We start from the raw sequence: 72,089 nt of genomic DNA, 5'->3' as shown, positions 1-72,089 counted from the left end.
GTACCAAGGGCTTTTTCTCCTATTGATGCCAGACAATGCCATTCTTTGCCACATGTGTGACTGGAGCCATGGGTTCCACCATGTATACTCTTTGGTTATTGGTTTAGACCCTAGAGGCTCTAGGGTGTCTGATCAGTTGCTATTGCTGTAATTCCTATGAGGTTCTAAACCCCTTTAGCTCCTTTAGTACTTTCTCTAACTCCTCCATTGAGTTGCCCATGGCCAGTCCAATGGTTAGCTGCAAGTATCTTAATCTGCATCAGTAAAGACCTACAGATCCTCTCAGGAGACATCCATATCAGGCTCCTGTCAACAGGCACTTCTTGGCATCAGCAATAGTGTTGAGGTTTGGTGGCAGCATATGCGATGGATCTCAAGGTAGGATAGTCTGTTGATGGCCTTTCCTTCAGCTTCTGCCCCACTCTTTATTCCTCAATCTAAGAAGAACAGAAGAATTCACATTTTGATTCTTAAAATGTTTTAAAATGTTGAACCCAGCTATCTCAGAAAACAGAGGTAGGCACATGGAGATGCTGATTTCTCTAATAGCTAATGTCCTGGCTAGTTTTGTGTGTCAACTTGACTAAGATAGACTTATCACAGAGAAAAGAGCCTACCTTGAAGAAATGCCTCCAAGATATTCACCTAAAAGTCGTTTTCTCAAATAGTGATCAAGGGGGTAAGGCCCTTATAGGTGGTGCCATCACTGAGGTGGTAGTCTTGGTTTCTATAAGAAAGCAAGCTGAGGAAGCCAGGGGAAGCAAGTCACTGAGTAATATCTTTCCATGGTTCTGCATCATCTTCTGCTTCTTTACTTCCTTTGGTGATGGACAGCAATATGAACAGTGTAAGCTAAATAAACCCTTTCCTCTCCACCTTGCTTTTCAGTCATGATGATTGTGCAAGAAAAGAAACCTGTACTAAGATGGGCACCTAGCAATACTCCCAGAACCTCTACAGTATTATTAAAGAATGTTATCATGAAATGCCAATTGTACTGGACTATATTAGATTTGAAAAGCAAACAGAAAATATGCAACAGTCTTCCAGGAGATGATAAAACTGCTAATCTGTGTGTGTTTATCAATACTCTTAAATAAGGAAACATACTTAACCAGCTGACCTAAAGAACATGGTGTATTGTCAGATCTGTCCCAAAACCATGGTATTAGAGGCACATGACACTATTGGCAAGAAGGCAGTTCAGAACCGGCATATTTGTCTTAGGACTGGCAACCTGCCTGCAGATTGCTGGGTGCCTGAAAGAGTTGCAAGCGGGTTCTCACTCATGAACCATGAGTGAGATCATATTCCGTCTCCAGTGACTATCCCAGGAGAGTCTACCAAGAACTCTCAGGGCACAGGTAAAAGTGCTGCCTGGGAACAGACACTTCGGGACCAAAGCCTGAGCCGGTCAAGTTGTATCATAACTAAGCACTTCCAAAGAAATTCACAGCCTACCCAGAGATCCAAACACTCAGGCGCTTTCTCCCCTCCAAAAACTATGGGCCCACTGACCTACAGAAGAGATAATCTCCAGTCAGAGACAACAATATCAATTAGCATCACTGATAACAAGATGGCAAGAGGCAAGCACACACATCTAAGAAGCAGAAACTAAGACAACCTGGCAACATCAGAACTCAGTTTCCCACCACAACAAATAGTGAATATCTAAGCTCACCAGAAAAACAAGATTTAGACTTAAAACCATACTTCATGATGATGATGGAGACAATAGAGAAGCACATAAATAACTCACATAGAGAAATACAGGTAAGCCAGGAGAACACACACAAACAAGTGGAAGACCTTAAAAAGGAAACACAAAAATCACTTAAAAAGCTACAGAAAAGCCCAACAAAACAGGTGAAAGAATTGAAAACAGAAACAGAAATGATGAAGAAATGACAAAAGGAGAAAATTCTGAATTGGGAATACCTAGGAAAGACATTAGGAGTCATAGAGCAAGCATCACTATCAGAATACAAGAGATGGAAGTGAAGAACTCAGGGGGAGAAGATGCTGAAGAACACATTGATACAGCAGCCAGAGAAAAAGTAAAAAAGCTTATAACCCCAATCAGTCAGGAGTCCAAACCTAAGGATAATATGTATAGAAAAGAGAGAAAACTCCCAACTAAAAGGCCCAGTTTGTATCTTCAAGAAAATTTCTTTTTTGGGGGGAGTGTTGGGTTTTTTTACTAAACAGTCTCCAGCTTTGGGAGCGACCATTGTCAACTAAGATGGAAAGTTTTGTTTAAATAATATGTAATTATTTTTATACCAACTTATGTGCATTAGGGGTGATTTTTGGTAGATGGTTGGGCCCTAACCTATGGAAACAGATGACAACGAACATTCAAGAAGCATATAAAACTTCAAATAGATTAGACCAGAAAAGAAATTCTTCCCAACACATAATAGTAAAAACAACAAATGTTCAAAACAAAGAAAGAATACTAAAAGCCATAAGGGAAAAGGACATGTAACATATAATGACTGACCGATCAAAATTACAAAAAACTTTTCAACAGATCCTATGAAAACTAGAATATCCTAGACTACAATCATACAGAACCTAAGAGAAAAAAAATGCCATCTCAGGTTACTATATTCAGCAAAACTCTCCATTACCATATATGAAGAAACCAAGATATTTCAGGACAAAAGCAAATTTACACAGTATCTGTTCACCTAACAGAGGATAATGGATGGAAAACTCTGCCACAAGGAGAAAAAGTTCTCCCTAAAAAAAGCAAGAAATTAATCTTCTTGCTACAAACTCCAAAGAAGAAAAGTACACAAACATTATTCTATCAACAACAACAGTAGCAGAAAACAATAATCACTATTACTTAATATCTCTTAGCATCAATGGACTCAATTTCCCAACATAAAGAAATAGACTATCATACTGGATATGTGAACAGGATTCAGCATTTTGCTGCATACAGGAAACTCATCTCAGCAACAATAGAAAAACTGATTGGGAAAAAAATTATAAGCAAATGTTCTCAAGAAACAAGTGGGAGTTACCATCCTAATATTGACTAAAATATATTATCAACCAAAAATCATCAAAAATTGTATATTAATAAATGATATATATTAATATATTGAAAAACTGATGAAATATTTGTCTTGGTTTTACAGAAAGATAGCTTTTTGAAAATCAATTTGGAAGAACTGATAGGTATTTTAAGACTATCTCTGAGAGATTGGCTTGTAGATCGTCTATAATTGTATTTCCGTTTTATGTTATCATGATCATTAGCAATATGTATGTTTCTTTTCTGACAAATGTTTTTAGTTCAAGTGACTAACAAATTAGGATCTGTTTTCTCTTGGACATAAGGACTCATTGTCTCATTTGTTACTGGAAGTGTTTATAAAGTTGTGAAATATATCATGATGAGAACAAGGCCAGGATGCTGGGAACAAGAGCGCACAAGACAAGGAATGAACATTAGGATGCCTGCTGGAATCATGCCTGATGGGCATGCTTAATTCTGAACTGTGTATTATCTGCAACACTTAATTGTATCATTTTATAAGACATTCTTATAAAACTATCCTATAATGTGATTCAAAAAGATAGGATGAATTGACCTTTGATATATATATATATATATATATATATATATATATATATATATATATATATGATTTCATAAGATTTATCACATTGATACAAGGAAAAATATACAGCATATACATTTGTGTATGGTTTTAGATAGATAGATAAAAATAAGAGACATACATAAATAATTACTGAAGAAAGCCATTTAATTATATCAGTGGGTGAAATAAATCTAATTAAGAAAAGAGGTTGATATATAATTGAACTTTATATGGGTGATTTTAATTACATTGGATAATATGTAAAAACCTAAAGAACACTCATAATTTTGCACTACAAATCTAAGTCACTGTACAATGTAGATTCAAACACTTGTAGACAATAAAGGTACAAAGATATGTGTGCAGAGACACAGAAAGTAATGTGTTTAAGAGAAATATAGACACACATTAATTTCTGATTCTTGAATTCTTAGTATTCTGTTCTTGTCTGATAATTAATATTTTATATTATCAAATTAAACTCAGAAAATATTTAATATTAAACATAGAAAAATATATTTTATATAACTTAACACTGATTTTCTAATAGTCCTGCTAATTTACAAACATAAGTACTGTCTTGTTAGCATATAGGTTCTAGGAAAACAATTATTAATTCCAATATTTAGAAATGAATTGATTCTATGTAGAAATTCTGTCAAAATTTGTATTTTATCTTGAAAAATAAATAGATATGTAAACTTACTCTAAATTGTAACATAGTGGGCAAAAATATGACAGAAAAATAGGAGCATTTTAAAGTTACAATTAGGATAAATACATATATCATGAACATTCTGATCAATCAAGGGGAATGTATCAGAATATTTTAGGGTATTGTTTATGTATTTAAATATTTTATTATTTTATCGATATTACAATTTGCCTCTTAAATGTTTTAATTGCCAAAAATTTCCTTTTGGGTGAATTTTGTCCCAGTTTTCAAATAGTAGTTGGGAATTTGAATTAATAATAGCATATTAATTTGAATAGTTCATAATTATAAAAATAATCTATACTAGCGGCTCAAAGCTCCAAAAGTAAAAGTGAAAGTTTGAAAACTTAAAAGAAACTATAATATTTATATTTCTTTCTTCCTTTTTTCATACTGATTTATTGACTCCTGAAGAGAGAAAGAGAAATGTGTTGCATACATCCCAGCAAAGGTAGGGGAAAAACATAAAATCTAACCTCTTGCAGAGGAGAACTTAGCTATTGAGGTATTCTGGGTGAAGAAACCTATCAATTGCTATCAGGTATACCCTGATAAACTGCCCACTTTCCAGTTAATGGTCCTAAAGACACATACATCTCCCCCCACACACAAACACAAACACACACACACACACACACACACACACACACACACACACATACACACACACTCACTGAAAGCAAAGTGGACTCAGATGTTTAAAAGCAATACACATAAAGTCTAGAAAAAATATTTAGTACTAATCTGAGACATGATGGGAGAAAAAAAGAGAATGAATATGATGAAAATCCATCATGGATATGTATTAAATTCTCAAAGAGATTCAAACAGTAAGGTCCACCAAGCAGTAAGTCTGTCAGTCTTATCATCTTCCCCTATACCCTAGAGCTGTTACAAAAGCTTATTCTCTGATTAGTATTCAGAGTGGAAAAACTTTTAACATGTCCAGTAAATAAAGCAGTGACTTTGGAATGGAATGGGCATCCTGTAGAAGCCAATGTAACACTTAGTTATAATGTCATTTTTAAAGGTGGGAAATCGGTTCAGAAAGATGCCTCAATATTTAAGAGTACTTGATACTCCTGGAGGGAACCTATGTTTTGTTCCAAGTACTCACTTCGAAGCTCAAAAGTGGCTATAAAGCCAGTTTCAGGGGTTCTAAAAACCCTAAAAGTTTCTGGTGGTCTGAGGCCACACCAGATACTTACATGATGCACATATGCACATATATGCACTTTCATAAACATATTGAAAAAATGTTTTATGTGAAGAAAGAAAAGTAAGAAATCACTTTTCTGATCTGTTTTTTTTTTTTACTTTTTTTTTCAATTTTATTAGATATTCTCTGTATTTATATTTCAAATGTTATACACTTCAGACCCTTCGCCTACTCACCTCCTGCCTCCCCCTCAACTTGATTCCATGAAGGTGCTCCCTCTCCCAATCACCCTCTCTACCTCAGTGCCTTGGCTGATGCTGATGTTGTTCTTCCCATGAAGGGGAAAATCTTTCAGCCATTTCAGTCTTTTCTTTAGCCCTTTCATTGAGGTTCCCATGTTCAATCTGATGTTTAGCTGCAAGCATCCTCATCTATGTATGTATGACTCCAGGAGAGCCTCTAAGGAGACATCTATGTCTGGTTCCTGCCAGTAAACACTTCTTGGCATCAGCAATAGTGCCTGGGTCTGGTGGTTGTATATGCTGTGGTTCTCCATGTGAGGCAGTCTCTGTAGATCTTTTCTTCAATTACAGCTCCTCAATTTGACCTTGTATTTCCTCCCCTGTTTTTTTTTTTTTTTTTTTTTTTTTTTTCCCTTCTAAGAAGGACTGGGACTTCAACATTTTTGTGTTCCTTCTTTTTGAGCTTCAAAGTTCTGTGGAAGGTTTCTTAGGTATTCCAAACTCTTTTTTGGGAGGAAGACTAGTATCCACTTGTAAGTGAATACATACCATGAGTTTTCTTTTGTGACTGGGTTACCTCACTCAGGATGATAGATTCAAGTTCCATACATTAGCCTAGGAACTTCATGAACTCATTGTTTTTAACAGCTGAGTAGTACTCTATTGTGTATATGTACCACAATTTCTTAATCCATTCCTCTGTTGAAGGACATCTGAGTTCTTTCCAGCTCTGGCTATTATAAATAAGGCTTCTATGCACATTGTTGAGCATGTGTCCTTGTTAGATATTGGAGATATTTTGTGTATATGTCCAGGAGTGTTATAGCGGGTTTCTCATGTAGCACTATGTGAAATTTTCTGAGGAACCACCAGACTTATTTGAAAAGAACACCAATGGCTTATGCTCTAAGATTAAGAATTGACACATGGGACCTCATGAAATTGCAAAGCTTCTGTAAGGCCAAGGATACTATCAAAAGGAGAAAATCGCAACCAAACTAGTGGGTAAATAACTTTATCATATCCAATAAATACAAAGAACTCAAGAAGTTAATCCACAGAGAATCAAAGAATTATATAAACAAATGGAGTACAGAAATACACAGAGAATTCTCAATGGAGGAATATGGAATGGCGGAGAAGCTCCTAAAGAAATGCTCAATATCCCTAGTCATCAGGGGAAATACAAATCAAAACAACCATAAAATTCCTCCTCACTCATGTCAGAATGGCTAAGATCAAAAACTCAGGTGATAGCAGATGCAGGTAGGGATGTGAAGAAAGAGGAACACTCCTCCACTTGTGAGACTGTAAACTGGTGCAACCACTCTGATCTGTTCTTTATGGTAACAATATAAATGCCTGGAAATACCAGGCTTCTGTCAGATCAGTAATGTAATATTTGATCCAAATCCTCAAAATGCTCATAATAATTTCCCTAATACACTTATGTATCAGAAACACTAAACACAAAATTGCCAATTCTTGTTCTTGGGTATAATTAACAGATCAATAAAATAGTTATCTTTTTCAATATAATATAGGTTTCCTTGTGTATGTTGTATTTTTTCTAACATTAAGACTTGAAATTCATGTTATTATCTATTGTGAATCATGGTAAGTAAGTCTTAATATTTTTTGCCTCTTGATTGCAATCTATTTCAACATATCTCATGTTAAAGATAGGGTTAATATATCTTAGTGAAGGTACTACTTTTATACTGTAACCTTCACTATTCCTGCTTGTTTGCAATTCATATACCTCCAATAATATTCCCAAATTTACTCAATTTATAAGTAACATTTGTAAATAATTATTAACAATATCCATAAGTACCAGACTATCAAAGCCTGACATAAATACAATCTATCCATCCCTCTAAGTTTTGATTGTATAGTATTTATGTTAAGAGTCTTGTATGGGGCCATATCCTCTAAAACAACTTCTATGGTCCTAAAAAATATTTCAAGTTCCTATTATGGATGAAGTAAACCATCCATATGGTTTGCTAAATATTTTTGCTAAATATTTTTCATTGAAGAAGTTAAAAAAAAAAAAAAAAAAAACTGCTTCTTGAGACCCTGTGAACTCTCTGTGACCTTGACTTGGTCCTTTGAGATAAATAAATATCAGATACCTGTTTTTGTTTGTTTGTTTGTTTTTTGTTTTTGTATATATCAGGTAATTTTAGCAGGTTATCAATATGTTACTCGGCAAGCAGGTAATATAATTTTATATAATATCAAAAATATTTTTCAAATATTGCATTTTTTCTCATTAAACTTGGAAAATGTCCATAGAATTCTTTCTGGAATGATGAAGATATTGACATCTCAGTGCATATTTTTTAATGATACAGAGATTTTTGCTCAATGAAATTCATCCCATTCTTTAGTCAAAACCATTTTATTACAGAGAAATACATAAGATGTAATAATAGGGCAAGAGATAGTGAGTCTTAACAGAAGATCAGCACCCTGCAATTCTATTCATGGTGTCCCGTTGTTTTATTCTTCAAAATTAGGATTGATAGTTCTTTTGTTATAATTTAAAATTCATAGCATAAAGATTTGATATATGAATGGATTATAATACAGTTATTAGGCCCCAGCTATTGAACATTTTGTCAGGTGTTCTTGGGATTTATCGATTACATAAAATTGAAAGCATCTACATTTGGTCCTTCTGGAGATTGCCATGATTTCATAGCTATTGTCTTCCTAGGTTAACTCCTCCTAGATCTGCACACATTCTGCTCATTGTGATACTGTTTCCTACTTCATGCTGATCAATGAGTTCTACAACCTGACCTCTGTCCTCTGTGTCCTTCTCATCCCATTGCATGAAAATACAGTTTAGGAAACTCATTCAAATCCTTCAACTCTGCTGGTCAACTTAATCACTTACCTCATTGTCATCTGTATGTACATTTGGAGTTTAACATTGATCTATGAATTAAATATTCATCAATTACTTATGCAGAATTTGAAAAGCTTATGGATTCTCTGGCTTCCAATATATATTCACTATAGCCTATTTACCTGTAAAAATTTTTGAACCCTTTTAAACATTTTGCATTACCTCTCTTTACTTTTATGACTGATATTTGTTCCGTTTTAAAGATTCTCCTAGAGAAATTAGAAATGCTGTTTTCAAATCTCGTTGCTAACCATTGCACTCTCTCAATCCTTAACTGGGGTGAAGAAATTTCTAGAAATGGCAGTATACCAAAGGGTTATATTTTCTTGCAAAATACCTACATCATTTTTTTCTTCTGCATGAGCACAAAGTAGTATGTTTTAAAAGGGAGAATGAACTATATATCACTGACTCTATATTTCCAAAGAATGTACTAAATTTTGTGATTATAATTTAATTGTATTCATTTTTCTCTTAGCCCTTACGAAACCCTCTCATCTATTCTTTCTCATACTTCTTCAAATTCATGCTCTCTTCTTTTCACTAGTTTTTACTAATTCTCTAATATTTTTCTATATTTATAAATGATATTTAAGCTTCTGTTGCACTACCCCCCCACCCGTGAAGAGGAAATGTATTCATCAATTGAAGAGACCTTGGGTATTCACTTTTCTCTTGAATTTTAATTATTCCCCATACGTACCATTTCGTTCTTCAATAAGTTCTCATCATAGGGATGGGGACTAGACAACTAAATTTTCTTATATACAGCATTTCTTATAACTATTATAAGCGGAAACAGTTGCATGTATCATGTACTATGAACTAGTTTACATTTTTCTGAGTATTGCTCTTCCGGCACATACTGACAAGATGAACTCCTGAAACATGTCTAGCTGTTTATATCCCTTTAGAGTTCCATTTTATATTCTGTTATGGAAGACCATCTCTGGTGCCAACAGTATCATATTAAACACCTTAGCAAACGTCAGCTGGAAGACAGTGTGTCAGTGGGGATCTGTATAGAAATGAATTAGGCAAAGGGAAGATGACAGAAGAAATGAAATAAGTTGGAAATGCATTCAAGTATTTGTATATACATACCCATTGCAAATATAACCCAATGAATTCATATAATGTTGCTTGTATGTCTTGTATTATGTTTTAAGAGCTTACCACTGGACAGTGAAACACCAATTATTGTAGCTGTTTCTAAAATAGAGAATGCAAATGATAGGCTTATCTCTCTTCTATTGACTTGAATGGAGCATTTTTGTACCTCTGTTTTATTTATAATATTTTAATAAAAAATAAACTTGATTACTTTTAAATATTTTTAAGTTATTCATGTTCTGAGACCATAATATACTTAGTTTCACGTTCCAGTCTCTTACATATGTTCCTCAGGGATCTTTCTCAAACTCATGACTTCATCTTTCAGTTACACGTACACATAAACACACAAAAACATTCCAAAATACATCAATAAATGAGGTCTCTATTCCAAAGAAAGGATCATAAATGATGAATAAATAATTAAAGTGAAAGATATAATCTCTAGAGCAAAGCAACCTAATGGTAGTGAAATAACAAATCATCAATCCTGAAAACATACATACAGCAAACATACAGACTAATACCATCATTTAAAAGAAAATTATATGAGCTTAGGCACAACCTCTGAAATGAATAAAAATTGCTCAAGCTAGATTTATTATGTTTTAGCTATTGGGGAATGTTTAAGTTGTATAATATTTCTAAAATAATATTAAAATTTCATCATAAAATCTTTCTCTGGAGATTTTCTTTTGTATGTACTATTTATTTACTAAAAATAAATAAATCATGATTTTCCTAATTTTAACAAAGATTTTTCCATTAGTTCTATTGCATTTAGTATGTGTTGTAATTTTCCCTTATAAATAGTATGCTAATATTTTGTTTGTCCTCATTATATTTATTTCTTTAGTTTTGTGTGTATTAGGGCTTCACTGCTATGAACAGACACCATGACCAAATAAATAAATAAATAAATAAATAAATAAATAAAACTCTTATAAAGAAAATATTTAATTTGGGGTTAGCTTACAGGTTTGGAGGTTTAGTCTGTCACCATCAAGGATGGAGAATGTGAGCATTCAGGCAGTCATTATGCAGGAGGGGAGAGTTATACATAATTGTCCAAAAGCAGACAGAAGAAGAATGACTTTCAGGCAGCTAGGAAAAAAAATTTAAAACCCTTGCAACAAGAACACACTTCCTCCAACAAGGCCACACCATCTAATAGTGCCACTTCCTGGGCCAAGCATATACAAACCACCTAAGTATACAAGTGCAGAAGTGCTAATGTGTGACCACAAGCATGAACATGCCATGGTCACTTCTACAACTCTCCCCTTTGTCTTCTAGGCTCCAGCTACCTGTCCTCAACTGCCTCTGCTGTTCTTGGCGATTATCTCATGATACTGGCATCTCCAAAACACTGCTGCAACCAGGCTTCGCCATTAGCCTCTCAAAGGCTCTCTTCATGGTGCCAAGCCTCAACTTCTTTGCATAACCAGTTCAGACCTGTGGCATTAATTGCAACTGAGGCTTTACCTTCATTAATGACCTTCAATGACCTCTCACAGTGCCAAGCCTCAGCTGCACTTCATAACCCCTTCATACCTTCAAAACCAGAACGACCTGGGTGATTCTTACACATTACCAAGTCTAGCCACAGGATGAGTTATAACCTTGGCTATCTCTGGAACACAGCTTCTTTGTGCTTTCATAAAACACTTTCCAGAAGATTTCAGCTAAATGATGCTGGTCTCTTCTTAATCACCACTAATTTCCTAGTTGCAGCTGACCAGCATCAATAGTCCTAGTAATGCAAAACTTTCAATTTAGTAGTTCTGGTATCTTGTTAATCACAGCTGAGTCATCAGCCTCATCTAACTAAAACCACAGAATTTTCAGAATCAAAATAGCAACATCCCTAATAAGAGACTTTAATCTTCCTTCTGAAATTTCACAATGTTCTTAACATTATCTTCTAAGCACCCAAAGATCATCTTACAGAGTTCTTAATATCCTAATGGCACTTCTAGATCAAAGTTCCAAAGTCTCTCCACAGTTCTCCCCAAAATATGGTCAGGTTGTCACAGTAGTATCCCACTATACTGGTTACAATTTATCTTAATCAGGATTTCTATTTCTGCACAAACATCATGACAAAGAAGCAAGTTGGGGAGAAAAGGGTTTATTGAGCTTACATTTTTCCATTGCTTTCATCACTAAAGAAAGTCAGGACTGGAACTCAGGATCAGGAAGCAGGAGCTGATGCAGAGGCCATGGAGGGATATTGCTTACTGGCTTGCTTCCTATGGCTTGGTCACCTTTCTTTCTTATAGCCAAGGTCTACCAGCCAAGGAAGGCACCAGTCACAATGGGCTGGGCACTCTCACCTGATCATTGGTTGAGAAAATGCTATAATACCTGGATCTAGTGGAGTCATTTCCTCATCTGACGCTCCTTTCTCTGTGATAATGCCAGCTTGTGTGAAGTTAACACAAAACTAGCCAGTACACCATTCCCATTACTGTATGTCAGCCCCCAATGTAAAAATGCAAATTCTACAAAGGACCCTCAATGAACAAACCTGCTAAAATCTCAGAAGCAATATCTTGCAGGAAATTCACAGAAATCTCATAAGCTTAAGATCCAGAGAAACTTATCTGGGAACAGAAACTAAGGAACTGAAAACATACCCAGTCAACAGAGGATCAAAATTCAATACCTAAAATAATATTTTTCCAAATCCAGATACATGGGCACCAGTGTAGTCACACAATCTATCAGAGCTAGAACTGCAAGTCTCCACTAGAACCCAGTAACACTTCTACAGTAGGCCATGAGAAAAGCAATACAGCTAAAGCACAAATCAAGGACTTCAAAATAATTATAATATATAGTTCAAAATAGTAATTATTTTATGTATTACTGTATAATTATATTATATAATAAAGGACATTAAATATGATATGAATAAATCTATTAGTTAAGTCTCTTAAAACACAAATAGTGAAATGAAATGAAGAACATTGTAGACATGAAAGTAGATATAATTCAAAATAGTAACTATTTTATATATTACTATATAATTATATTATATAATAAAGGACCTTAAATAAGATATGAATAAATCCATTAGTGAACTCACTTAAAACAAAAATAGTGGAATGAAATGAGGAAAATTATTAAGACATGAAAGTAGATAAAGAATCAATAAAGAAAGTTTAAAATGAAAAAAAAAATTAAAAAATTAAGGAGCGAAAACAGGAACTTCAAATACAAGCAGTGGGAGAATTTTAAGCATGAAAAAATGTGGAGAATAAGTGGATATCTTTGTCAAAGCAAATATTAAAAACTAACAAAGAAAATGAAACAAACAAACAACAACTACAAGAACAAGAGAAGCATAAAACCCTTGAAAATGTTTAGACCCAACAAGCAGCTCAAAGAGTCAGATACAGGTATTTTGTACCCAACTAACCAACAGAAGCAGCTGATATGGTTGAATTAGAACTCTTAGACACTGGATTGCCAACCAGGCAGCATACACCAGCTGATATGAGACCCCCAATGCATATAGATCAGAACACTCTTCGGTTTGGGTTCAGTCAGAGAAGACATGCTTAACTCTCAAGAGACTGTATGCTCCAAGGAGTTTAGAGGTCTAGCTGAGTGAATGGGGTAGGGACATTCTCATAAAGAACAAGCAGGAGGAGGTGAGATGTGGAACTCTTAGAGGGTGAACCATGAGGGGAATAAAATCTTGAGTATAAAAACAAGATAAAATAAAATAAAATAGAACTTGCTCATTAAGAAAAAGAATATAAAGTAGGAACACTATGAAAAGAAAAAAGTCTATAAATAATACAGATAAAGGAAGGAGATGAAAATAGGTCCAAAGCACAGAAAATATTTTCCACAAAAATTATAAAAGAAAAAGTCCTTAACCAAAAGTCAGAAATGCCTATAAGAGTACAAGAAGCATGCACAGAACCCTAAATGGCCTGAACCAGAAAATAAATTTTCTATATCACATAATAATTGTAAAACCTAAATGTAGAGATCAAAAAATTTTAAAATGTTCCAGGGAAAAAACAAGTAACCTATAAACACAGATGAAGTAGAACATGTGAGATTTCAATGGACACTCAAAATGCAAAATGGACCTGGGAGGGTATGCTACAATCAAGAAGAGAACAACAGTGCTCTTATGGGATACTGCAGTCAACAAAGTTTTCTAACACAATACATGGAGAAGAAATAATAAAAAATAAATAGAGACACAAGAAACTATTTTCTGAGCAGATTAATAATAACAAAACACCCCCACAACCAATCAAAAGATGGACAAATGCATATGCCACAAAATCAAGAAATCAAATTCAGTGAACACTACTCATTGAAAGCTCTGTACCTTACTGGTCTCATATTCACAATTAAAAGATACAAATTAATAGACTAGATACAAAAACCAGATCCATTCTTCCGATACACCTATGAAGCCATTCTTAAAATCAAGAATAGCTGTCAACTAAGGATAAAGGGATAGAAAATATTATTCAAAACCAAACCAGGATACAAGAAGATGTAACAATTTTAATACCTGACAAATATATTTTAAGGCAAAACTAATTAGAAAAGTCAGAGAGAGAAACTACATGCTTATCAGTGGAAAATATATTGACCGTCCATTTCAATTCAAATTAATTATGTACCAATAAAAATGTATTCAAGTTCATAAAAGAAACACTTCTCCATATTAAAACATTTGACCTTTACATAACTGGGTGACTCTAATACCCAATTCTATTCAATAGACAGGACATTCACAAAAAACTAAACAGAAAAAATAGAGCTAACCAACATCCTAAAACAAATGGATCACACACACACACACACACACACACACACACACACACACACACACCTCTCTCTCTCTCTCTCTCTCTCTCTCTCTCTCTCTCTGTGTGTGTGTGTGTGTGTGTGTGTGTGTGTGTGTGTTTGTGTGTGTGTGTGTGTGTGTGTGTCACTTTATACAAACACAAATAAATATAACTTTCCCCCAGCACTTCATGGAAAGTTTTCTAAAATTGACTATGTACATGAATACAAAAGAAGTTTCAAAAGATATAATAATGGTAAATAACATAAGCCTACGAACTGGCCACTAGTGAAAAAAGCCTAATATTGACTGTAGAAGAATTTCAATTCAGCGTCATTGCTGCTCTGGAAAGACATCACATCCAAAGACCTTCTGAATATATGTGATCTGTCTGGGATGCAGACATACCCCCAGTAAACACTTTAAGTTACAAACAATGTATGGAAGTTTACATTGTAGAATGAGGCAACTTTTTTTGGGGAGGGGTAGTTCATTGAGTGGAGAGCATTTGAGTGGTTTTCAGTCAGTGGGGACTTGAGTGCTATTTAATTGAATGAGTTCAATGGAGTTCAGTTTGTGCATAGTGGAGGTAGTTTTATCGGGGCAGTTTTACAGAGACATGTTGCAGGTAAAGACAAAATGAGCCAGAGAATGAGAAGAATCCAGAATATTAAAAAAAAATTTCCAAAATTATTTGAGGTCAAACAGAGCAATCCAGTGAGAAGCTGAGATGAAATCAATGACTTAGAAGGAAGTTCGAACCAATCAGCTGCTATGAACCAGCCAGCAAGAGTTCAGAAAGAGCTCACAGAATCAGTTTATTCAGCAGTAACTCTCAGAGGTTGAAAACATTCTAGGCCTAAATTAGATTTTATGGAGGCTAGATGCTTCCTGGACTAGGCCTAGGGTTGCGTTTACAGACAGAGGGAGTAAGTCCTGAGACAACTATTACATCAGTCTGAGAAAAGTCACTTTTGCAATGACAATTAGGGAAACAAAAGGAAGATTACAAATTCACTGAAACTAGACAACTCACTCTTAAATAAGAATAGGAATAATATTGCAAAAATTATTAATTTCAAACTTTTTATAATTGAATGAAAATTTTAAAAAATAGCATGCTCAATCTTATTGGAAATGGTGAATCCCAGGGGTAAAGTTTATGTCACTAAGTGTCTACATTTAAAAGGGGAGGGCAGATCTCATGTTAATTACCTGAGTGCTCTACAATAACAGCAAAAACAAAAACAGCAGCAGCAGCAGCAAAACCAAGACTTAAACCCAAAGGAGGTAGAAAAACAGAAATGATATAAACCAGTGCTGAAATCTATTAAAAAGAAATAGCACCGCTACCACCATAAACTTATGAAGAATCAATGAAACCTAGTGGGTTCTTTTAGAAAATCAATACAATTAAAATACCCTTAGCGAAATTAACTGAAAAGCACAAGAGGGAAGATTCAAATTAACAAATTAGAGAGGAAATGGAGGAAATAAAAGCAGACAGCCAGGAAACCCACAGAATCAGAAGGTCACATTTAAAAGCTGGACTCTACCAAATAAGAAAATCTAAAGTGAATGGAAATGTGTATTTTCTGATGTATACCTATTACAAAATTAAATTCAAGGTCAGATAAGCAATATAAACAGACCTCTAGTCCCCAGTGAAGTAGAAATGTAAAAGAAATTAGTCATCATCCTCATCGTCATCATCATCTTTATCATCATTGTCATCATCATCATCATCATCAACATTATCATCATCATCATCATCATCATCATCATCAAAAACTCAGTGAACTCATTTTGGTACAGAATTCTACCAGGGTATGAAAGTAGAATTAGAAATAGAAACAAAGGTAGTGTAGTTCAATTCTTTTTACAAGTTTACAATTACCATTATATCTGCATCACATAAACTAAAGAAAAAAGAAAATTACAGACCTATTTCTTTTACTAGTATAGTTGCAATACTACTCAATAAAATAGTTTCAAGGTAAATCCAAGAACACATCCAGCATGATCAAGTAGCCCTCAATCCAGAGCGGCAAATATGGGTCAACATATATAAAACCATAAATGCAACCCAGTATATAAACAGCTAGACAAAAATTGCAAAATCATTTCATTTAATACAGAAATGAAATTTGAATGAAGATCTACATACTTTCATTATAAAAGCTTTGGAGAAACTAGGGATGCAAGGTACATTCCTCAAAATTATAAAGACAATTAACAATAAGGACACATGTGATATCAACCTAAGTAGGGATAAGCTCAATCCATTAACACTAAACCCAAGAAGAAGACAAGGTTGCTAAATCTACCTTTAGTTGTTTGTCTTAGTCAGGGTTTCTATTACTGCATCAAACTGGCTTGCTTTCCCTGGCTTGCTCAGCTCAGTGTGGGTGATGACATCCCTGGGCTGGTAGACCTGTGTTCTCTAAGAAAACAGGCTGAGCAAGCCAGGGGACACAAGTCAGTAACATCCCTCCATAGCCTCTGCATCAGCTTCAGCTTCCTCACATTATTAAATTCCAGTGCTGAATTCCTTCAGTGATAAACAGAAAGGTAGAAGTGTAAATTGAATAAACCCTTTCCTCCTCAACCTTCTTCTTTGTCATGATGCTTGTGCAAGAATAGAAACCCTAAGATAAAGAATAATGTGAGCTAAAGAGTGTATGTATATTACGTTTTTTTAAACAACTTTATTTTAAAAAACAAAGATAAGTGTACAAATTTTAAGGATTTTTGCATAAAAGTATACAAATACATTTTTGTCAATGTTTGGCTTTTTTTTCCCAAAGGTTGGACAGTGTGCATTAAAGTCTTACTAGTTACACGAGCATAAAGTACATGTAAAACAGGATGTGACCAGGAATTAGCTTTTCTTGTTGTGTAAGGATTGAGCATAATGATTTTTTTTCTTTTCTTTCTTTTCTTTCTTTTTTTTTTCTTGAGCTTCACACAGTCTGTGAGTTGTTTATGGAGTGTTCAGTGCTTTCTGGGGTTAGTATCCCATTATCAGTGACTGCATATTATGTCTGTTCTTTTCTGACTGGGTTATCTCACTCAGGATGATATTCTCTAGATGCATGCATTTTCTTAAGAATTTGCTTAAGTCATTGTTACTCATAGCTGAGTAGTACTCCATTGTGTAAATGTACCAAAATTTTTGTATCCATTCAGTTTCTGAAGGACATCTGGGTTCTTTCCAACTTCTGGCTATTATAAATAGAGCTGCTATGAACATTGTTGTGCATATATCTTTGTACTAAAGTGTCTCTGGAGTATATGCCCAGAAGTGGAATAGCTGGGTCTTCAGGTAGTACTATGTCCAATTTTCTGAGGTATCGCCAGACTGATTTCCAGAGTGGTTGTATCAGTTTGCAACCCCACCAACAGTGGAGAAGTGTTCCTCTTTCTCCGCAGCCTCGCCAGCATCTGTTGTCATCTGAGTTTAGGATCTTGGCCAATCTGACTGGTGTGAGGTAGAATCTCAGTGTTGTTTTGATTTTTATTTCCCTGATGGCTAAGGATGTCTAGCACTTCCTCAGATATTTCTCAGCCATTCGATATTCCTCAGCTGAGAACATTTTGTTTAGCTCAGTACTCCATTTTATAATAGGGTGAGTTGATTCTCTGGTGTCTAGCTTTTTCAGTTCTTTGTATACCTTGGATATTAAGCTTCAATCTGATGTGGAGTTGGTAAAGATCTTTTCCCATTCTGTTGGTTGCTGTTTTGTTTTCTTGACGATGTCCTTAGCCTTACAGAAACTTTGCAATCTCATTAAGTCCCATTTGTTAACCTTTGACCTTAGAGCTTGAGCCAGTGGTGTTTTGTTGAGAAAATTTTCTCCTGTGCAGATGTGTTCTAAGGTTTTCCCTACTTTCTCATCTAATAGTTTCAGTGTATCTGGTTTAATGTGGAGATCTTTAATCCACTTACACTTGAGCTTTGTACCAGGAGATAAGAAAGGGTCTATTTTTATTCTTTTGCATGTTGAGTGCCAGTTGGACCAGCACCATTTGTTGAATAAAATGTCCTTTTTCCATTGAATGTTTACAGCTCCTTTGTAAAAACTCAGGTGACTATATAAATGAGGGCTCATTTCTGGATCTTCTATTCTATTCCATTGATCCACATGCCTATTTCTGTACCAGTACCATGCAGTTTTCAGCACAACTGCCTTGTAATATAACTTGAGGACAGGGATAGTGATTCCCGCAGATATTTTCTTGTTGTTGAGGATGGATTTAGCTATTCTAGGTTTTTTGTTATTCCATATGTAACTGCACATTGATCTTTCCAATTCCATGGAGAACTTGGTTGGAATTTTGATGGGGATTGCATTGAATCTGTAGATTGATATTGGTAGGATGGCCGTTTTTAAAATGTTGATCTTTCCAATCCATGAGCATGGGAGATCTTTCCATTTTCTGAGATCCTCCTCAATTTTCTTCTTTAGAGGATTGAAGTTCTCGTCATACAGGTCCTTCACTTGTATAGTTAGAGTCACACCAAGTGATTTCATAGTTTTTGTGACAATTGTGAAGGCTACCTTTTCCCTAATTTCTTTCTCCATGTTAGTCCTTTGAGTATAGGAAGGTTACTGATTTGTTTGAGTTAATTTTGTATCCAGCCACTTTACTGAACTTCTTTATCAGGTGAAGGAGTTCTTTGGTGGAACTTTTGGTGTCACTAAAGTACACTATCCTGTAATTGGCAAAGAGTGATGTTTTTATCTCTTCCTTTCCGATTTGTTTCCCCTTGATCTCCTTGTGCTGTCTAATTGCTCCAGCCAGGACATCCAGTAATATGTTGTTTAGGTAGGGGGAGAGTGGGCAGCCTTGTCAAGTCCCTGATTTTAGCAGGATTGCTTCAAGTTTCTTACCATTAAGTTTGATGTTGGCTGTTGGTTTGCTGAATATTGCCTTATTATGTTTAAGTATGGACCTTTGATTCCTGTTCTTTCCAGGACTTTTAACATGAAGGGGTGTTTAATTTTTTCAAATGCTTTCTTAGAATCTAGTGAGATGACCATGTGATTTTGTTCTTTGAATTTGTTTATATGGTGGATTACATTGATGGATTTCCTTATATTAAACCATCCCTGCATCCCAGGGATGAAGCCTACTTGTTCATGATGAATGATCGTTTTGATATGCTCTTGGATACGGTGTGCAAGGACTTTGTTAAATATATTTTCATCAATGTTCAAAAGTGAGATTGGTCTGAAGTTCTCTTTCCTTGTAGGGTCTTTGTGTGGTTTAGGTACAAGGGTTATTGTAGCCTCAAAAAATGAGTTAGGTACTAGTATTCCATCTGATTATATCTTTTGGAATAGTTTGGAGAGTATTGGTGTTATATCTGCAATAAATGTCTGATAAAATCCTGCATTGAACTCGTCTGGACCTGAGTTTTTTTTGGTTGGGAGTCTTTTGATGACTTCTTGAATTTTTTATTTGTTATACAATTATTTAGATGGTTTACTTGGTCCTGGTTAAACTTTAGGATCTTGTATCTGTCTAAGAATTTGTCCATTTCCTCCAGATTTTCCAATTTTGTGGAGTATAAGTTTTTGTAGTAGGATCTGATAATTTCTTGAATTTCCTCAGTTTCAGTTGTTATGTCTCCACTTTCCTTTCTGATTTTGTTAATTTGGATACTCTCTCTTTATCCTTTAGTTAGTCTGGATAGGGGTTTATCAATCTTGTTTAATTTCTCAAAAAACCAACTCTTGGTTTTGTTGATTTTTCTTCTAGGGCTTTTAGCTGTGCTGTCAGGTTGCTGATGTAAGCTCTCTCCAGTTTCTTTTTTTTTGAAGCACTTAGGGCTATGAGTTTTCCTCTCAGTACTGCTTTCATTGCATCCCATAGGATTAGGTATGTTGTGTTTTCGTTTGTGTTGAATTCTAGAAAATCCTTAATTTCTTTCTTTATTTTTTCTTTGACCCTGCTATCATTTAACAGAGCATTGTTTAGTTTCAATGAGTATGTGGGCTTTTTGTTGTTTTTGTTGTTGTTAAATACCAATCGTAGACCATGGTGATATGAGAGGATGCATGGGAGTATTTAAAACTTCTTATATCGATTGAGGCTCGTTCTGTGTCCAATTATGTGGTCAATTTTCAAGAAGGTGCCATGGGGTGGTGAGAAGAAGGTGTATTCTTTTACTTTAGGATGATATGTTCTGTAGATATCTATTAATTCCAATTTGTTCAAAGTCTCTGATAGTTTTAGTGTGTCCTTGTTCAGTTTCTGTTTCCAGGATCTGTCCATTGGAGAGTGTGGTGTATCAAAGTCTCCAACTATTATTGTGTGGGGTGAAATGTATTTTTTGAGCTTTAGTAGGGTTTCTTTTATGAATGTGGGTGCTTTTTTATTTGGAGCATATATGTTAAGAATTGAGAGTTCATCCTGACAGATTTACCCGGTAATGAGTAAAAAGTGTCCTTCTTTATCTTTTTAGATAACTTTTGTTTGGAAGTTTATTTTATCAGATATCAGAATAGCCACTTCAGCTTGCTTCTTGGGGCTGTTTGCTTGGAAGTTTTTTTTCCCACCCTTTTACTCTGAGATAGTGTCTGTCTTTGTCTCTGAGATGAGTTTCCTGTATGCAGCAAAAGGCTGGATTTTGTTTATGTATCTTGTCTGATAGCCTATGTCTCTTTATTGAGGAGTTGAATCCATTTATGTTAATAGATATCAAGGAATAGTTGTTTCTGTTTTCTGCTATTATTGCTTTTGTGGGTTGAGTTGTGTCTGTGTCTTTTTCTTCTTTTGGTTTTCTTGTTTAGTTTTCTTGTTTTCACTAGGCAGTATTTTCCCTCATTGTATTGGGTTTTTCACCTAAAATTTGTTCTAGTGCTTGTTTTTTGTTCAGATATTGTATAAATTTTGATTTGTCTTGAAATATCTTCATCTCTCCATCTATGGTGATCGATAGTTTTGCTGAGTATAGCAGCTTCGGCTGGCACTTGTGCTCTCTTAGGGTGTGCATGATGTCTGTCCAGGATCTTCTAGCTTTCATAGTCTCTGTTGAGAAATCGGGTGTGATTCCATTTTGTCTGCCTTTATATGTTACTTGACCTTTTTCTCTTACTGCTTTTAGTATTCTTTTTTCTTTTTGCTTTGTGCACTTTGGTGTTTTGACTATTATGTGTCGGGAGGTATTTCTTTTCTGGTCCAACCTTTTTGGTGTTCTGAAGGCTTTTTTGCTCGTGGTCATCTCTTTCTTGAAGGTATGGAAGTATTCTTCTATGATTTTGTTGAAGATATTTACTGCGCCTCTTAGTTGATACTCTTCCCCCTCTTCTATTACTATTATCCTTAGGTTCGTTCTTCTCATTGTGTCTTTGATTTCCTGGACATTTTGGGTTTGGAGCTTTTTGTTTTTTGCATCTTCTCTGGCTGTTTTGTCTATGTTTACAATGTTTTCTTCTGCCCCCGAGATTCTCTCTTCAATCTCTTGTAATCTTTTGGAAATGCTTGCTTCTGTGACTCCTGATTTCTTTTTTTGGTGTTCTGCCTCTAGGGTTATCTCTTTTAGTGTTTTCTTTATTGTGTCAATTTTCATTTTAATTTCCCTCTTCCATTCCTTCATTTCTTTGGTTCTGTTTTTCTCTCTTTGAGTTCTTTGAGTGTTTTTCTTGTTTCCTCTTTAAAAGCTTCTGAATCTTTTTTTCCTTTTCCTCCCTTTCTTGTTTAAGTTTCTCTATCAGCATCTTGAAGTATGATTTCAGGTCAGCGTCTTCTTTTTCTGTAGTGTTTCTGATGTTTGATGTTATGGGAGAGCTGGGTTCTGTTGTTGCCAGGTTGTCTTGTTTTCCTTGGGATATACTCTTTTGCTTTCCTCTTGCCATTTTGTTGTCAGTGTTTTGTACTTGCCTTTTTCTTGTATCTATTTGGTCTGTGTCCCTGGATCTCCACTGGTTGAGATGGCAGATGGGCCGAGCCTTGTTCTGTGCCTCAGAGTCGCCAGGTGGGAACAGAAATTCCAAAGTTGTGTTCCTGGTTTCTGGATCGGGCAGGGCAGAGATGCACTTTCTATGCACACTCCCCAGAGATCTCTCTGCTCCCTGGCTGCCTCAATCTCCTACTCACCAGTTTTTAAACCTTTAGTGCCTGTCGGAGCGGATGGCAGATGGGTCGGCCTCTGTTCTGAGCCCTGAAGTCGCCCCCGGGTGGAAACAGAAGTCATCACCATGGTTTTTAAACTACTTTTTAATTTTTAAATAGGTGTTGAGCAGGTTTCCCCTTCTTGAAAAAATATATAGATATTTGTTTTAAATCTCAAATTGGTGTTTTGCACATATCTTTTTAAGTAGAACCCTACACTGCAAAGTAAATTTAATTTGTTGCTTACAACATTCTGACTGATTAAATATCTTTACAAGTATTTTATTTGTTTTTCTGTTTGATGCTGTTTTGTTTAGGCTATTCAGATAGTCTGAGTGATATCATAATAAAATTACACAAATTAAATTTTTACGCCTTCTGTAGGTAAAAGGATTTTAATGTTGTGGACAGTCAGATAGGAACATTGTTGTTGTTGTTGTTGTTGTTGTTGTTGATGATGATGATGATGTTAATGATTTGTTTTGTTTTTTCAAATATCATGGTATGATTTTGATGGATTTTGGAAGCAGAAGATTAATAATAAGATAGATTTCAAGAACATTTATAGTCCTGAGGTCTTATCAATAGGCTGGCTTAAATATTAAAAATAGTGTTATATATATATATATAAACCAGGAGAAGAAGTGAAAAAAAATCAAATTATGAAAAATGTAGATACAAAGCTAACAATTATAATTTCAAATTTGGAAACTCTAGAATCCAAAGTACACAGAAGGCTAAGAGAAGATCTCAAGTTCAAAGGCAGAATAGACACTTTAGTAGTAAATAAACAACTTAAGTTTAATTCTATGTTTTACTAAAAGGACAAAGAACATAACATATGAAAAGAGAACCAACATAGCAAAAAAATTTAACTCATCACGCAAATAAGTTATGCAAGAAGAATTCAAGTGTATAGCAAAAGTGTATTCATTTGCATTAATGGAAAATAAGTATGCAAAGTTTCAGAGGCTCAGGACCACTAGTATATCTAGGCACTATATTTTACTTCTTTTATTTTAATAAAAAGTAAACCCTAGAGTTTCTTTCTAAAGACAATATAATAGGGTTCATTTATAAAATAAAAAAAGAGTATGGCATATAGAATATAGGTGAACAGGAGACTATATGCACACACATTTAGATTACATGCATTGAGCATATTATGATCTCATAAGTGGTCTTCGTAGGGCTGCCATCTAAGAAGGCTCAATAGTTATCTGTACGAAACCACTTAAAACCCATAGGTGCATCTAAGACACACTGAATGGGAATGTGCTGTCATTTTCAGCCTAATGGAAATTTCCCTTGGTGATTCATAGTAATGGTAGAGCTGGTGCAGCTACTAACTGCACATGAATAAAAGAAGAAAAAAAAGCCTCCCCCTCCAATTTCCTTGTGAACTTTCATTTCCAGTACAGAATGACACATAATGAGCCAGTATACATTTTCCAAGTGGAGAAAGTATAAAATTATTTATTTTAAAAGAAATTAACATTTGAACAAACACCCTTTAAATCGATGTTATTTTAAATGTTCAGAATAATTACTTGATTCTGCATATCAGTAATTATTTCAGCATGCTTATTATCACTGCTCTTAGACATGGTCATAAGTCTATGGCATTATCACATGAGTGAATGCTATGAAGTCAATTCTGAAATTTTGGCATTTTTACATAACAGAAGGCAAAGGCAGGAAGAGATTTAAAAATAATCCAGATCATTATCAATGATACTCTTGGTTTAAAAAATCTCCTGTTTGGCACTGTTTATTTGTGAGATAGAACCCTAATAAATATATCTCTGACAAAAGTTGTTGGACACCTTGATAAAAAATAAAATGTGTTCATAGACCTCTCTTAAAGCTAAGCTTGTTTATGTATTTATTTTGTCCACATGTAATTTTACAATAGAGTTAAAAGTACAAGGTAATTTATAATGCAAAATGAATTCAATGCATACCCATTATTTATTGTTAAGCATCCATTTTGCCCTGCTCCTTCCCCCTTCTCTTCTTTTCTCTCCTCAGCTCTCCTTCCCTCTCCTCTCCTCTTCTCTTCTTTCTCCTCTCTGCTCCTCTCTTTTCACTTTTCTTTGTTTTCCTTCTTCCAGAAAATGTATTACAGAGTCAATGATAGAGTTCAGGCAATACTAGCATGAGAGTATTGAAATGTTGGGTCATGTTGAGTATCAGATTTCAGGCAGGTTTAAGAAAGCTGCCAATTTCTCAAGGTGGGTGAAGTCTGGTAGACAACGCAGAACACAAGTTGAATATGATAGAATTATAGGCAAATAATAGAACTTTTGAATATCAGGAACTCTCTACTTAAAGGAATAATGCCAAATGTACTTATTCTAAAATAAAATCAACAAAATAGACACAGCAAAGAAAGCACTATAACCAATGAACCTGTTCTTGCATAAACACTCATCAGACAGTGACACATGAAGTGTGTCAGAGTGTATTACTATGTATCAATGGGGAAACATACTGTCCTTGACTTAAAGTGACTTAACTTCTACTTCCTCTTCCTCATCCTCTTTGACTTTCTTGTCTTTCTATTTTAAATTTTACTATATCCCTAATTAAAAAATTCTATAATTTGAATCCAATCTTTGCGTTCTGTTATTCAATACCTTCCCACGACTCTGGGAATTGCCATAAAAGCATTTTAATGCTGGGTTGTACATTATGTTGCAAAACTTTGATGCATGAACTAACGTACTTGTGTTCATTAGACATTATTTTCTTAAATTCAATGTGGATTTTTTCTGAGATATGTCATATATTCTTATCACTCCAATTGGAAATAAAAATTAGAAAAAAGTATCAATTCGGCTTCTGAACAAAATCCATGTTACGTAGTTAATATGTGGTTCTTGAAACTATTACAGATTGGCAATAAAAAGCTACATTTCTGGAACAATTTTACATAAATGATATCTGAAGGAGTTAAAATAGCCATTGGCCTAGTATGTTCAAATTTAAAACATTGTGCTACATTGTGCTATATTATATTTTGTTCCAGGCCACCAGGGTATCATTGGAGAAATTACTCTACTGAAAGAGTTAATGCAGCTTTCAAACTTTCTTATAAGGAATGTATTGGGCTGTTACACACTGAAAAAAAATCTGTCTTAACACCACTATATCTGAGAAATCTTCAGACCTTAGAAATTGAAATCATAAGAGTGAAATTGTATAACCCCTTGGTGTGTACTTTAAGAATTCTACCCAGGCGTCATATAGTATTCTGTCTTTTCATGGGGAGAACTGAGAATTCACAGAAGGCAAATCACAAAGTCAGTTCTTCTTAACTTTCCACTGAAGCCTACAGCAGATAGTTTTAAGGATTTGTTTAAAGGAGAGGGAATTTGACTTGCAATTTTCAACAGAGACTGTCTATTGTTCTTTCACATCTGCTGTTGAATTTTGATGTTAATGGTAAGCTGTAATGTCTCTCACCAGTATTCCAAGAGTAGGATTCCTTTTGAGACCTCATATTCCTTTACTTCAAAGGTTTCTGGTACATTCAAGAGGGTCACCCACCTCCCACCTCCTAAGGTTGCATATTACTATTTATCCTGATGGCCCTTGGGGCTTCACTTCTGTCTCATCCCAATACCTGAACATGTTCTCCCTTTCCTCCCCTCTTCCACACAGTTTCCTCCTTCCCTCTGCCCTCCTTTTTCTTCTCTCTCCCAAGTGGAATTGAAGTGTCCTCACTTGGTCTCTTCAGCTGGTTAACCTTGATTTCTGTAAATTGTATCCTGTGTATTCCGTATCTTTTTTTTAGCTAATGTCCACTTGTTAGTGAGTACATATTATGCATGTCCTTTTGGGTTAGGGTAACCTCACTTAGCATGACCATCTCACAGTCAAAAGCACTGATCCAGAATCATTTATTTCTAAAAGAACTTCAATGACAAATGTGGAGAAGAAATTGAGGAAAGGGAGTTTTATTGATGGGACCTATCTCAAGGGGAGGCTATAAGATCTGACAATATTTCAAATGCTTCTATTGTATATTTACATAGAGAAGCCTAGCATGGCTGTCCCCTGTGAGGCTTAATAATCAGTTGACTGAGACAAAAGCAGACATTTGCACCCAATCAATGGACTGAAGTCAAAGGATCCCTGTTGTTCAGTTAAGGAATGTCTGCAAGAAGTTGAGGAGAAGGAGAAGGACGAGCCCACCAGAAGACCAGCAGTTTCAACTAACCTGTGAGATCTCTCAGACACTGAGACACCAGACATCATACACCAGCTAATATGAAGCCCCTAACCCGTATACAGTAGAGTACTGTTTGGTCTGGTCTCAGTGAGAAAAGATGAAACTAACCCTTGTGGCCTCAGGAAATAGCAAGGCCTGGCAGTTTGGTGAGTAATATGAGAGTGTAGGGGACATCCGCTTAGAGATGTGGGAGGAGTGATGGTATGAAGAAAATTTGGACATTAGAATGAGACAGGATAACAACTAGATTGTTAAAAAAAATTAAAGATTATTTTTAACTGGAGTAAATAACTTTAAAAAGAGTAGAAGTTTCTCCAGAGGCACTGTAACAGAATGTCTAGATAATAAAACATGTTTTAATATACCATTTAAGATGAGTATATTCAAAGAAAACTACAGTCAACAATGCTCAACATACAATAATAGTCTACTCTGTTGAGATGGTAATGAGATGTTCCTGAAGAACATTCAAGTGTTTGGTGTCCATGAACTCTAGGGAACTGGAATGGTTAAAGACAGAAAGAACTAGGTAAAAATTCTGGGAGAGTAGATATGTTCTCTGGAAGCAACACTCATTGAAAGAAGAAAACGTCCATCAAGGATAACTTAGGGAGATATCATGTCATGTAAGCACTCTTTTCAACAAGCTAGGAAGTTGAAAAGAAAACAAAAAAAAAAAGGGAAAAAAATAGTCTTATTGCATACACTCCTCCCAAATTAATGGTCCCATTTTCTTTAATTGTTAGTGCTGTATGTATACAAATAAAATACATATAAATCACAGTGGAACCACTTAGTGTTGCTTGTATGTCTGTTGTAAAAATGGTAACTTGTTACTGAAAAATTATTACAACTCTGGGTGCTGACTTTCCTGCTCTTTTCTCTTTCTCTATCGGTCTGTGTATCTCTTGCTATATACACATACAGGCACACTCACACAAACACACACATATATGTATATATTTATATATACTATATTATATATTTGTTTATATTATACACAATGGTATTTGTTTGTATATCATAAACAATGTTGTGTTTTATATTGTTTTATTCATTTATAAGTATATATATATAATTTATTTTCTCTCTCTAGTTACTAATCACCTATGATATATCATCTGTGGATAGGGATTTAAGAGATTTCCCTTATACAGATTTCATATAAATTTATTGATTATTCATGTCTTGGTGAGACTATGATACTCCTGAAATTTCATGGAAATAATTTATATATATATATATATATGAGTGTGTGTGTGTGTGTATGTATGTACACACACACAAACACACAGTTCCTTAGACCCTTATAATTTTACCCTTCTTCATTGGTGCTACCTGAGGTTGTACAAATTACTCTATAGATTCATATGTTAATGTGTCATCTTCCTGATCAGTTGTTTTGGCTAGTTGTTTGTAATACTCACAATATACTGGGAAAAATTGAAGCTTTTAATGAAGGGTGACAACTACATTCACATTAGGATTAAGATTAATTACTAATAATACAGAAATTATTTTATTTCATTTAGACAATTTAAGAATTTTCATATATGTACACACATATGTATATATACACTTATATACATACATATATATATATATTGATATATTTATTTATGTATGCATATGTATATCAACACAGAAGAATGAAAATCTACCCCTTCTTTCCTCCTTGTACATAGCCAAAGTCTAAGTGAATCAAAGACCTCCACATAAAACCAGGTTCACTAAAATTAATAGAAGAGAAAGTGGGGAAGAGCTTAGAACACACACACACAAAAGACTTATGTTTTCAGAGCAAATATCATCAAACAGGACCTCATGGAATTTCAAACCTTTTGTAAGAACAAGAACACTCTCTAAAAGACAAAATCATACCAAAAGATTGAGAAAGAATATTTACCAATCCTATGTCTGATAGAGGCCTAGTATCCAATGTATACAAAGAACTCAAGAAGTTAGACTCCAGAGAATCAAATAATCATATTAAATTGGTATACAGAGATAAAAATTGAATTCTCAACTAAGAAATATGGAATATCTTCAGAACCCCTAATGAAATGCTCAAAACCTCTAGTCATCAGAAATATGCAAATCAAAACAACCCTGAGATTCTACCTCATACCACTCAGAATGGCTAAGATCAGAATCTCAGATGAGAACCGATGCTGGTGAGAATGTGGAGAAAGAGGAACACTTCTCTACTATTGGGAGTGTTTTAGTCTGTTACAACCACTCTGGAAATCAGTCTGGTGGTTCTTCAGTAAATTAGACACAGTACAACCTGAGGACCCAGCTATACCACTACTGGACAAATACCCAAAAGAAGTTATAACATCTAACAAGGACACATGCTCCACCATGTTCAACGAATGAAAGGATACAGAAATTGTGGTACATATATACAATGGAATTTTATTCAGCTAATAAAAACAAGTTTATGAAATTCCTAGGCAAATGGATGGAACTTGAAGCTATTAGCCTGACTGAGGTAACCCAGTCAGAAAAGAATACTTATAGTAGGAACTCAATTTTAAACAGAAACTAGCCAAAAAAGCTCAGAATACCCAGGAAATCATCAACAGACCTTAGGAAACTGAAAAGAAGGTTTTCCAGAATGTGGATGCCTCAGTCCTTCTCAGAAAGGAGAACAGAATAGTCATGGGAGGAAATAGAAGGCCAAACAGAGTAGCAGTCATTGAAGAAAAGATCTACAGAGGATACCTCACCTGGGGATCCATCCCATATGCAGTCACCAAATCTTCTTTATAGAACAAATATCCATCTTAGCATATTTATTACAATGATCCTGTACAAAATCATAACAAGGTGGGTCTACCAAAGTTACATATAAATTGCATCATAATGAAACCAAAGTCTTTTTAGTATGAAGACCCTTAATTCACATTTAGATGGTGAACATCTATGGTACTATAAATTCTTATGTATCTGACACTATTTGAAATTTTATGAACAATTTAAACACAAAGACATCTTCGATAAGAAGACATAGCAATCATCAGATATGAATGTCTCCTCCTAAGCTCTGCTAGAGTAATATAGATACAGATAAGGATGCTTGCAGCTAACCATCAGACTGAACACTCAGACCCCAGTGAAGAAGTAGAGACAGGACTGAAGGAGGCGAAAGGTTTTGCAACCTCATGGGAAGATCACCATCAACCAGTCATGGCACTGTGGGGGAGAGGGTGATTGGGAGAGAAAGCACATTCATGGAAGCAAGTTGAGGGGGAGGAGGGAAGGGAAGAGAGATTGGTGTAGCTTTTGAATTGTAAATACAGAGAAGTTCCAATAAAATAAAAAAAAAATAACTACAACCCAAAACACATGACAGAAGAATAAAAAACAATATAGCAAAATCAATTCTGTATAATAACAGAACACCTTGAAATATCATCATCCCTGAAATCAAGCTAAAATATAAAGCAATAGTAATAAAAATTAATGGTATTTGTATAGAAATAGACATGTTGACCTATGAAATAAATTGAAGAGCCAGATATAAGCCACACACTTATTTATAAACACTTGAGTATTGACAAAGAAGCCAAAACCATACAATGGAAAACGAGAGGTGTAGAAATATTTTAAATCCTGACCAAGGGTTTCTGCCCATTTTGATCCTTGATTTTCTGGATAAAAAAACACACTCAAAAACTTTATATTTACAATAAACCTTGTAGGTTCTATCCTGGCTGCTCTTAACTTCAATTAGTCAGTCTTTAAGGCCAAATCCTATTGACCCATGATTGCTTCTTCTTCCTTCTTTCCTGCCTGTTCTCTCTGTTTCCATGCTGAGGAAAAGCCGAACCCCACACATGTCTCTTCTTCTCAGCTTTTGCATTTGGCATCTTTATTACCATCCAGAAATAACTTGAGGCCAGGGTTACAGGGGCTACATTCAGGCTACAAGTCTTCTGCAGTTTCTCAAATAAAAGGGAATAGTTCTACCTCAAGACCCAGATATACCACTCATGGGATGCCTCTGAAGTATGTTCCACCATCCCACAAAGGAACTTGCTTACCTATATTTATAGCACCATTATTCATAGTAGCCAGAAACTGGAAAAAACCAAGATAACACAGCAGAATAATGGATAAAGAAACTGCAGTTCATTTACATGATGCAATATTATTCAGTTATTTATAAAAAAGGACACTGAATTTTTCAGGGAAATGAATGGAATTAGCAAAGATCCTGAGATAATCTAATTCTAAAAGGACATGTCTGGCAAATTTTCACTTATAAGTGGGCATTAGCTATATAGAATAGGAAAACCATACTAAAATCTACAGACCCAAAGAATCCAGATAACAAGGAGGGACCAAGGTAGGCTGGTTGAATGTTTTTAAGAACAGGAAATTTGGTAGATATGGGGATGGACAGAGGTAGGGAACTGGATGAGAAATGGGATGCAGAGGGGATTAGGGTAGGGCTGATTAGGCATAGGGAGAGCATGTGAGAGAGAATGTAAATCTTAGGTGGTTGTCTGTGGAGAGGGCATCTCTGGGACGTTCCAGTAATGTGGAATGTGGGAGGTCCCAGGTTGGTTTTGGAGTGATGGACAAGAACTAATCCCTGACACTATTAAAAATACTCTGTTATACTTGCAGAAACGTGTCTACCATAACTGTCCCCTGAGAGACTCCACAGAGCAGCTGCCTGAAACAGATGTAGAGACCCACAGTCAAACATTAGATGGATCTCAGGGAGCATTGGAAAATATTCTGGAGTAGGACTGAAGATTCTGAAGTGAATAGAGAAGTCCACCAAAGAGAGAGTGAGCCTAGAGTGAATCAGTCCCTGTACATATATAGCAGATGTGCAGGTTAGTAATCATGCATGTCCACCATCAATTAGAATGGGTTGGGAGAATGGCCTGAATTCATTGCCTGCCCATTGATTTCCTTATCCTTTCTGGGCTGCTTTGTCTAGCTTAAGTGAGATAGGATGTCCTTAGTCCTGCAATGGCTGATATGTAGAGGTAGGGTGGGGTGGAGTGGAGGGCTACCCATGGGTGATCCCTTTGTCATTAGAAAAGAAGAGGGATAAATTATTAAAGGAGCTATGAAATGGGGACTAGGAGGGATGTAAAGTGCATAAAGAATCAAATCTTCAAAAGTAAGTATAATCTAATTTTTGGGTAGATAATATAGGAAGTCCAAAAGAACTTGCAAAAGCCATACAGTACTGATATTGTGTATGTTTGCTTGCCTAATGTGAAAAGGTTATGAAGAATAAACCCATTCAACTAATCCTGGTTCCCTAAGCTATGGAACCAAGAGAAGAACCTACTATCTTCGGTTTGCCAAATAAGTATAATCTCTAACTGGAATCTTAATTTATTGCTAAAACCCATTATTCAAACTTGAGAGGCTCATGAAAATGTAAAAGGATGATTACTTGCACATGAATATTGTGTTAATAAAATTTCAAGAATTTTTACCTATAAATTGCTTAATTATACCTGGAGAATCATTACAAAAACCTGAGAAACTAAGAAGGACCTCACTTTTAACCACTGTGGTATGAAGTTTGGGAGTATTTATCTTTACTAGTTCCTATAAACTACAAATCATTTGACTAAGTAGAACATCTGTGAAAATGGGTAGACAATTCAATTGGTTATTTACTGATTTGTATCAGCAATTATTGAATCACTAACTCTTCATGATTCACTTGATAACTTTATGTTGTTGGTGGTGATCTCTTAGTTAGTAGGCTTCATGTGTGTGTGTGTGTGTGTGTGTGTGTGTGTGTGTGTGCGTGTGTGCGTGTGTATGTTTTGTGCAAAACTATGCATTCTAGATAAAAATGACTAAGGGAAGTAAAACATATAAATGATAACCATTTTGAGAACAGAATCTTCAAATCTATTATTTCTCAGTGGCTTAACTGAAAAATATTTGTCTATAATTTTATAGTAGACCTGGGACGAACTTCCCGATGAACCTTTTTTTATCATAGAAGTTTATACAGTTAAGTATGTACACTTACATGACTTCCAAATTTTCTCCTGGATGATCTGCTTAACCTAAATGAAAAAAGAAAGGTGGAAAAAAATGACTCTTCTACATGATATTCCCTGTCTTTAGAAACTTAAAAACAAAAGCATGCACAAAACTGCTTTTATTGTAAAAGTACTTATATGGGAGGAAAAAAGACTTGCAAGAAATTTCAACAAAACATGGCTTGGGCATCATTTACTACAAAGCACAGCATTGTGACTATTCTTATTCTCAGATGTTTATATTTCTTCTTTTTATTAGTGCATATATATCTTCAGTAGAGCTCTGAGACCAAAGATCTGAGATATGTATGTGAATAAATGCTGAACATCTTAGTTATTACTAAAAATATGATTAGAGTGAAGCCACTAAAATTCACAGAATTATATAAAAACAAGTTATTACTTTCACATACTAGACTCATGTCTATTCCTGAAACAGACACAAAATCTTATGTTGGTACCCATAATAATAGGACATATATTCCAGTCTTGTTTTAATTTATTTTTCTCAAGTTGAATTTTACAAAATCCACCTTCATCACTCAAACTAATTCACTAGTGGATAAGACTTAGAAAAGCTCAATAATTAGTTTTGCCACAGACATTGATACTAAAGCTGAAATATTTTCACGATTGATTTATTCTATATCTGGCTCATTGTAATCATTAAAATGAATAGACTGATAAACCCATGATATTTTTGTAATTCCCATGCTTAAATGATTATAATAAGGAATTAGTATAAACATTCTCATTTAAGATAAAAGTAATGCAGATATAAAATTCAAAGTATCTAGATTCAAGGTAAGCCTAAATAGAAATTAATTATAGAAAATTTAAAGCAGAATGATGTGTAATGCTAAATACAACAGAGCATTCCAAGTATTTGCTTAAATATTATATACTTAATTAAAGAAATACTTAAGAATTAAAATTTTTATGTTTATATCTAGCTATCAAATTAATGTGTGATATAAATATAGAAGATTTCATATTTCCAAAGAACACTTGAAATACAGTAGTAAAGTTAGTGAAAGCATATTTCTCCTTATAGAAAGTGATAACTTGCAATATAATATTATGTTTTCATTTGAAATTATTCACTTTCTATGATAATTTATATAAAAATATGTGTTGGAAGACCAAAATGTGGATGCTTCAGTCCTTCTTAGAAGGTGGAACAAAAAATTCACAGAAGGATATATGGAGACAAAGTGTAGAGCAGAGACTGAAGGAAGCCATCCAGAGACTGCCTCACCTGGGGATCCATCCCATATACCAAATCCAGACACTATTGCTGATGCCAAGAAGTGCATGCTGACAGGTGCCTGATATGGCTGCCTCCTGAGATGTTCTGTCAAAGCCTGACAAATGCTGAGTCAGATGATGTCAACCAACCATTTGACTCAGAACATTGTCCCCTATTAAGAAGTTAAAAAAAGGACTGAAGGAGCTGAAGGGGTTTTCAACCACACAGAAAGAACTATAATATCAACTAACCAGACCCCCCTGAGTTCCCAAACAGTAAACCACGAACCAAAGAGTACAGATGGAGGGGCCCATACATCCAGCCTCATATGTAGTGGAGGATGGCCTAATCAGAGAAGAAATGCCCTTGCTCCAGTGAAGGCTCAATGCCTGAATGTAGCAGAATGTTAGGGTGAGGAGGTAGAAAGAAGTGGGTGTGTGGATGAGTGAACACCCTCAGAGGGCCATGGGGAGTGAGGATGGAATAGGGGCATTTCATAGGGGAAGCCAGGAAAGGGATAACATTTAAAATGTAAGTAAAAAAATATCCAATTTTAAAAAAATAAAAGAGTCATAGGATGATAAAAACTTAAATTATTTGAAGAGTTGAAAACGTTATTGACTTTTTAAAGTATAGTATTAACCAAAGTTGACAACGTTCCTACATTTAAATCAAATTAAAGTTCAAAGCAAGGTAACATTTAATCTTTGTTCTCAATAATCACAAATATAGGGATATCAAAATGACTCATAAGCAAATAAAAAATAAATAAAATGCCATAAGAGATTTGTAACTACATGTCTGAAGACATCATGTATATGGCTCTAGCATTTGACATGTTGTTTATCATATTCAGTTATTCTCAAACCAAAGTGTTAAATTGGTGTATGGAACAGGTATATAAAACAGCCAATAAAACAAAACAAACAAACAAAAAAATAAAGATCGGCAATGTAAAAATATATAATTATAAAATGAAGCATCAAGGCAAAACCAGATGTTAGTTAACTAGAAAAATCAATAAAACATCATAAAATAAACCACATCAGAATGTCTACCTCACTTCATTTGCTTTATTTCCGAATATATGCATGAATATTTTCTCTGTGTGTATGGGTGCCACACTTTATCCCTTGTACTTTCAAATGTAAAAGTGAACTCCTTGACATAATAGATACTTGTATCTGGTATGGCAAGTACTTATGATACATACTTCATAATTCACAGAAATGGAGAATATGAAATTTTGAGTTTCTAACTAAAAATGTGGATTATACAATTAGGAATCTAACTTATAAAATAGGTGAGATGTTACTAATAGTCCAAGAAAATCATTAGTTCTTATCTCTTAATATATCTGTAGTTTCATTTTATGGTAATATAATTTTTTATTGTTTATTATAACTTTCTTCTACTCAAACCATCAGAAGAGTACTATACAGAATAAAATTGGACATCAAATTAATATATTGATGGGCACTTAATTTTTTAAATTTCAGAAGAATTAATTGTATAAGTTTGCATAGAGGTCATACTATTTTGAATTTTTTATATTGCTTCTTTGTTTTGCAATATCACATTTTCTATGGTTAATAATAAATAATAGTAAAATTGATTTGTGTGCATTGCCTCTTTAATTAGCCATGATATGAAGGACACTAAAACTTAGGAAAATTTATGGAATTCTAAATGTGAAAAAATAATCTTAGATATGCATTTAGTGATCATCCTGAATGTTTGACCTAACAGGAATCAATGAACTTTGGGATGAAATGACATGACAGGAGGAAAAGGACACACATCTGAGCAATAAGAGAAAGAGAAGTCAAAAGGAAAAATCATGGATTAAGAAATGCAGTTTAATAAAAGAGATAACTTGTTGAATTCTGTATTTTCTTAATAAAGCTCTGAACAGCGTTTCATAAATTATCTAAGTCTTCATGAGGGAATTGAGTACTTTATCTATGTGTAATATTAGAATTACTGCTAAATTCATTTAAGGAAAACTGATAATAAACCTGATAGCAAAAGAAATGGACTCATGTACAATGATGGGCCTGCTGAAAGTCATGATCTGCCTAATTACCATTCTTTCAGTTGAGAATTTCAAAGAAAACTGCATGTGTCCATTAGTGGCATGCCAAATCTGTTATGTGTGGATAATAGGCACAATCAAAGAGCAAAGTTATATTATTTTCCCTATCAATAAAAATCAGCATTGTCTCATTTCATAAAAACTTAAAATAAAGAACATATCTAAGTACCTACATATTTGACATTATGCATAATTTTTGACATGTGGTCATGATTCAGAGAATGAAACTGTGGGTGAAATCTGTCCGTTCAATAGTAAATTTCTATATCCTTATAAGTTAGAATATATAATTCTTTAAAGATCTACAGTATGCAAATCAACTCTACTTAAACACTATTGCATAAGGTTTAAGGTTTTCTATAGTTGAAAATTTTTCTATTCACTTTATTTAATAGAAATGATATCTGCTTATGTGCAACAAAACCAGATTATAAAGGCCCCTTGATTTGAGCTAACCTATATGCTTTCTCCTTGATTACTGAATTTCATGGTACCAGACAACACCATGTAGGCATCTGAAAGTTAAGTAAAAAAAAAAAAAAAAAAAAAAAAAAAAAAAAAAAACAGTTCTCTTCAGCAATGACACCAATTAACTACATTAATAGCCATCAAGTTACAGAAAGCCTTAGGATACCGTAGTGGCCTCTTGCTATCAACCATCAGCTCTGTATGGTTTGATTTAAAATGTAGTCAGCCAAATAAAATTCATGCCTGCTACTGGAAATGTAGCTTACAATTCAATGATAGTAAAGTCATAGATATAAGAGAAGAACACTGAACCACTACGTTATTATACCAACATGTTCTATAAAAACAGTCTGAAGATCTGTCCTTATGCCCATAGATGAAAGGTCTTCACCTTTCATCAAACAAACTTCTCTTTTTACTTGATAGATAAAACCACAGAAAACAACCATCAAAATGCTGAATTGTAGAGCCCAGGTTTAGTAGATACATTTTTCAAACACTACCACACATAAGACAAAGAAAGCATGAAAAAGGGGACAAATAAAGATTCAAGTGCCAAAAGATCAAGGAGTTTGATATGAAGTGTGTGTCTTAGAAATCTCAGAAGCTGTGCCCATGAAGTCTCACTGGTATGATTATCCAACTATCAGCTGAATAAGGATGGCAACAATGTTGCCTGGGGAAAACTCATAAGTTCTCAAGTCTACCTAAATGTGAGTAAGGAATGCTGAGATCAGAAAAAAAGAGTCTTTTTCAGGGAAGATCACACCAATTTGGAATCCATAACATATGAGCAGCACTGATAATATGCATTAAGTAATATTAAACAGACTGTGTGAGTTATATTTGGAAGCATATATTTGTACATAGATATCTATATAACAACAATTGATGTAAAAGGCCATACATTTGAAAGACAGAAAGGGGTGTATATAATTAGGGGTTGAGAAAAAACAATAAAGACCAATGTATTGTTATATTATAATCTGAAAATAATGTAGAAATGACGTCCAAAAAATACAAGAGCATGTGAAGCCCTGCTATTGCAATATATAAACTATACAAAATAAAGTGCTTATGAATAAACTTTTCTTTCAAATTCCTAAGATGTAGATGTCTCATTCAGAGGCAGGCATATTTACATGCCTTGTACACTGTATATATGTTCATTGGTATATCTCAGTGTTAGTAAATATCTTCTGCAAGAGGATGCTTCTATGATTATTGAGAAGATTGATACAAATCTATCAAAACAAAATTTGGGTAAGAGATTATTACTACTTCCATTTAATTGTGTAGAGTTACTAAGTTCTCATTGAAGTGTTATAACCTAGGCAATCAGAGAAAACTGAGGATCAAGAGTTGTATCAGGCATGGGTTTCCTCTGATGTAGGAACTTAAGCAAAATGTTGTTGGTTACTTTCATTACATTTATGTCACTACGGGTTTTCCTAACAGGACAGTGGTAAATATTACTTGCAGAATACACAAATGTGTAAGTCAGTTGATGATATATTATTTCCAGTACTGTACATAGAACATTCTAGCAATATAAAAACCAGCTAGTGAGCTTAAATATTAAACTCCCAGGTTGGTACCATTTGGGTATCTTCATGTCCCATGACTTTAAAATTTGATGTTTTAAGCAATAGTGTCTTACCATCTTGTTCGGAAGCATAAAAAAGAACCATAATAATGTTCTGTTATGTTTGGAATTGTCTATGGGACCTGAATGATTACCATATTTGAGCCGATATATTGGCAACTGAGAGCTGAGCATTATCTTGAATCATCTCTTTATAATATTAATCATCACTGAAGACAAGGCAGAAAGAATGTGAGAACCAGAAGGTAAATACATCTGTAGTGGGAAATAATTGTTAAATAGGATAGGACAGTTACAGACACAAACTTTTAGGACCTAGTATTTCATTTACAAGACTGTCTTTTGATCAACCAGCCCAAATTCCTGCATGTTAGAGAACAGACTCACCAAGTGGCTCTCCTAGCTTAGGAGCTGTTGAAAATTGGTAACTACATTTTGAAGGATAACTGCCTTTTAATTAATTAATTAATTGGTTGATTGATTTACATCCTGAGTCCTGCCCCAACTACCAGAGCCCCGCTCATGAAGCTTCATCCTTGTTTCTTCCTCTTTTCCTTTGAGAGGGTTAGTCCTCCGTGATTGTCCCCTGACTCTGGTTCATCAAGTGTATGGTACATTAGGCAAATCATCTCCCACTGAGGCCAGACAAGGTGGCCCTGTTGAACCAATCCCAAACTCAGAGTACAAGTTTAGGTAGAGCCTCTACTCCAGATATTGGGGGTCGCAAATAGAGATTATTCTGCAATCTACTGCATATGCACGGGGGACCTCTTTTCAGGCAAGGTATATTCTTTGTTGGGTGACGCAGTTTCTGTGAGCTCCCAAAAGTCCAAATTAGTTGAATCTTTTGGTCTTCTTCTGAGGTTCTCATCCCCTTTAGAGCCTTCAATTCTTTCCCCAGATGTTTCATAAGAATCCCTAGTATCTGTCCAATGTTTGGTTGTTGGAATCCACATCTATCTCAGGTTCATGTTGAGTAGAGACTCAGAGAGGACAGTTGTGGTAGCTTTGCTACAAGCATAAAAACTCAGGGACAAAGATGGAGCAGAGACTGAAACAACTGAAAACCAATAACTGGCCCATCTTGAAATCTGTCCCATGGGCAAAAGCTTGGAATACCCATTATACAACTTATGGACCATATGAAGCTCAAGAAGAAGGAAGACCAAAGCGTGGTTTTTTCAGTCCTACTTAGAAGGGTGAAAAAAATAATCACTGGAGGTGGAGGATGGGAGGGACATGGAGGAAGAAAAGAGGGAAAGAGGAAAATAATGAAGAATCAGGTATGGGAGGAGATACAGGAGATGTACAGAGAGACAGGAAATTGAACAGAGGTGTGTAGTATAAGAGGCTAGGGAACTAGGGGTAACAAACAGAAAGTCTCAGATGCCAGAAGATCAAGGGGCCTTCAGGACCCAATGGGGATGACATTAGCTCAAAGGCCCAACAAAATAGAGAGAAAACCTTTGAAGACCGTATTCAATGGTAAGGCATGCTGCAGTTTAATAGATAGAGTCACTCATCCTTCTCAATATTTTAATCCTGAATTTTTCCTGTCTAAAGGAAATACAAGGACAAAGAGTAGAGCAATAATTGAAGGAAAGGCCATCCAGAGACTGCCCTACCTGGGGATATATCCTATATGAAGCCACCTAACCCAGTTACTATTCTGATGCCAAGAACTGCTTTGTGACAAGAACCTGTTATGGATGTTTTCTGAGTGGCTATGCCAGAGCCTTACTAATACAGATGCAGATGCTTGCAGTCAACTATTGGACTGAGCATGGGGACCCTAATGGAGGAGCTAGGGGAAGAAATGTGGGAGCTGAAGAAATTTGCAACCACCTAGGAAGAACAACAACATCAGAGAACCAAGCTCCCACAACTCCCAGGAACTAAACCATTAACAATAGAATATACATGGAGGGACCCATGCCTCTAGCTGCATATGTAGTAGAGGATGGTCTTTGGCATCACTGGGAGGCTAGGACCTTGGTCTTGGCATTACGGTGAAGTAGCAGTTGGTAGCATATTGGGGTCACCATAATAGAAGCAGGGGAAATGGGGTGTGGAATAGGGAGTTTGCAGAGGGGAAACTGAAAAGGGAGATAATATTTGAAATCTAAATAGATAAAATACTCAATAAAAAGTAAGAAAATAATATAAAACATATGTATTTAGACATGGGAATAAAGTTCTCAACCAAATATTCAGCACAACTTATTTATGTACTAGAGGTTTACAAAAATAGAAACAAATTCTGACTTAATATGAATAGCATATAAACAACTTAACAGCCATAGTAAAGAACCATAGGAGAGCATAAACATTTAAGACTTCATAATACATCAGAAATGCAAATTCTAATATAACTCAAAGTATTGAAAGAACCTAAGGAAATGAATGGAACTAAAGAATAAGTGTGTGAAAATTACTTTGTTTCTCATTTAGTTATTCTCTGTGCTCATGAATACTATGTTTTCTTTTTCTTTTCAATAGAGTTGTTCCCCCATAAAATGAAAATCATATATTTCCTTTATAAGCTACAAACATGGACAAGACATGTACTTTGCTGGTAGGAATATATAAGACAAAATGAACATAGCAAGGAAATCATAATAGCTATAGTAAGCTAATTAGAATCCTTGCCTTTAGCAGACACTATTTCACTTCTTATAACCTACACATACAGCTATATATAGATTTCAAGTGACCAATGATAGTTTAATATGATAAGTGCTCATTATTTATTAAGTGTATTTATTACATACCTTGTAATGTTAATTTGTTAAATTGATTTTCAAAATTAGGACAAGAATGAGCTTAATGGTTTGCAGCATGTCTTGCTTCTAGACTACTACACCCCAGACGAATGAATACTGGATTGTCTGAGAAGATGAGTGTAAATAATTCTTCAGAGTCTTTTAATTAAATATGTAAGCTATTATTTTTACAAAGGATATAAAAGTTTCAGTAACAAAGATACATTATTAGTTCCCCAGGCTCTCACAGAATCTATTTCTTGGGGTAAGCTTCATCACATTCTCAAGTCTTTACCTTTTGTTTTGTTTCTTATAATTACCCACAATTTTCATCTCTTTTATGAAAAGGTCATTCATTTCTATCAATAATTTTATTTTCTTTAAGTACCTAAACACTGTAGATAAAATACATTAATTAGTCTTATCAATACTATTAATAAATGCCTATGGTTAAACCAACATGAAGTTTTAAAAATTACAATTATCTTTATTTTTCCTATTTTAATCAAAATGAAAAATAACTATCCCTTTAATAAATTAGCCATCAAGTAATTGCCTCAATTTAAACTTAACAGATATCAAAGACTTGTATCTGAAGCTGTCACAGTGCCTTTTGTAAAACAAAACTTCTTGGATATTTTCCCCCTAAAACTCTGATATAATTTCACTTTGCCTGAGATTCTACAAGAGTTTCTATGTAAAGTGGATGTCAAAACCCAGGCAGGGACTATGCAAATGAAAACACTGCTTAAAACCATTTCAAATTTTCCTCCATTTTCTTCATGTTTTTTGCAAGGACATAACAACTACCTGTCACCAAACTCCAGTATGCAAGTCCTTGTAGAAGTACATTAGGAAAAACAAATTCATGGTGGTGGTAAGAAGTTTAAAGGTAATGCCTTTGTTATTGATAGATAATGTGGGTATGTAATTAGGAAGAGTAGAAGTGGGTCTAAGAGCACGATCAATGTTACCATATTGAAAAGTATTCTTCTCAAAACCTCCTGTGGAATTACAAAAATAAACAAAATTGTATTGGCCTTAATTTTATTGAAATGAAGAATGTAAGCCATATATATCTTGGGATTAGAAATAATTTAGAGTAAACAAGAGGCATATGTATATATATATATATATATATATATATATATATATATATATATATTCTTCATCAAATTATCAGAGCAATGTAATTAATTACATTATATATGTATATGTGTATGTGTATTTATACATATATATTCTTCATCAAATTATCAGAGCAATGTAATTAATTACAGTATCTAAGAAGGAGTAAATGTGCTTCAGGGCATAGGCTCTTGGGTAATCTTGAAGTAAAAACCTCAATCCAAAGACACAATAAGAGTTTATCTAGCAACATGGAGTGAGTTCAAGCGAATCAGAGTGAAGTGTCCTAAAGATATTAAAATAGCACAATGCTTCATATATCATGCATTTTAAAGATTTATGTTTATGAGTCAATTGGTGCATTTGTGGAGTTATGGAAAAAAACTTCTTCCTATGTTAAAGATATTTATTCTACTGAACATCTACAAAAAGCATACTGAAGGTAGTGACCAAAATCAAATATAAATGGTATTATAGAAAATCCAAAGTATTTTGAGGATGTAGAATTTTGATTAGCATGCATAACAGGGAAAATGACCCGATGATTTAGCTTTTAATAAAGTTAGAACAACTGTTATGCAGTCTAAAAGATATTTATCCAGCAAAGGGCATTCTGACCAATAGAGAGACCAGATATTTATATGTGGTTTCCATGGTAATCACATACATACCTCCTTGTATACTCAGCATCATCTTTCTCATCAGAAATAAATCAACCTTTTATAAACTTAAGATGGAGAAGTGATAGAATTTCTTTACTTCAGTAGTTACTAGAAGATAATAACTAGAGGCTGATAAATGATATTTACATGACCAATATTCTAATTGTGAGCATCCCCAAACTTTGTTTAATAAGGTCGTTAACTTCAGGAAAGCTGGAACCAATTAAAAAATCATTTTTGTTTTAAAGTGTTTAGTTTAGGTTCTAATTTTAAGAGATTTTGAGACTCTGGTAGCAGTACTTCTTCACTCTTGAGAAAAATTATCTAGTGAATTGCTATGTACCTGTTATTTACTCTGAGAAGTGTTTTAGGTTTTGCTTGTTTGTTTTTCTTTTTTCTTTTTTTTTTTTTTTGGTTTTCCATATACATAACCTGTTCTGATTAAACCTGTTAGGTACATTGTTAGAATGTACATATTTTTTAAAAAATTAATTTATTCTATTTTAAAAAGGTATATGAAGTTTGTCTTATTGATAGTTTTATGTCAATAAGACCAATACTTAAGTCTTTAATTCATAAAAGAGATAAAAGGGTTGGAGAGGTAGCACTGGTTACACCGCACCAGTTTGAAGTTACAGGTTTTGATAAATAATAGAGCAAATTTGTTGAATCCATCAATGATAGACTGGGACAGAAATAAGTAACAGAGTACATGACGAAGAATCAGAAGGTAAAGTGTTCAATCTTTAGCAGTGTATAAAAATAAAACAAAATGATTCATCTGTTTCAAGGTATATAACTTTTAGGGCCTTGCATTCTGATATATAGCTCATTAGATAATAAAAAAACCTGCAGTAAAACTAATACATGGGATTTGATATTTTTATTAAGAAAGCACATTGTTTAATTGTTTTCATAGGGAGTTTTAGAGAAATGTTTAATAGATGGGACATCAAGATGTCTGAGTTCTAGTCATCTCTGACTTGTGAGACTCAGGCCTACTTGGTGCTGTCTCAGAATAAAAACCTAATCATGCTCATTGTAACTAGTAAGGTTTCAGTGCATACGTTCAAGCCTTTAAAAAGTGGGGTACAGAGCTAAACAAAACGTTCTCAGTTGAGGAATATCAAATGGCTGAGAAATATCTGAGGAAATGCTTGACATACTTAGCCATCAGGGAAATGCAAATCAAAACAACCCTGAGATTCCACCTCACACCAGTCAGATTGGCCAAAATCCAAAACTCAGATGACAACAGATGTTGGCAAGGTTGCAGAGAAAGAGGAACACTTCTCCACTGTTGGTGGGGTTGCAAACTAATACAACCACTCTGGAAATCAGTCTGGTGATACCTCAGAAAATTGGAAATAATACTACCTGAAGACCCAGCTATTCCACTTTTGGGCATATATCCCAGAGACACCTTAGTACACAACAAAGATATATGCACCACAATGTTTATAGCAGCTCTATTTATAATAGCCAGAAGCTGGAGAGAACCCAGATGTCCTTCAGAAGATGAATGGATACAAAAATTGTGGTACATTTACACCTTGGAATACTACTCAGCCACCAGAAACAATGACTTGACCAAATTCTTAAGAAAATGGCTGTATCTAGAGAATATCATCCTGAGTGAGATAACTCAGTCACAATAGAACAGACATAATATGCAGTCACTGATAGTGGGATGCAAACCCCAGATGCTCGCACTCCCCCAGAAACAACTCACAGACTGTATGAAGTCCAAGAAATAAAGAAAACCAAACCAAAAAAAAAAAAAAAAAACAAAAAAAAAAAAAACAAAACAAAAAAAAAACAAAAAAAATCTTTACACAACAAGAAAACATTGACTATTTCCATGTTACATTTTGTTTTACATGTACTTTATGCTCATTGTAACTATTAAGTTTTCAATGCATACTATCAAACCTTAAAAAAATCAGGTACTGACTAAAAATATATTTATATTTATTTATTTATTCCTCCCTTTCTTGTTTAAGTATCTCTATCAGCATCTTGAGGTATGATTTCAGGTCTGTGTCTTTTTTTTCTAGAGTGTTTGGAATTCCGATGTTTGCTGTTATGGGAGAGCTGGGTTCTGGTGTTGCTAGATTGTCTTGCTTTCCTTGGGATATACTCTTTTGCTTTCCTTTTGCCATTTTGTTGTCAGTGATATGTTCTTGCCTTTTCCTTATATCTGGTCTGTGTCCCTGGATCTCCACTGGTCCAGGTGTCAGATGGGCTGAGCCCTGTTCTATGCCTCAGTGTCGTCGGGTGGGAACAGAAGTTCCAACTTTCTGTTCCTGGTAGCTGGCTCAGGCAGGGCAGGGCAGGGCAAGGCAGGAGGTGCACTTTCCGTGTGCACTCCGCAGAGATCTCTCTGCTCCCCTGCAGTCTAGGTCTCCCACTCACCAGTTGTTCAGCCTCTACGAGCCGCTGTTCCAAGTAGCATATGGGCCGGGCTCTGCTCTGCATCCTGAAGTCCTAGAATTTTATATATAGATACATTTATACTAAATTTTATCTCGCATATTTCTCTGTCACTCTGTCTCCATCTCTCTCTGTGTCTTTGACTCTGTCTCTGTGTCTCTCTCTCTCTCTCACACACACACACACAGAGACACACACACACACACTCGAAATGAATAATGAATGCTTCTTCAGCTGAAAAATAAAGCATTTAACAGTCACCTCTCTTGAACAAAATAAGATCCCTGAACTGTTAGCAATGCATCTTGAATTTTCTGGCTTTCAGGATGATATCAAAGTAAATTTCATTTTGCTTTTACTGGCCTAGTCTCAAATATTTTTTTTTTATTCTGATAAAAGTGGAGAAAGGCAGTTTCTGTGTAAAAGGCCTGACATGATGAAAGGCCTGTAAAGTAAATATTTTCTGACTTCTAAACTGAGATAGTAACTCTTCCATAAACTCTGCAGATTCTGAGTGAGACCTGTTGGTCAAGGAAGAAGACTCAGAATATTGGGGGCTTAATGAAAAGAATATAATAACCTGAGTGTTTTTGTAAACACACTTCTGTCTGTGTTTTCACTTGTTTATCTACCATGGTCCCTCTGGGTTAGCTATGTACAGATGCTTAATTTCTGTTTTCATGAACAGAGCAAAAACTAAAAGTTCAAAAAGTAAAATGGTCCATTGCCTAAAGGCATAACTACCACTCGGTCATTTCACTTTAAAAAATTGAATGAATAAAATCCAGAGGGATGTCACAGAACAAGAACCATTTTCAGACCAAAGAAAGTAAATCCTCTTGGCTTTATTCATCTGACCCATTTCGTTGCCCATTTATAAACAAAATCCAAATTAATATCTTTTCTTTTCTCTTTTTTGTAGTACATGTATTAATGAGTATTCCTCATACATGTGTGAATATGTGTGTATATATGTGCACATGTGCTGGAGTATCCAGAGGATGCCATCCTTACTCTATTTTCATGCAGTTTTTGAGACATAGTCAATGGCCAGGTTCTGAGCTCATTGACTGTATAGTCTGCTCATCTGTATGTTTTGGTGAAATAACTGTCTATATGTTCTGAAGCACTGATTGCAGACGTGTGTCACAACAATTGGCTTTTATGTTTTATGTGGGTACAGGAATTTGAACTCAGTTACTCACATATGTGCTTCAGGCATTCTATTGACTAAAATATCCTCTAGACTTAATACCTGCTTTAAAAAATAATCTTTATAAAATTCCCTATAAATTCATTAAAAATATAATCTTAAATTTTAACATGACTTCTAAAATGAATATAATCAGCATCATTTAAACTATCATATCCTTTTTTGGGGTGAGGATTATTGAAAATCAAACATTTTATTATATATGACAAAAATTTCAGTTAATAGAAATTTACTACTTTGCAGTAAAAACCAAAAAAACTGATACAAGTTGGGAAAATATTTATAAATTGGAGGTGTGTCTGGACCCACAATGGATACAGCATATAATTTGACCTTGAAATACTAAAACATAATAATTTCAATGTAGATAATACACCATCTAAAAGATCAGTCACTTTGAGAATATACATTTTAAATTTTTTCTCTAAATTTCTCTTATTAAAAAAGTTAAAGTCTGGAATACCCTTTTATAAAAATTAAATAGTGTCTAAAATATTTAGTAAGCTGCTTTATATTCTACAGTTGGAATATAAAACTATAATCATTACCAGATTCATAAGAAATGTGTGAAACATTTCCTTGGGCACATTTTAATTAAACAAATACCCAATTTGGGATATAGTCATATTCAACTAAATAAAGCCATTTCCTTATCTTGCATAATTGTGTCTTTATCTACATATAGTCAGATGAACTAACACCCTGGATTTTTTTCAGAAAACTGAGTTTGGTCAGCTAGGAAAATTTCAAGGAGAATGTTGAGACTGCAAACTTGTTGTTTAGAAATTAGAACAGTTCTAAAGTTGATTACATTCCAATGGGAAATCTTGGCTCAACCTTTCTGTTTGTGGCTGGAAAGACTGTCAGCTCCTTTCTACTCATCATTTTAGTCCCACACTCTACATCCTAAATTTGGCTATAGTCAAAAAATTCAATGGGTCTGATCACCTCAATTACTTACAGACTGAGATGCTAAGGCCTTGAGAGGTTTATGAAGTGAAAATTTGAGTCACAGAAGTAATCAAACTTAACTGGACTATAAATGATTGGCTTGCTTACCAGGTCATTCTACTAACCAGTCTGGATGACCCAATCAGCAACCAAATCTCACTGCTTCACTACCCAAGCAATTGGGCAAAGAAAATCAAGTACTGGTGACCAATTCTGTATACTTTATACATATCAATTGTGTTTCTAATCATATAGAGTGAAAATGCTTACCCTTCTCTTCCTAGGCTTGGTCTTCAGTTGACTGTCCACCACCCTATTATATTTGTTTCATTGTAATTTAAATTCTCTAGCTAAATACATAAGCACATGCATTAATGGGTGTACCATTATTTTCTATTAAACTTGTTTTAACAATGGCTTTCAATTTTATAACTTATTTAGTCTGTAAAATAATAAGGATGACACATAGAATTTAGTTGGAAATTTATCTACTTAGAACAGTATTCCAATAATGGTAATATATCCAAATAAATACTCTGTTTGCTCAGGAGAGTGCATGCCCTGTGTGCAGTGCAGTGGGGATCTGAGGCGACATGATTTGTACTTCATTCCCGGATGCAAACATGCTGACAACCTGAAGTGATAAACCGTTACCTTTCCACACCAGGGATTTCTACTGTGATTTATCCTGGGAAGGTTCTGTCCATTGAAACTTTGGACACTAGGAAGTGAAAATGGCTCTTATGCAGAAAGCATTTTAAGTCTCTGCAATGTCCTTTTTCAGTGCACCTTGTTAGTATCACTATACAGTAGAAAAGTGAAAAGAAAAGAGAAAACAAAGTGTATGTGCGTGTGTGTGTGTGTGTGTGTGTGTGTGTGTGTGTGTGTGTGTGGGTGTATGATATATAAAACAACTTTATGTGACTTTCTTGCATATCTCTGAGGTATAAAGTGTCATATAAATGTATAATAGTGGTAGCCATGAAGTATCTGCAGGGCACAGTTAAATGAGTACTTTACTGGGGGGACTCCACTGCAGAAAGATCTATGGAAACCCCTTCCTAATGAGTCAGGACCTGTGGTGAATTTGGTGACCTCTATGCCTACTGCTCTGCTAGGTTGCATTTGCTAGGAAATACCCTGGCTCTGCTTTGCTTTTTGTATTCATGACAATGCTTACTGTGATGTTGTCAGTCACAGACAAAGTCCTGATCATGCATGCTGAAAGCCCTGTGCATAAACTTTCTTTATCAGTACTCTTTTTTTTTTTTTTTCTTCAAAACAAGATTTATTTTTTTTTTAACATGAAAATACATGGAAAATACATTGGTCTCTTATCTGTTACAAATAAGACTCAAATTATTAATCATAACAAGAAGTGTTTCTTGAGATATTTCCATCTACACAAAAGACTAACAGCTTATTATTTTTTTAAAGATTTTAAACATTTTTTGCTTAAAATTATACATTTTTGTCAGTACTGTTTTTTCAGACATTAAAATAAATTTTACATAAAACCATGTGAATATGTTTTTTAGTCAGTACTTGATTTTTTTCAAGGGCTTGACAGTATGCATTGAAAACGTACTAGTTGCAATAAGCGTAAAGTACATGCAAAACAAAACGCAACATGGAAATAGTCAAAGTCTTCTTGTTTTGTGAATATATGTATAGATTTTCGTTTTCTTTATTTCTTGGACTTCATACAGTCTGAGAGTTGTTTCTGGGGGAGTGCAAGCCTCTGGGGTTAGCATCCCACTATCAGTGACTGCATATTATGTCTGTTCTTTTGTGACTGGGTTATCTCACTCAGGATGATCTTCTCTAGATGCAGCCATTTTCTTAAGAATTTGGTTAAGTCATTGTTTCTGGTGGCTGAGTAGTATTCCATCGTGTATATGTACCACAATTTTTGTATCCATTCGTCTTCTGAAGGACATCTGGGTTCCTTCCAGCTTCTGGCTATTATAAATAGAGCTGCTATGAACATTGTGGTGCATATATCTTTGTTGTGTATTAAAGTGTCTCTGGGGTATATGCCCAGAAGTGGAATAGCTGGGTCTTCAGGTAGTACTATATCCAATTTTCTGAGGTATCGCCAGACAGATTTCCAGAGTGGTTGTATTAGCTTGCAACCCCAGCAACAGTGAAGAATTGTTCCTATTTCTCCGCAGCCTCGCCAGCATCTGCTGTCATCTGAGTTTTGGATCTTGGCCAATCTGACTGGTGTGAGGTGGAATCTTAGGGTTGTTTTGATTTGCATTTCCCTGATGGCTAAGGATGTCGAGCACTTCCTCAGATGTTTCTCGGCCATTCGGTGTTCCTCAACTGAAAATGATTTGTTTAGCTCTGTACCCCATTATTTAATAGGGTTATTTGATTCTCTGGTGTCTAGCTTTTTGAGTTCCTTGTACACCTTGGATATTAGGCCTCTATCTGATGTGGTGTTGGTAAAGATCTTTTCCCATTCTGTTGGTTGCCGTTTTGTTTTCTTGACGATGTCCTTAGCCTTACAGAAACTTTGCAATCTCATTAAGTCCCATTTGTTAATCTTTGACCTTAGAGCTTGAGCCATTGGTGTTTTGTTCAGGAAATTTTCTCCTGTGCCTCTGTGTTCTAAGGTTATCAGTACTCTTTCATGGGCTAAAATTTTCTCCTTTTCTCTTTGCCTTATAGACCCTCCAGATGTGACCATTATTCTGGGAATGCATAGCCATGGCCCTACACAAATAGAGATATACACACTGAAAAAATCTGTGGCAGTTGTGGAGAGCAATAGGTCCTGATTGCATAACTGTTCTGAGGAAAGTGTGTCTGAATAACAGAGACATAAAAGTGGAGAAGCATTGATGTTGGAGATGGTAGTTCATTCCTGATATAATCAAGTTGACAACCAAAAATAGCCATCCCAAACTTTTCAATTTGGCACACTATCACATCTCTTTATTGTTGTGTCAAATAATAGAAAAGGGACATGCTACTACTAGCTGGCCAGCCTGTGGGCTCGACCTGTTATCATCTTGGCAGACTTTCTGACCCAGAACTCTGAAATCTCTCTTTCCTACTCACTATGGGGCATCACTGCCACACCTGCCCCATGCATCAAATGTGTAGGGCTGGCTGGGGTGCACTTCTCAAATGCCCATGCTTTGCAACCATACATTTCTCCCGGGAACCCAGCTGAATGAATGTGTGAAGGATAACACCACCTAATATTAGTTTTGACTCAACAGGTGCTGGGTGCAGCAACTAGCATCCTAATGTGTAAGTCATTCTAAGTTAAGTCTTCCAGTGTTGAATCCTGATTGTTCATCATCTAAACCCAGGGCCTTTTGTTTTTTATCTTGTACATCAAGCTCCTCTGCCCAAAATCTAGTCATCTCTCTATTACCCAGGAGTACCACCTACTTTTTGCCAAGTGATTGTTCTCCTGATTTGTTATTCACTAAGGGAAGATCCTGCCACACTTTATGTGCAAATGTAAACAATAACCAGGTCATAATAGGACCTAATATTATATAATTATCCTTTGACAACTACAAATAAATAAACAATAAGCTTTAGCAGGGTAGAATGTTGCCTTGAGCTCCCTTCTTCTATAATTCCATTTACTATCCCTGATTGCAGAATTTAAATCCATTCCACTTACTCATGACACCTTAATGTCTGAACCATACATTTTGTATTTTTCCTTTGTCAGATTCCTGCTTTTCATCAAAATGATATTCATAAGAGTGTAGTTTAGTAACCACAAAACAGAATTTATACAAAGCTATTTAGAAAAATTCTATGTGTATAAAATTAATTGAAATCTTTTATTTTAGCCTCAGGAACTCTGACTGTTTTCTTTCATTATGATATGAAACTGAACCTCTGAAACTGTAAACCAGTCCCAGTGAAATGTTTTCCTGTATAAGATTTACCTTGGTCATGGTGTTTCTTCACAGCAATAAAACCCTGACTCAGATACTGTGATTGATGAATAGACTTACAAATACAATTCTTAGAAACATGGTATCACAAACTGTTACATAGATACCAGGAAAAGTTGCTTGGTACAATGAACATGTTTCTGTATGCTTTTTGAAAAGTATTATTTTTTAACTTTATTTAAAAAAAACAAAGATAAAAGAAAAAAAATTAAACATTTTTGCATAAATGAAAAGTATTATGATACAGGAATGCTATTTGTTCAATGGACTTACACCACAAATGATCAATCTTCCACAACAATGCAGCCACATTTGCTTCCAGCTGGGTATGTGCTCATGTACACATGATATACTTGGCTAGAAATGTATCTTTGGTTTTCTTTAATTGTACTTTGTAGCATAAAATAAGGTTAGGGGGTTGTTGATTGACCCAGAAGGAGGAGGAAGAAAAAAAGCAAACTCTTGAGGGATTTTTAGAATACTGGGAATTTACAATGCTGATGTTAAGATTTCTTTGAATAGAATAACAAATGATGTTACTGCTTACCTGAGCTTGCAGCTGGTCCTGGTCTCCAGCTGTTTAAAACATATTTATATGTATACATGTAAAATATGTAATTTATATGTATTATATTACATGTATGTTATGATATTATTTCCATTAGAAATTAACTCTGTGTTCTATATAGTGTATTAGTCGTATTTGAGATTATTGCCTAAGTTAATTAATTACAATGTTTTTCAAAATATTTTCCATAAATTGTGATATTGGGCATTTAAAAAATATAAAACTAAATACCTAATAAGAGATTAGTGTTTCTTGATCATTTGTGAGTGCTCCATATAATAGGTGATGTTGCCAAAACTTTAAATTAAAAATTAAAAGTAATTATCAAGGTATAGGTTTTGTATATCTAGTATTATTAATGATTGTGTGTAATATGTCAGATGTATATAATTCCATTGCATGTACATATATTATACACTACCAAATTTATGCCTTGCAATAGGAACTCATTTATGTTATTTTTCATAAAGTAATTAAACAAATATTGAAGTAATTATGATGGGGAGAAGGAAAATAGGAAAACTTTATTTCAATTTTTAATTTCTAGTCTAAAACCATCTTAGAATATGTACAAAACATGAATTGTTTAGCTTATAATAAAGCATTCAAGGTATACTAAAGAAACTTTAACCCAACACTGCATTTTTTTTCAAAGAAAAAAGTTGATGGAACATTTATTTTCGCAAAAGTAAGGAGGTCTTCTATTGAATTCAGTATATCATACATGCCAGAGCATGATTTGGGGCCTATAATATACTTGAATTATTTTTCTTTTTATCTCAGTAAATTTGTATGTTTATTCTTTATGTGAAGCTCATTTTTGGTTTGAGTTTGTTTTTTATATAATGTTTTTACCAATATTTAAAGTTCAAATTTCCAGGAACAAACTTTTGGCACTTGCATCTTGATAAAAAAACAATATCATATGCCTGAAATCCAACTTTAATGTACTAAACATGATTATTGAAATACACTAATCTCAATAATATTATAGCACCAAATAGTTAATGAGGAAATACTTAAATATGAGAGTACAATATTGGCTAAGTTGCATACAGAACAGAGATTTCTTCATCATATTGTTAGAAATAAAATTATTTCACATGAATACTTGTGAGATACAGTGAACAAATCAAACATAATTATAACATACCAAATATGGTAAGTTAAATGTTTATTTAACAAAGAAAATAAAGGGTGGGAAGGGTATGCTTTTTACACTAGTAAATGTAGGAGGCCAGTGGGAACCATTTAAATTAAGAGTATTAAAAGGTAACAAAATTAAATTCACAAAGTTGAGGATGCTTATGATAGAAAGCTACAACTCAACTACTGTTCAAAATAAAAGTAAACACAGAGATTGATATGACTTTTTGAAAAGACTTAATTGATCTAATTTGGCAAAGACCCATCTAAGAATGATTGTCACCCAACATCAAACAAGTCCCTCGGCAACAGATGGAGGACATTATGTCAAAACACAACTGAACCAAATTCAGAGCACACATCTGGTTTTCTGTGATGGTCTTTGTCTGCTGCAAAATGAAGCTTCTTTGATGAGGCCTGGGAGCTACATGGTTCCTTGGGAAAAAGGATGATTATTCAGAGTGCTGTCAGAACAGATGCTGGTCTTCAAAATGGCAGAGAAGATTTTACTCTGCATGACATCACTGGTTAAATTACAGCTATGAGGTTTACAATAGTCATTATTTCCCTCCTGGTGAGCAGACTTTAGTCATTTGAATACTATTAAGTTATAATTGCCCCAGTCTCTGCTCCATCTCCTGTCCCTACATTTCTTGTAGACCAGATAATGTTTGGGTTCATGTCCCTATCCCTTCACTGGGAATCCTGCTGGCTATACGAATTGGCCTCTTCAGATTCCATATCCCCAATGCTCTGAGTTTCAGTTAATGTCAGCCCCATAAATTTTGTATGATGGTCCCTGGCATGTCCTCTAGATACCTCCTACACCCCTTCCCCACTAACCAGTTGGAGTTTTTTTCCATTCATTCTCACCTGGCTTTCTCTCCTGTCCATTCCCCTACATGCTCCTGACAAACATACCCCATTCCCCTCCCAATTCTTTATACAACTCAGTTCCATCACCCCATCTATCCCCTATGACCATTTTATTCCCATTTCTAAGTGAGATTCACACATTCTATCTTGAAGGATGGAGCAGAGACTAAGGGGGTAGTCAAACAATAACTGGCTAATTAGAGACATATCCCATGGGCAAGCACTAATACTCTGATACTCTGCTATGCTTGTAGAGAGTAGTAAAGCATAGTTGTCCTCTGAGAGGCTCCACCCAGTAGCTGACTCAGATAGATGCAGCTACCCACAGCCCAAAAGTGGATGAAGCTTGGTGATGCTTATGGAAGAGTTTGGGGAAGGACTAAGGGATGGCACAAAAAATAAAAGCTTCATAGCAAGATGCACAGAGTCAACCTCGACCCTCTGGCTCCCAGAGACTGAACCAACAACCAAGAACATACATGAACTGGGCCTAGTCCCTTCCAAAATGTGCAACTGGGTCCTCATGAGGCTCTGCAACAACTTTTGGAGCAGTGGCTATCCAAAAAGCTGCTGTCTGTTTATAGAATATTTTTTCTAGCTGGGCTGTCTTGTCTGGCCTTAGTGGAACAGGATGTGCCAAAAACTGCAGACACTTATTCTGTCAGAGTGGGGGAATAACAAAGGGTTGCCTCTATACTCCCAGAAAAGAATGGGGGAAAGCATAATGTAACATGCATAAATTAACACACACACACACACACACACACACACACACACACTCATACACACACACACACACACACTCACGCACAGATATATAATCACATATACACACAGTCACATGTACATAATTATATATATATATATATATATATATATATACAATTGCATAAGCACATATATTCACACACATGTTAGTGAGTGTGTGTGTTTGTGTGTATGTGTGTGTGTGTGTGCATGTATGTGTGTGTGTGTGTGTGTGTGTGTGTGTGTGTGCTTTCTTTCATTGCAATCCCAGGAATTTGTGGTGCTGATCACTTATGTGATTCATAGTCTTTATAAACAAGTAGCACTATTGATCCCTAGTCTATTTTGCACCTTATGATACAATGAAAGCTAGACATTAAGGAGGACTTATGATGGTCTTACCCATCTTGAGTCCTCCAGCCCTGTGTCCAAAGTTCATGGTTCTTTCAGTATTGATGACTTACATTCAAATTCTGGAAATAACAAATGGTGGAGAGCCAAACACCAGTGGAGTGTATACAAGATAACAACATCACCAAAATGTCAGGGAACACTTGAAAAGACAAAGCTGTTAAAAAATTGCCAAAGTCACAAAAAGAGGAGAAGGAGTGTTGCCAATATACATACTACAGCATGGTCAAACTCCCAGTGGCCAGGCCTTTAAGAAAAAAGAGCCTCTATTCACATGCACCTCTGCCAGAAGGTATCAGCTGTGGAAAGCTCCACTTCAGCATCCTTATTACAGTTTTTAAGCTGTTACTTTTCACTTTTTATTTCTAGTTTCTGCAAGGGTTGGGTAGAGCAGGGGTTATCACAGAAGCCTTCTATGTCCTTTGTCAACTGTATGTCTGCAGTCATCCTTATAACTGCAGTGCTCTTTTGCAGTCAGCCGGGGCTGGGGTCATGAACCATGTTGTTTCAGGACACAGCACAAACCACAGACTTCAGCCTGGGCTCCATTGTCAATACATTCAACAGACCTCAGCAGGAACTTTTGGGACAGTACAGACCGCTGATATCAGCACAGACCTCTGTTGCAGCATAGACCACAGACAGCATCATATCCCTCTGCAACAGTACAGGGTAAAGATATCAATAGTGTTGTATGAGAATACTTTTTACATCTCTCTCTCTCTCTCTCTCTCTCTCTCTCTCTCTCTCTCTCTCTCTCTCTCTCTCTCTCTCTCTCTCTCTCCTCCCTCCCTCCCTCTCTCTCTCTTTCCTGTTAAGCTTTTGTCTTACTTGTTTTCTTTACATCCCCCATACAACAGACCATGGTCACCCCTTCCCGAAATCCTTCTAACTTTCCTCCTCCCATCTCCTATCAGTGGGTGGGGTGCCTTGTGTATTCCCTACCACTTCTAGTCCCTGTGAAGATGAACACTTACTCTCCCACTGAGGCCAGACAAGACAGCCCAACTAAAAGAACATAACCCCATATAAGCAACAACTTTTGGAATAATTCCTGTACCAATTGTTTGAGACCTCTTGGAGACAAAGCTGCACATCTGCTAGATTGTCACTAGATAGCCTAGACCCAGACTGTACTTGTTCTTCTATTGGTGGTTCAGAATCCAAGACTCCCAAGATTCCAGGTTAGTTTATTCTGTTGGTCTTCCCTTGGTGTTTGTATCTCCTTTGGGGCACAAAATCTTTCCTCCTTTTTGTCCATAAGAGTCCCCAAGCTACCTGTATGAGTCAGCTACTGGGTAGAGTCTTTCATAGAACAATTTGTTACTGTCTGCAAGCATTTTAGAGTATCATTAATAGTGTTAGAGAATGGAGCTAGCCCATGGGATGGGTCTCAATTTGGGCTGATTATTGTTTGGTCACTCGCTCAGTTTCTGACTTATTCCCAGGCCCTGTATTTCTTATAGACAGTATGAATTTGAGGTGGACAGGCATTTTTGGAGGAGATTGGTTGAGTGACACTACCTCTAAGGAGACTTGAATAAATGTCAAATTACCCCCAGAATAGAAAGGAACAAAAAATTGAACAGAGTAAGAGAACCACCAATGTCCAAATTGGAGAACTACTTGTTTGTTGAGCTTTCTTACAAGAATTGTGTGACAGGGTATGGCACCTGTGAATCACATAATGGAAGGATAACATGGTGGGTATAGCAATGGCACACATGGGTTGGTAGTAGCCAACATCTTTCTAATAAGACTTAAGACCTATTTAAGAATAGAGATATTATGCTTGTTATTAGAAACATACACAACTACTCAGAGCTTGTAAAATTACAGCTCAAAGAGCATAAACTATAATGACAACTTTCTTTTTTATACTTTATTTTAAAAAACAATAATTAAAAAAATTAAATATTTTTCCATAAATGTATACAAATACATTTTTGTCAAATCTTGGCTTTTTTTTTAAGGTTTGATACTCTACATTAAGGTCTTACTAGTTACAATGAGCAAAATGTACATGTAAAACAGGATGTGACATGGAATTAGTCAATGTTTTCTTGGTGTGTAAGGATTGAGCATAATGGGTTTTTTTTGTTTGTTTGTTTGTTTTCTTTTCTTTTCTTGTTTTTTCTTGAACTTCACACAGGCTGTGAGTTGTTTCTGGGGCAGTCCCAACCTCTGGGGTTAGCATCCCACTATCAGTGAGTGCATATTATGTCTGTTCTTTTGTGACTGGGTTATCTCTCTCAGGATGATATTCTCTAGATGCAACCATTTCCTTAAGAATTTGGTTAAGTCATTTTTTCTGATAGCTGAGTAATACTCCATTGTATAAATATACCACAATTTTTGTATCCATTCACCTACTGAAGGACATCTGGGTTCTTTCCAGCTTCTGGCTATTATAAATAGGGCTGCTATGAACATTGTGGTGCATGTACCTTTGTTGTATATTGGAGTGTCTCTGAGATATATGCTCAGAAGTAGAATAGCTGGATCTTCAGGTAGTACTATGTCCAATTTTCTGAGGAATCGCCACACTGATTTCCAGAGTGGTTGTATCAGTTTACAACCTCACCAACAGTGGAGAAGTGTTCCTCTTTTTCTACAACCTCGCCAGCATCTGCTGTCATCTGAGTTTTGGATCTTGGCCAATCTGATTGGTGTGAGGTGGAATCCCATGGTTGTTTTGATTTGTATTTCCCTGATGGTTAAGGATGTCGAGCACTTCCTTAGATGTTTCTCAGCCATCCAATATTCCTCAATTGAGAACATTTTGTTTAGCTCTGTACCCCATTTTTAATAGGGTTATTTGATTCTCTGGAGTCTAGCTTTTTGAGTTCTTTGTATACCTTAGATATTAGGCCTCTATCTGATGTGGAGTTAGTAAAGATCTCTTCCCATTCTGTTGGCTGCCGTTTTGTTTTCTTGACAATGTCCTTAGCCTTACAGAAACTTTGCAATCTCATTAAGTCCCATTTGTTAATTTTTGACCTTAGAGCTTGAGTCATTGGTGTTTTGTTCAGAAAATTTTCTTCTGTGCCTATGTGTTCTAAGGTTTTCCCTACTTTCTCCTCTGATAGTTTCAGTGTACATGGTTTAATGTGGAGATCTTTGATCCACTTACATTTGAGAATTGTAAAAGGAGATAAGAAAGGGTCTATTTTCATTCTTCTGCATGCTGTGTGCCTGTTGGACTAACACCATTTGTTGAATGTGCTATCCTTTTTCCATTGAATGTTTACAGCTCCTTTGTAAAGAGTCAGGTGACCATATATGTGAGGGCTCATTTCTGGATCTTCTATTCTATTCCATTGATCCATGTGCCTATTTCTGTATGAGTACCATGCAGTTTTCAGCACAACTGCATTGTAATATAGCTTGAGGTCAGGGATTGTGATTACTGCAGATGTTTTCTTTTTGTTGAGGATGGATTTCGCTATTCTAGGTCTTTTGTTAGACCACTTTCTTAAGTGAGCATAGTTCCCTAGTACTCATCAAATATTTGTCCTGAACATAGGTATACAGTGTTTAGTCATACAACATTTAGAAGATCTCTATCTACAACAGAGAGATACCATTACAGAAAACTACCACCCATCACAATGAGAATTTATAGAGCAATATTCCAAGGGTACATTCCAACTCTTTCACCGAGGAGTCAGAGATCATTGTGGAAAGGGGAGGTAAATGTTCTACATTATTCTGCATATCTACAGTTATTTTTAACATGATATTATATAAAGAAAGCTATACTGTCTATTGCTCAATTATACATGCTGTTTGTAAGGGGAAAGATGCAATTAAGCATCCTAAATGATCAGGAGGTTGACAAAGTACCAAAAGAATAAAGCATTATCTGCAGTGACATTGCTCATTTTATGAAACTGAAAAGTTTTATTGGTGTAATTTTATTTACTAGGTCAAGATATGTATGTACCTTCTTATTTTATTCTTTATTGTTATTATCATTTTTATTGACTATAAGCTTACCTTACTTAGTTTAAGGTAAATATACATTTTTGTTCATCCAAATCTTGATTATATACAGATATTTTGACAAATTTAAACTCTATTCCTTGTGCACTTTAGAATATTTGCTATTAATTAGTCACTAATATATAATTTTAATCACAAAATAGAACTTTGTTGACATTATGTCTAAAACATTTTAATATATTAATATGGGTAACTTACAGCTTATAGATATTTATTAAAACTAATGAGCTTTGTCTCAGTACTATGAAATTTGACTCTTTGCATGGCATTTGATTAAATTTTCTCTTTGTGAATTATTGATTTAACATCTTCTCTAGAATGATACCAATTATCTTTTTTATATAAAATTAAATGGATACTTGGAAAAGGTTTGGTTCAATGTATTTAATAAATATTAATTACATGTAATATTTTAGGATATTTCATGAAACCACAAGATTCTCATTGGAATTACATAAACTCAGTCTTACTGATCAGAAATACAACCCAGGGTATATAATGATTAAGATTAATGGCCATTTTAAATGAATTGGGGGATACTATATGGAAAATAAAACACTGCTTTAAGTGTATCAGTGGGATGCTCGCAGAGACACATAACATGAGGACTCTGACCTACTGTTAAGTTACATGACATTGGATATTAGAATAGTGAGTGAAGTACAAGCATGCAATACATCTTCAACTGGAGGATAAGAATTGGTGTAAAAAAAGATATGTCTACAAAGCCTTAGGGGGTAATTAAAATTTCAAAGGTGTGAGGAGGTTGAAGTGTTTCAGTTCAAAGAGCTCTTTGCAATTTATATTGGACTATGTTTATTCTACGAAATTTTAATTTTTTTCACCTCCATTGTGTACGACCTGTACATCCTATTACTAACGTATAAATCTGAGCTTCACATCCCAAGAAACAGCTAAATAATAAACCTTCACATGTATTAAATTAACCAAATACTATCTTTCCACCAATCAAAAATCTCGCAGGGTCTTCGAGTGTTTCTTCACATCATGCTCTAACCAAGGTTCCTAAAATACCCACTAACGTATATCAAAAGAGTTTGATTTCAGGCTTTCTTTTTGTTACTTAAAAAGGTTCATGAAACCACCATCAAATTGGAATATAGTATTTGGGAAGACATATGCTCCTGGGCCATGACCACTCCTACTTGGCTCCAGTATCTTAAACTATCTCTTATCCCTTTGTAGTAAAAGCTGGGTTTTCTTTGGTTTGATTAGTCATCAAATACACACAACTCTTAATACCGCCTCTAACTACCTTTCCCCTGTGCTATGCAGTTCTTTCTCAGCATCGGCCACAGCACCGGAAGCACCAACAGCATCCTTACCACCAATAGTATTAGTAGTAAGAAGTATATAATTTATTGTGTTCAAAAAGCATTCCCAATATGGGTGTGGCTATGAAACCATGCATTCAGGTATTAACAATGTCCAAGGGTCACACCCCTTAACAATACTGATTCTCTCCATGCTATCAGCCATTAAAGTACAAAGAGCTTCTCTTCTATTGGAGATGCTTTGGCATCCCTTATTCTATCAGTACTTGGATTTAATTAGCTTAATCTTCTACAGGTTTTTTTTGAGGTAATTACTGCTGTGAGAGTGCGTGTGAGTAACAATGCTCTCTGTAGATCTGAGGAGACATGTAACTGCTGGATCATCCACTTACAATGCAGTCAGAAAGTGCTCTATCTCTCAGGATGGCATGGCCAGTGAGGGATGAATGAGTGAGTCTTCTCTGTCTGCAATGCCTACTCGGCTCATTCAGGCTTCATTTTAGGATGAAATTGTTTTTTCTCACTCTCAAATCATTTGCAAGTCCATTTTAACTGTTGCAATGTTACCCTACTCCAGATATTTGTTCAAGGTCACTAAGTGATTTCTTTTATTCTGGGGCTGCTTCTGTATTTTATTGTGGGAAATTGAGCAACTAATATTGAGGGGGGAGTCTCTAAAAGGGGATTGGAATCTATTGCTGATCAAAGCACACATGCTTTCAATTCAAGACTAGCCATACCTGCAATGTAAGAAGAAATCCAGGATGAAGACTAACCTCATATCTTCTGGTGCAGTTTGCAGTTGAGCTTCCTGCACCCTCAAACTTTTGCATTGTGAAGCACCTTGCCATCTCAAGCTTGCTCTCTGTTGTGACATTTCTTTATTAGTACCTTCCTTCTGTTTATATATTCAATACCTTTCTTCTTGCTATTTGCACTACATATAATTCTCGAAAGCTCCATCAATCAATCAATCAATTAATTAATTAAATTATTTATTTTTTTGCAAAACAGAAAAAATGAACACTCCCAGTTTGCCAGAGAGTAAGGCAAGGCAGGGCAGCATGCACTTTATGTCATTGTGCTGTGTTCTATTTTGATTTTTTGTTTGGATTACTCTGAGGTCTATCACAAAGCCTTGTGAAGCCCATACTACATTTCTGACATTAAGACAACTGTATGTTTTTTCCAAATTGATATTAGCAATACATCTTTTATTACTTTAACATGTGTACTTTGTTATGGACTTTTTCAATAATCATGCTCCACCTTGAACCTCTTACCCAAGTGTTCTCTTCAATTGTAACCTTAGTATTTAAACTGTATCTTCCTAAAATTATCTGCAGTCTGGTTTTCTGGATGATTTTCCTTGTACATTCTCATCAATATCTTGTAATGAATGTTTTCACCATTAGAGATAAATGGATACTGTTCTTACTCTACTGGAAAGAGAGCCCTGCGGGGGAAAAAATGACATTGCTTGCATTTGGAACCTCACTTATTATGTTGCTTAAGAAAATAGCTTTCATATCAGGGGAAATTATGATGTGTATTTGTATTTCTTCAAGCTTATGAAACTACAATGTGATATATAATGATAATAGCCCTTATAATATTAGCATCTTAGAACTATTTCTTTTACAATGTCTGTAATTTTTGTTGCACTGCTTTGCAGTTTACCGCAATGTCTATCACTTTGTTCTCAGGTACAACAGAAATTTTGATCAGTCTTCACAATGAATTATGAAAAGTGCAATTTTTAATTAAATAAATAAATTATTTCAATTTCATGAAAATATACTCATAGTCCTCTACCATATAATATTTTGCTTCTTCAGAAAGAGGAAATGAATTTATAGTCTTATATTCAGAATATTTCAATGATTCCAAACATTATACATGTTTATAATCAATAGGTAATTACTTATAAACACAAAAATTGATAGAATATGATGAAAAAAATCTATCTTATAGAGACTTTACTAATTCAGCTTTTGATTTTATTCTATTAATTTTAGTAAGTAAAATGTTTTCCTATTTGGCTTCTGAATAATTAATAAAAAGATTGGTAATCTATTGAACATATTTTATTGGATAATTTATTATTTTACATTTTTAAACGTTTTTAATGTTATCCACTTTCCAGGTTTTCCCTCCTCAACCACCCTATGCAATTTTACTTCTCTGCCACTTTTATGAGGGTGCTCCCCCACTCATACACTTCTTCCTCCTGGCTCTGACATTCCCCTACATTGGGGCATAAAGCCTTCACATGCCCAAGGGCCTCTCCTCCTATTAATGCCCTACCAGGACATCCTCTGCTACATATGTAGCTAGAACCATGGGTCCCCCCAATGTGTACTATTTGGAGGGTGGCTTAGTCACTTTGAGCACTGGGTTTTTTGGTTGGTTGATATTTTAATTCTTCCTATGGGGTTATAAACCCCTTAGCTCCTTCTGTCTTTTATCTACCTCCTCCATGGGGGAACATCTTCTCAGGCAAATGATTGACTGGCAGCATTTATTTGCCTTTGTACTTTTCAGTCTCTGGAATAACCTTTCAGGAGACAGTTGTATCATGTTTCTATCAGTAAGCAAGTCTTCCCTTGTACAATAGTGTCCAGGTATGGTGCATGTATATGGGATGGATCCCTAGGTAGAACAGGCTCTTGGTGGCCCTTTCATCAAGTCTCTATTTCATATTTTGTCTCCATATATTCTCTCTTCAATATTTTGTTTTCACTTCTAACATAAACTGGAACATCCACCCTTTGGTTTTCCTTCTACATGAGCTTCATATTTTTGTTGAATTGTTCCTTGGGTATTATGAGAGTTTATACTGATATCAACTTATAAGTAAGTGCATACCATATGTGTTCTTTTCCGACTAGGTTACCTCACTCAAGACAGTATTTTCCTCAGCCACCAGAAACAATGACTTAACCAAATTCTTAAGAAAATGGCTGCATCTAGAGAATATCATCCTGAGTGAGATAACCCAGTCACAAAAGAGCAGACATAATGTGCAGTCACTGATAGTGGGATGCTAACCCCAGAGGCTTGCACTGCCCCAGAAACAACTCACAGACTGTGTGAAGTCCAAGAAAAATAGAAAACAAAACAAAAAAAAGTTGAATTAGTAAACCTGTAATAATTTTTGTCATATGTAGAAATGTGTATATTTGATTCATTAGTTATAATTTTGTTCCTATTTATTTGTTTCTTCTTTGCAATATTCATTCACTAAAGGTTATTATATCATGATTAAAAAAACATAAAATACATTTTTATACCTGGACCAAAAAAAGTATATGTAAAACAAAATGTAACATGGGAAAAAAAAGGAAATATCAGATGCTATACCCTTAAATTCTCATCAACATGGCTGCTTAAACAGGAGCTGAACAAGAATTAAAAAAAAAAAAATCTAGACATGCCAAAATGGATGGAGAAAAGAGCACAAAGCTTCAACTATACATGAGGGAACTGTTACAGTATATATTAAAATAAAATGTTTAAACCTTTAAAAAATAATAAATCTAAGGGTGTTTTTAATGTGGAAAAAAAAGACGGTATTTTCTAGTTTCATCAATTTTCTTAAGAATTTCATGAAGTCTTTGTTTTTAATAGCTGAGTAGTATATGAAAATCCTTAATCCACTTGAACTTGAGCTCTGTACATCGAGATGAGAATGGAGGAATTTGCATTCTCCTACATTGAAACCATCAATTTAACCAGAACCATTAGTTGCAACATCTGCCTTTCTTTGCCACTGGATTGCTTTAGCTTCTTTGTCAAAGATCAAGTGACCATAGGTGTGTAGATTCATTTCTGGGTCTTCAATTCTATTCCATTGATCTACCTTCCTGTCTATGTACCAATACCATGCAGTTATGTTTTGTTTTGTATTTTTTTAATAACTGTTGCTTTATAATACAACTTGAGATAAGGAATGACGATTCGCCTAGTTTTTGCATTGTTGAGAATAGTTTTTGCAATCCAAGATTTTTTTTCTTTATTCCAAATGAATTTAAAAATTGTTTGTTTTCAAATTTTATGAAGAATATGTTGGAATTGTATTGGGGGTTACTTTGAATCTGTAGATTGCTTTTGGCAAGATGGACATTTTTATTATATTAGCCCAGCCAATCAATGAGCATGAAAGTTCTTTCCAAATTCTGAGATCATCTTGTAATTCTTTGTTCTGAGACATGACTTTCTTGTCATACAGATCTTTCTCTTGCTTGATTAGGTTCACCTGAAGGTATTTTATATTATTTGTGACTATCATCAAGAGTGTTGAATTCATAATTTCTTTCTCAGCTTGTTTATCCTGTGAGTAGAGGAAGGCTACTTATTTGTTTGACTTAATTTTATAATCAGCCACTTTGCTGAAGTTATTTATCAGCTTCAGGGGTTTTCTGGTGGAATTTTTGGGTTCACATAAAAATAATATGTCATCTGAAAATAGTGATATTTTGACTATGTCCTTTCCAATTCATATCCATTTGACCTCCTTTTGTTGTGTAAATGCTATGGCTAGAACTTGGAGCACTGTATTGAACAGGTATGGAAAGAGTACAGAGTCTTGTCCTTGATGTTACTATGATTGCTTCAAGTTTCTCTCCATTTAGTTTGATGTTCGCTAATGTTTGTTTTTATCTTGTTTTTACTGTGTAGGTATGGGGCTTGTATTCCTAATCATTCCAAGATGTTTACATTGAAGAAGTGAGGAATTTTGTCTGATCTTTTCTCAGGATCCAATGAGATGATCATATTTTTTTCTTTTAGTTTATTGATGTTGTATATTATTATACTGATAGATTTTCATGTATTAGAGCCTCCTAGCACATTTGGGATGAAGCCTACTTTATCATGTGAATAATCATTTGATAGATGTTTTGATTCTGTTTGCAAAAATTTATTGTGTATTTTTGCATTGGTAATCATAAAAAGATTATTCTGATGTTCTCCTTTATTTGTAGGCTCTCTGTATGATTTATGTATAGGCATAATTGTGTCTTCAAAGAACAGCTTGGGTAATGTCCTTTCTGTTTCTCTTTTGTGGAATATTTTGAAGAATACTGGCATTAGGTGTTCTTTGAAAGTCCAATAGAATTCTGCACTAAACCCATCTGATCCTGAGCTTGTTTTGGTTTAGAGGCTTTTTAATGAGTGCTTCTATTTCTTGAGGAGTTGTGGGACTGTTTCAATGGTTACCTGCTCCTGATTTAACTTTTCTATTAGGTATCTCTCTAGATAATTGTATGTTTTATCCAGATTTTACAGCTTCATTGAGTATAGGCTTTTATCGTAAGGTTTGATAATTTCTTGTAATTTTCTCGTTTTGTGTTGTTATTTCATTTTTTTTTTCATTTCTGATTTTGTTAATGTGGATACTTCCCTGAGCCCTGAGGTTAGTCTGACTAAGGGTTTATCTAACTTTTGATTTTTTCAAAGATCAAGATCCTAGTTTTGCTGATGATTTGTATGGCTCATTTTGTTTCTACTTGATTGATTTGATCCCTGAGTTTGAATTTTTCGTGCTGTCTATTCCTCTTGATTTTATTTGCTCTTTTGTGTGTTCTAGAGCTTTCAGGTGTGCTGTCAATCTACTAGTGCATGCTCTCTCATGTTTCTCTTTGCAGGCACTCAGAGCTGAGTTTTCCTCTTAGCTCTGCTTTAATTGTGTCCCATAAGTTTCTGTATGTTGTGCATTATTTCGATTAAATTATAAAATGACTTTCATTTCTTTCTTTATTTCTTCCTTTACAAAGTTATCATTCAGTTCAGGATTGTTCAGCTTCCAACTGTATGTGGACTATCTATTCCTTTTCTTGGTATTAAAAAGCATCTTTTAGTCCATTGTGATCTGATAGAATGTGTAAGATTTTTTCAATATTTTTGTATCTGTTGAAGCCTGTATTATGATAAAGGTACCGCGAGGTGCTTTGAAGGAGTGTTATTTTTTTGCTTTAAGATGAACTATTCTATATATATATATATATATATGTGTGTGTGTGTGTGTGTGTGTGTGTGTGTGTGTGTGTGTGTGTGTGTGTGTATGTATGTATGTATGTATGTATATATGTATGTATTATGTATATATGTGATGGGAGGATTTTCATTATTTTGTCCAGTCTATTTGGAGTATTGCAGGCTTCTAGTATATTCCTAGTCAGCACTTTCATTAATTTAGTAAAGTTTTCTTCTATAATTTTGTTGAAGATATTTACTGGCCTTTTACGTTTAGAATCTTTGCCTTCCTTTATACCTGTTATCCTTAGGTATGGTTTTCTCATTATGTCCTGTATTTGCTGGATGTTTTTTGTTAGATAGGTTTTGCATTTTCTATTTCCTTTGATGGTTATATCAATGTTTTCTATGGTATTCTATGCCTGAGATTCTCTCTTTTATCTCTTGTGGTTTCGTTGTTGTTGTTGTTTTGTTGTGGTTGCTGTTTGGTTGCTTGATTCTCTTGTGATGCTCATATCTATTATTCCTGATCTCTTTCTTAGATTTTCTATTTCCAGGGTTGTCTCTCTTTGTTATTTCTTTATTATTTATATTTCCAATTTTAGATCCTCAATCATTTTGTTCCATCCCTTTACCTTTTGGTTGTATTTTCCTGTAATTCTTTAAAAGTTTGTGTGTGTGTGTGTGTGTGTGTGTGTGTGTGTGTGTGTGTGTGTGTGTGTGTGTTTCCTCTTTAAGGACTTCTACCCGATTACTTGTGTTCTCCTGTATTTTTTGAGGGAGTCATTTATGCCCTTCTTAAAGTCCTCTAACATCATCATGATTTGTGCTTTTAAATATGAATCTTTCTTTTCTTGTGAGCTTGGGTATCCAGTACTCACTGAACTGGGAGAACTGGATTATGAGGATGCCAAGTAGCCTTGCTTTCTGTTCCTTAAGTTCTTGTGCTTGCCTCTCTCTATCTTGTTATCTCTGGTGTTATTTGGTCTTGTTTTCTTTGATTACAGCCTCATTCTCCTGTGAGCCTATGATCTTAGGTGTGTCAACACTGCCAGAATTCCAGTTCTCTCAGAGTGGTAATCGGTGGGAAGAACTTTGCCACTGGGTCAACTGTGAGGCACATATGGAGAACATTAGGATCCTGTGCTGGTTGCTTTGTATTTCCTGTGCCATGTGTTGTCCTTGTGCATCCTTCTTTGGCCAGATACTGGAGTAAATAATGTTGGTCTCACCTGTGAATTTAGTAGTGACAGGACTCCTGGAAGGCCAGCTCTCTGGGTGTGATTTGAATGTGGAGAATTGTGCCATAGGGTTAACTCCAGGGCACAGATGAAAATCGAAAGGCTTGAATATGCAATTTTAAGATTTTTACCATCTATTCCTTCTATGTTCATTATTAATTCAGTTCATTTGCTTTTCCTATTTTTCATATTTTAATGGTCATTATATTCATTTACATTTCATATGTTATCCCACTTTGCAGTTTCCCACCAAAAACCCCTATCCCCACCCCTTCCTCCTGCCTCTATTAGCTTATACAAAAAATTTTCCTAATACTTTTGCAAGTTTTAAGACAATACCTCATAATAAATTTTATTTTTTTCTATTTCTAAATAAAGCCTATAAATTATTTATATTAAGATTATTATTATTATGATTTATTCATGTATATTAGTGAAATTATATCAGTAATTATAATCAAATAGTAATCAATCTTGTTCAAATGTAAACTCAAAGTAAAATTGCTTCCGAAGGGCTGAGATTATTGACATGCACCAGTATTCACAATTGAGAAGTATTATTTTAATTTTAAAATTAATTATTTTATTTATTTACATACAAACTGTTGCCTCCATCCTCCTCCCAGAATTCTTCACCCCATCCCTTTCTGGTTTGCCTCTGAGTGAGGGCTCCAATGCCCCACCTAGGATTCTCTTTCACTGGGGCATCTCTGTTCTCTGGGACATTATGTCTCTTTAGAATTAGGTGCATCTTGTTCATAGGGCCTGGCCAAGATAGTCAGTCTTCTGCTACATGTGTGCAGAGGCCCTTGGCCCAATCCTTAACAGACACTTTCAAAAAGAACCTATAAAATGTCCAGTGATCATATACAAACATACTGAACATTATTAATTACCAAAAATGCAAGTAAGAGAATAGAAAAGACACATTATGGCTTTAATATGCATAGCATAAAATATCATTTTAAAACATATATTAGTGGATGTGTAGAGAAGGGAAAGTCTACATACTCAGTCAGCTATTGAGGAATATGAATTAAAATTGTTTTGAAAACAAATATTGAAGTGTCTTAATAAATATGGAATGGAATTACATATAGTCACAAGTTAGAAGTCATGGTGCATTTATTAAATATATTAAAAATACATAGTTCTTGTTTAATATAGCTCTAATTTCTTTATTTAAGATCTATAAATAGACTATTTTGCATTTTTCTTCCTTTCCTGCTTTCTCCCTTTCTCTGATTCTTTCTATTTCTTTCATTTTGCTCACTTTCTTTGTTTATATCTTTTTCAGTTTATTCCTTTTCTGAAGGCATTTGAAATCATGTTTTAGTTCTCAGAAAAATTATGTATGAAAACTGTCTTTTTTCCCTCACACCCCTACATAAATTCTTCATTCTCTTTTCTTTCTGCTTATGCCTTACCTTTATGATGTTAATCAATTAAATTATTCACTCATTCTACTAATATCTGTATGTTGTAAAATTAACATCGAGATTGAAATTATTTTTAAAAACAGCCTACTGAATTTACATGCTGTAGGTGAAAACATTGATATTACATTAATAAAACACATTAATGATATTATGCTAATAGCTATAATTATAGAAAATACACAAGAGATTGCTCTAAGTTCTTTGAAAGCCCATTCATAGAGGGGTATTCTATGGTAAGGGAGTAAAACAAAACAAAAGTATACACCTGAGATTTATTAGATGGATGACAATCTGTGGTTCAGATAGTTCAGCAATGAATTGCTACCAACAGAAAGTTCAAGATTCTAGTTGTTCACTCTGTGACACAAATGCTTCAGCCAGTCTTCAACAGAATACAGAATTACAAAGAATCATGTTCTAATATCAGTAACGTAACAGACTTGCCTTCCAGAAGAACAGTGACCTAAGAGTGAAAGCATTCTTATTTAATAACATTTATAAAGGCTGACAGCATCTGAATTAAAAGTGAATCTTCCTACCTCAAAAGAACTGTATTAAAATAGGGTCTTTCTACTTCTAATGACTTAATTAAGCAAAAATTTAACTTTTAAAAAGGTACCCAGATGATTACGTTTTATTTAATTCCAGATATAGTCAAGTTAACAACCAAAAAATAATCACCAAAAAAGATTCTTGTAAAATCTTTGATGTCATAAAGACTTTTGTTTATTTATAAGCTAGAGATGTTTTATTTTGAAAACGTGTGTAATTCACAATGGGTATAAAGCTAGTGAGAGCCATAGAGTATGAAATGTTTATCCCAGAAACAAATCCTAACTGGGCCCAGAAACAATTGTAATTGTCTGTCAAAAAAAAAGCATAAAATCTATTCTGTTATATCTAATGAAAGTGATCTTTTATCATAATATTCAAATATTAGTCATAATAAATTAATAAATATCTTAATGATTTCTAATATGAAATGTATTCATGATACCTAAAGTTTTTCAAGAGTGAAACTTTTACTTTTTATATTAAAGTGATGCCTAATATTAAAAGTTTAATAATTTACAAATGTAATCTAAAAAGAAACAGTCTAAACTGATAAGGGTTAGGAATTATGGATCTGTTCAGGACAAGTTAAGTTTAAAGGTTTGAGTCTAAGTATGCCTGTACCTGTATCACTGAAGACAGCTGAACACATAGTAACACAAATCAATATGAGTTAGCACAGCCCTCTCAATAATGAGACTAAAACATGATATCCAAGCATTTTATAACTGTAGAAGCAAAACAAAGCAAAATGGAAACAAATGATTTTTTTTTGTTGTTAAGTTGATAAGTTGAGTCAATTGTTGCTTACAAATAAATAGCATCCCTACAACCACCAGCACACACCATGCATTGGGATGCATACCAACCAATGATCATACATTGGAATGGGCCTACATTCTATATACATACATGCAGCTTTGCCTTCATGTTGTCCTTTCTAACATCTGGGGCAGAAGCTGTGTCTGACTCTGTTGCCTTACTTTGGACCCCTTTCTCATAAGTAGGTTCATTTGTCTAGCTCAGTAGGTCAAGGCATGTTGATATGTATGAGAGGTCTTTCCTTCTATGAGGAGAAAAAAACAACAGGGTGGGGACTGGGAGAGGAAATGATTGGAAGGGAAAGAAGGCAGGGAAGCTTTCATCAGGATGTAAATCATTGAAGTAAATTTAAAAAATACATAATAGGCAAAATTCTTGCAAAGGCAGTTTGAATCTCAATTTGCTACTTTTAAAACTCTCTACTTTATTTTCTTGTTACACAAATGTTTATCTCTAAGTTAATTTTTAAATGAATTTTTGTTATCAAAAATAGGATAATGCAAAAAATATCTTTTTTCTTAAAATATTCATTGTCCTACTTGACTTCTTTTAATAACATCTGGATAGAAAGTTTTTGTTGATAGTCTTTGAAAATTCTCTTCCTCATGTGGGGAAAGTTGGCAGTGTAGAAGCTTTCTTTTCACACATCTTAGATGCCACTTATGCCTCATTTCCTGAGCTATCAGCTTCAAGCGTTCACATTAAAGCATATGGCTTAGATTACTCTGTTTCCCTGAACACTCCCATTAGATCTGCCCACATCTTGGCTAGCTAAAATAGCTGCTGTCTTGGCCAGTGAATCCTGTTTTCCTCACTGAGTAGAAATAACAGAAATCATAATTGATATATTTCAGCCATTGCTAGAAATGCTGCTATGATTGATCAAAGTCTCCTTTTCAGTGGCTCTAAAGCACATTTCTGAAACTCCAGTAAATGGGGCAATAATGTTGGTATTCAATTGGCTGTTTGTATTTTAGGCAAGAAGTACACTCATCTTTAGAAGAATTTGCTGTTTTATTTTCTTCAGACAATGAAGCCGTGGGGATATTTTTTTTCCTCCATCTTAGTCATAAAGGACAGCAAGAAATAGTTTGCTATTTCTCAGCATATATGGAATAATAGAGTGTAATAATGATTTCCTGGAGACAGAAGGCCTGAAGGCCTGTGGGTTTTTTTTTTAAATAAAAAGATTAAAATTAGGTTATTATATTCATCTGATGAAAATGTTCTTGCTACTACAATAGGTTCCATTTTTATTTATTATATCAATAATATTTAAGGGATTTAAAATATATTTTAGTGAAAATAATTGTGTCCTTAATTCTTTAAAAAGTACCAAAATACTAACATACATACAAATATTTCACAGCACAAAGAAAATGTTCTGTTTAAAGAGTAGTGAAAGAATTTAATAGCATAAATACACACACACACACACACACACACACACACACACACACACAACACACTGCTAAAACTATAATTTATAGAGAAATGTTAAATAACAGTTGGCTTTATTATA

Source organism: Micromys minutus, assembly GCF_963924665.1.
Source record: "Micromys minutus genome assembly, chromosome: 1".
NCBI classification, from domain to species: Eukaryota; Metazoa; Chordata; class Mammalia; order Rodentia; family Muridae; genus Micromys; species Micromys minutus.
This window is presented reverse-complemented; position numbering follows the sequence as displayed.